This window comes from Uloborus diversus, chromosome 4 (genome assembly GCF_026930045.1).
Source record: "Uloborus diversus isolate 005 chromosome 4, Udiv.v.3.1, whole genome shotgun sequence".
NCBI lineage: Eukaryota > Metazoa > Arthropoda > Arachnida > Araneae > Uloboridae > Uloborus > Uloborus diversus.
In genome coordinates, this window is record NC_072734.1 from 36,744,366 (window position 1) to 36,816,454 (window position 72,089).

Here is a 72,089-nt window from a genome sequence, read left to right on the forward strand (position 1 = left end):
TTTTGTTGCATCACAGTATTTATTGTAAAAAAAATAAAGTAGAAAAGACTATTTTCAGCCCAATCGCATAATCTCTCTTTAAATTTTAGAAATTCTTTCATTCGCATCAACCCTCTAACCCATTATTAAACCTTGCATTCATATGCATTCGACTGTGGTTGGGAATTTCGAAAAACCAATATCCCGATCAAAGATATATTTATCAAAGATTTTAATTAACGAGTCTAATGCAAAGAAGAGGAAATAGCTCGGGTCACATACACTTCAATTTGTTTCGTTCATGCAATAGAAAATTAAATTCTTGTCCGTTATTGACATAATTCCGATGTAGAAAGAGTTTCCAGCGATTTCATGGATTGCTGAATATTACTGGAAAAATTCTTTTCACTCAATGTAAAGATAGCGACTGAATAAAAAAATGTACAGCATTTGGTTTTGAATGGTGCAAATTCGTTAATGTGCATTTAACTAGCTTAAATTGTAGATAAGTTTTCCTATTATATTTAAACTAATATTTAAGTTTTTTTTTTTCTTTCTTAGTGTTTGCCTGAAATATCTTTACAGTTTTGAAAACAATGCTGTCGTTAAATGAACCTTCTGAGGTTTCTTTGTAACGATTCAAATAATCACTTTATTTATGTTTAATGACTCCATAGGTTCAACGGTATATGCATTTCAAAGTTTATTTTTATTTGTTACATAATTTATTGTTATCATCATCTAGTTCAGTGGTTTCAATCCTAGGGCGCGCGGACCATGATGCTGACTCGTGTTGTTCAACTCTATAAAACTAAAACCACGATTAGTCACAATGTTGCTCATTTGGAGCCAAATGTCAAAAAAATAATTTTGTGGAAAACAGATGAAAATTTCGCATTAATAACATCAAATAATGATAACAAAACAATTCTCACTTTGTAATTTTCCTTCCTTTTCCATGTTTTCCTTACTTATAATGAAAAAATAACAATGTTTAAAAAATGTTTTTATGCTCTGGCCAGCGAGAATCACTTTATATGAGGCTCGGTCCTTGCTTGAAAAAAAAAATTGAATATTACTGATTTAGTTGAATAAATAAATACTTTCAATGCGGAGTACGTTGTAAGAAATCCACCTTCCTGGAAGGTTTCAGAGTATGACTTCCGTATTTTTACATCGAATAAGAGATTCGCAGGAGCCTACCAGAGAACTCGAGAACGATAGACACTTTTTCACAGAAACCACCTCATACGTAGGCGTAACCATAACCAGGATTCTCGTTAGGAAGGGGCAAGCATAAGCTGAACAAGATTGTGGTTATTAGTTACCCTCTCCTCTCCCCAGGTGGACCTCGGAAATTGCTTGAAACTATAGTCCTCCTCTCCTCCTAAGAAATATATTAATGCAGTTTTTGGTATGATAAAGGTTGGAAAAGCGGTTACGTGAATCTCCCCCGGATAGTTTTCGAAATTGAATCTCTAAAATTGTAATTTCAAATTGTCTTTGATGACATTTGGGACTAGCGTGGGAGTCAGAGGTTCTGTTCTAGGGTGGGACAACTGCCCCTACCTGCCTCTCTTTGGTTACGCCTATGACATCATATGATATTTTCTTAAAGCAGCGGCTGTAATGCTGGGGCAAGAACTTGGGAAATAATACACATTTACCTCAATTTACACTGTAACCTTTTTGTATTGGTAGTTGAGCTCACACTAACTTAAAATATAAGTACATTCAAGCATAAGTACATCAAGTTTCAGCTCCAACAAGGTACGATCCAAAAGTTCGGAGACAATTTAGATAAAACTTTACCCTGAATAATCCACATCACCGAAGCACACACAGTAAAAACGATTCAGAAACGGTCCTTGAAAATAATGGGCAGCAAATGTGCTTGATTTCCGCAGTAACAAAACTTGAAAAAACCGGGACTGTTTTCCGCTAAAACATACACTGTTATAACCAGAGGTTCCAGACGAGTGAATATATTCCCCCTAAGGTGAAAGCATGGTGACCAAGGGTGCCATACTGGCCAGGAAGTAAAGCAGAGGTGCGAAAGTAGCAGACAGTCGTAGACAGGGGTGCCAAAACAGCAAGCAATCGCTAAATGACTTGCTGGCGCATGCGCTTCCGGCATACATTCACCATTCAACCACTTCAATATGGCGGACGAATGATAGGTTGCACTACGCGTGGCTTCTACGTCTTTCACATTGAAGGAAGTACACTATTGGATTAAATCTCAACTTTTGTAGGATAATTCTTTAAAATAACAAGTAAGCACAGCTTTTGATCACTTTGTAGCTCTTAGGGCTTTCAAACATAGTTAAAAGTACGTTTAATGCTTTTCAGTTACCGTTAGTCCGTTACGATACCGTAGTACCGTTAGTTGTTTATTTTCAGGTAACTGTTACTGTCGTGAAAATTCCATCATTCAAAACGCTACTAAATGTATCTATCATTATTTTCTTGAGCACTCGATAAGCAACATTTAATCACCGAAATAGTAACCGCAATGATATTTTCAATAATCATCAAGTGAGAACCTAAATAAAAATGATTCTTGTGCTTTGTGTAGCGAGCGCAAAAAATAAAAAAGAAATCTCTCTCCGTCTATCTTTTTCTTTTGCTTTTTCGTTCAAGTGTTTGAATCATTTCCTGTTAGCGGTTATTCGATAGTGTTAGGAATTTCTTTAAATTTTTAACTGTCGAAAAATTTTATGCGCATTTTATTTTATTGTTATTTTGATTGAAATTTTGAACGTTTGAGAAACGATTTTGTTTTTCCGTAACTTTAATATCCCAGAATATTTTTGGCTGTTCTTGTAAATAATTCATAAGTACATCTACACTTTACTTTCGGTGCGGTTATTTCTCACAAATGATCATTAACTTAACTATGATTATTCAAATAATTACTCGTCTTTAACTTTAAATATATTTGTGACAACTCTTTGATACCAAATAAAGTCCGTAGATATTTATTGTTTTATTCATTTTTAATATTACTTTGTAAAAAAAAAAAAAAAAAAAACTCATCAGTACGCAGAATTTTTTCACAAGTTTTTTACCGCCCCGAGAGTTATTATAATTATTATTATTTATTTTATTTATTTTTAAGAAAAGGATAAAAATTTCACAGGTTCGCAATGTTTTTCATTTGTTTTTACCGACCCGTGGGTCAAAAGAGGTTGAGAAACACTGATGTAGAGAACGATCAGATGAATTAAAGCAATGAGCACTTCTTAACTATGTTGAAAACTCTGAAATATGGTCAAATGCTGTAATTACAAGTTTTAATCATTTCCAGTACTGAATTCATGCAATGTGAAAAGTGTACAAAACGTAGACTATCATGAATCAAAACAAAACTATTAAAAAAAGAAAAATACACAACTGTATTCAAAAACGCACACAATACGGGGGAGGGGGGGAGAGGATCTACAGTAAGGGTGCCATTTCTCTCTCCGAAGGTTCATTTTTTTCACCCCGGCTGCCTATTTTTTAAAAGGTGCCTGTTTTTCACCCTAGTTAGAGGTGCAATTTCGGCTCCGTATTAGGTGCCGCTGGTGAACAAGCGTTTCACCCCTGAAAGGTGCCGAATGCAACCTGTAGTTTTAACAGTGTAGTAACCTACCTAAAATTATTCTTGAATCTTTCTGAAGAATTTGGAACTCTCCCTGGTTAAAGCCAGTCTGGAACCTCTTGAGGAAATTTGGTAAGTTTGATGCAATTGATTAGAGCCTTACTGATTTACTAAGAAAGCAACCGAAGCATCAATGCAACCACGGCCGAAGCAACTGCAGAATTGCAAATAAGAATTAAGCATCCTTTTTGTCTGCAACTCTTGTCTTCCAAAGCTGCAGTTATCTAGAACTCGATCTCAGTTTTTAGTCAATCTGGACGGACCGCAATTGCACTAAAGCCGATATACTTATTAAATTAAACACGCTCGATCAATCTTCACACCACTGAAAAGTCTGCATTCGTGCAACTTGTAGCAATTCAGGAAACTTTTTTGCAAAGATACTTGAATCTACGGGGAAATAAATGAAAACCAATGAAATCCCGAAGCGTTCCTCGGAAATAATCAGTGACCTTTCGGAATTTTTTTACAGTGCATCCACCTTCAAAATAGTCGCCTTGATCGAGTATGCACTTCAGCCAACGTTCGAATAACTTTTGGTAGCACTCTTGGAAGCCATTTTTCGGTACCTCATGTAAGTCCTCCTGCGATGCAGCAAATTTCTTTTCATTCTGACACTGCCTTCTACGTACGTCATTTTTTTTCTTTCCGTTATTGAAAGTATAAAATTGTGTTTTGCTGCGCACTCGTGCTTGTATTTTTATACGTGCATTCATTTTAAGTACTAGTTAGAAATACGCGCTGTTAAATTTTTTATTACTTTTTTTATGTTAAACTTTGTTGTTTATATCCGACTGGTGGCGTGATGGTTAGGCGCTGGTGTTCTACACCTGGTGACCCAGGTTCTGATCTGGGTGGCCAGTCGGTGGATTTTCGAGATGAAGAAAATCTTCAGCGCCCATATCGTATGATTATGCAGTATGCAAAAGATCCCTAGGACATTCGTTTGGCTTAGAATATCCCCCGGCTAAATTAAATTCCTAGTGCAATTTCGCATCAAATGAGAGCCCAGGTGCCTCCATCTGGTGGAAACTGGGCGTCACAAACACTACTGTGTCATGCATCAGCGCCTTACTGGTGACACACGAAAGACTGATGCATTGTTGGGGAGCGCACTAAGTCTGGTTATGGCCCAGACGCCTCTTGAGGTGGGTCTCTTATACAGCCCCATCGGAAAGGAAAAAAAAACTTTGCTGTTTATTGCAGAAAAATCATCTCTTATCTAGAAACCAAATCTGTATTTTCAAAAAAAAATAACTTGAATTTTTTTTTAAATTTAAATACGTAGCCAGTGGATTGATATTATTCCCAAAAATCGAACGTAATCTGAATTTCAAATGGATCTTCTAACGCAGGGCTTCCCGCTTCCCCAACTTTATAACCAGTGAACCCCTTTCATACACCGATATTCAGCGCTTCACTGTCATTAAACTGCAAATTAACAATTCAGAAACTTTCCTGGAAAATAATGGGCAGCAAATGTGCCCACTTTGTGTCAGTAACATATCCTACAAATAACAGGCACGAATCCCTCTAAAATTCAGTTCCTGAAAATATCCTGGAATCTTTCAGAAGAATTTTTAAATCTGCCGGGTTAACGCCTGTCTAATTTCTGCGAACTTTCGCAAAAACTTAGGTTTAAAATAAAAGCTTGCTTCCTCCCTGAATCACTAAAAGACTCCAAAAAGCATTGTTGCAATCGTTGCTACAGCTAAGCCAGAAATGCATATACTTGCCTGCGAATCTTGCAAAGCTACTGAATCCAGAGATTTATCAGCTCTCATTGGGATCTGGCTCAATCTGGAGTAACTGCAATCATGCTAAAGCCGATGCATTAAATAAATACGATTAATTAAGCTTTAAACTGGAAGCTAAAAATATTTTTCACAACAGTGAGAAGTCTGCATTCGTAAAACAGGGAACATTTCATGAAACTTTTTTGATAAAGATGCTTGATTTTCTCCGGAAGGGGATCAAAACCTGTGAAATCCCGAAACGCTCCACGAAAACAATCAGTGACGGTTCGAATTCTTTTTTACGGTGTAGAATGAGTAGATATTTATAGTTTCCGGTTAATTGAACTTAATTAAATTCATTGTTATTAGATGGAGAGGAAATTTACTATTTTAAAAAGTTCTAACTAGGTAGTACACAGTGCTTAACTCTATTTTGAATTTATGGTGCACAAAAGTCAAATTAAACAAACAGAAGTAAATAGGTGACAAAAAAATTTAAATTCAAAATTGAGCACCGAAATAATTAGAAGTTTGATACATTGTTACACATTTGAGTCGAATGTCAAGGCTAGCATCTGGACCGCTTTTGTCTTTAGTTTTGGTGGTTGCATAGATAGAAAATTAATATTCGCAAAGGTTAAGGTTGTGATAAATGGAAGAACATGTTTTTTAACGAGCAGTAAGAATTTCTTGTCTTTCAGACGAGGCGGGGGTGGGAGGAATGGGTTAATTTTCCTGGAAGGTAGACCTTAAGTTGCAGTTAGAAATTATGTCCATCAAATATTCATTTTGACATTAAGACAGACTGCACGGCTGTGTCGAAACAGAAAACGCTACGACCACCTACGAATGATCTCGGAGCATTTTATCTTGATATGTCGGGAAATAGTGCTTTAAGGACAACTATGCTTTAATGGTGTTCTCATATTTTATCAAGCAAACATTTCTCTTAAGGCTCTAGATAACTTTTCTTTGAAAAATCATTAATAACAGGAAAACTCTTCACCTTCCTCTTCTCAACAGATACAGCCCCAAACTGAATTTGCTTTTGAAAGTGTTTGTTATTAGTATTAGATTAGATTTGTTATTAGTATCATAAGTGGTATTGCTGTTCCCTTGTAAAGACTCATCCCCTTCATTTTCATGATTAATATCTGATAAATACGAAAGTATACATTGTTATTCTTCACCATTGAAAATGTTGACCAGTTTGACATTGTGTTCTAACAGCAGACATAAGACTTCAGAACGTAAATCCAGTAATCGTAAAAGGGCTTTTCTAGACGGAGGGGTGAAAGATTCCTATTTTGTCATAGTTTTGCGAAAAATCTTGACTTCAACAGCCGTGACTCTAGTTGGGGCAACTATTCCTTCAAATTGCCATAACTGTTTTTGCTCTTTCTAACTGAATCGTAGAAGTTTCAAACCCAAGAATTAGTTCCTTTACTAGTTCCAACGGAAAATACTTGTTTTCAAACGCAAAAGCATTGTTTCAATATCACTTCCCATTTTTTTTCAAAGTTTGCCGCGAACCTCCTGTTAAGAGGTCCCCCTCCTAAGGGGTCCGCGGACCACAGTTTGAGAAGTCCTGTTCTAACGAATGAAAAAATGTTCAGAAATATTAAAACGCCATCTAACGTTTCAAAATGTACTGTGAAACAACTAGGAACGTCCTTTGAAACTTGGAACTTTCGTCCATTATGTTAAAATACTGTTTTAAATTTCCTTTACTACTCTTGAAACCAAACTACATCTAAACGAAAACAACTTCTACACAACATTACAATCTCGCAAAATGGTGGAATATGGCCGTGACTGTCACTTCATAAATTCTCCCCTGATGTATGCGAAAACACATTAAAATATCATTTTCATTATATATTAACGACCGTGGTCAGAGGAATGGATGTATGTGCATGAGTGATCCCGTGGCCTTGTTGGTCATGCTTCGAATATCTTCAATTTACTTCACTTCAGTTGATGAATGCCCTGGAATCTTCACCGACTTCTCACTTAGGATTCCATGAAACTGATCGATGTTATACTACATTTTTTTCATGACGAGTTTTAATTTTGAAAAAAAAATGTTGACTTAAAATAATAAATGCCTTGGACGGTACAAATGAATCTACTGTTCAAGAAATTCGAATTTAATTTGAATTTTTAACATCGTTTCTTTTATTGCGAAGATGTCTTTCTAACGGCAGGATGTTGTCCCCATAACTGATGCCAAATTTTTTGTATCATTTATGACTCCCTCCAATTGAGAAGAGATAAAATGGACGGAATGAAGACTTTCCTTCATGAAACCAAGACCCCAAGTCACGTGATAGATTTTAAAGCAAAGCATTGGAAGAAATAAGGTTTCTTTCACTCGTTTCTCGCAAAACGTGTCAACCATTCGCCGTTGTTGAGTCACGTGACTTGAGATCTTTAAGTCAGCTTTGGCTAAGCCAATGATTGGACTTGCTCCCTCCATTTTAATTGCTGCTCTAAGCCCCCTCCCTCTTCGTCACACATCTCTTCATTCCCTTCTCTTCTCCCTTTGTCCCGCTAAATTATATGAGTATATTGTAATACAAAAAGCATGATGTAACCCTCTACCCCACATGTAGTTTTCCAGAGCAAACTGTACTCTGATAATCGATCGTCAGTACCTAGTAAATACTAATAACGCTCTGATAACACGACATGTCACGGGAAAATCATAGAGAAGTAAGTCAAAATGAACACAGTCGCAAAGTGACAAATTTGTGACGTTTTACAAGAAATATGCTGTAGTACATTTGTGACTTGTTTCATGCGACTTTGCTGCTATGTTGTTCAGCAGTAATTTTGTGATGCTGAAAACGTCAATACAGCGGCGCTTTATGACGTCGATACTAACTGGCATTCTTAAGTTTCTGATATTGCGCGTTCACAACGAAATGGCACATCACTATGCCTTCTCGAAAGCAAGGTTCAGTTTAGCGAGGGGGTTGTGGTTGAAGTTGAATCCATTTCCGCGCTTGTAACTGAGACAGCTTTAGCTTGGGCATACATTTAAATGTGCGAAATACTTTACCATCCAATCATACAAGAATTTTATGTTGTCTCGCCATGACGTGCGTTACATTTCAGAGTGTCGTATGTGGTTATATAGCAAGAAACTATTTCACTTTCCAAGATGTGTCGAGTTAATTGAGCTTTAATTAAAAGAAATACACATAAATTAGAGCAGTAATTAGATAACAAGTTGACAAAAATTCTGCCATAGGATCATTAGCAACTAACTAAATGGAAACTGAATAGATATTGAGTCAGCTCTGAATATTGAAGCCTTTGAATCTCATAATGTGCCCTTAAAGTACAGAGAAAAAAGATCATTCTATTTAAGGATAAATAGTAGATTATGTAATGATTTACTCCATACGGTATCTTCAAAGTCTGCAATTACATTCATTCTGTCTCTCTCTCTCTTTCGCGAGACAAATTCGCATTATTATCAAACCTTCAAAGCACTTAATGAATCTGTTTTTCACTTTCAAGTTATTCCACTGCGAAAGCAAGAGAAGGAGAACAAAAAAAAAAGAATACTTTTCTCTTAAAACTTTCCATTCGACGGAGAACAGAACTCTCTGGAAATCAAACTCTCGAACACGGAGCAGGTAGTAAAATGAAATTCATTAAATCCGCCCCATTAACTGAATCCAATAAGGCACCTCGATTTGAAAACCCCTCATTGAACGATAAAGTAAATAGAAAGAGCTGTCCCATTTCCTTTTAAAGGAGGAATTACTCATGTTTAATTCCCAAACACTTTCCGAAGAGTCGCGCTCTTCAGAGTCGAATTCTGCAACAAAGAGTTCTGTGGCTCCGTAATCCCGTGTCGCCCTTTCTTTTATGAACGGCTCCGTGGCATTGAAATACCGGGAGCCAGCCCGTCAGTATTCCACTTCTGTGAGTCATGTGTATTGAAAAGTCTTGTTTACCTTATTCAACGGCTTGCCTTGTGGTCAAAAGGGATGAAATAGGGGCCATATTGGTATTATGACATGTACTTAGGAGGCATTCGCGTGGATGTATGCACATCTACGGATTAGGGTTCTAAAGATATTGTACGCTCTTTTATTGACTCATTCATTTTTTTTTTTTTTTTTTTCAAAATTATAATAGTGTCACACCTTGGATACTTCTAGAATAAAAATTCTATAAAATCATAACTATCATTTTTTTAAATTGAGACATTTTATGCGAGGGCTTTGAAATTCTGATCTGCAAGTTTTTTGTGTGACGAAAATGACGTAGTTGTTTTTTAAATTGTTGCCAAAAACAATGATATATTACAGTAATCATCAAGTTAAAATACTTCCGCTTTTTAATTGTTGTCAAAACCAATGAAGAATAATAGCACTTAAAAAGCTGGTTTTGCTAGTAAATTTAATAAATTAATTTCAGGCCTGACCTTATGTAAGCATATACTTGTAGATTTTGGGCATTTTAAACTTTTTATGTTATACAGGTTTTCGAAGATTTCTTTGATTCAAACCAAGACATCAATTTAAAATCGAAACCCACAAGTTAAGTCCAGCCTTGAAATTAGTTTATTAAATTTTATCAACAAAATTAACTTTGTAACTACAATTAGTTCATTGTTTTTCAGCAGCAGTAATTGTCTTCTGTTTGGATTCGAGCATATCTCAAACCTAAATAACAGTTGAAAAGCAAACGGGATAGAAAAAGACACGAAGAAAATTAATCGCTGCCGTTCGAACCATGACCAACAAGAAGAGTTGAGCAGTCATGCTGAAAGGGCAAAAGTGGCCGCCCTTATAAATATTTGAAACTTATGATCAATTGACGCTACTTAGTATTCTTTGTAGAAAACTTGCGCGGTGACAATTACTCCGATAGACCACATTTTGATACTTTCATATTTATATCTTTTTATAATTTTAACCGTGAGCTAGCTACTTTTGCTCGTTTAAAAGACAGAAATACTAGATTCTGATTATATTTAATGGGACAAGTACAGTACAGTCATTTAGAATAATTGTGATCATGTATTTTTTTCTATTTTAAACTCCCAACTCATAGTTTATGAGTTTTACATTTATTGGAATAAAACTGATGAAAATCTACTGAAGTATTGTATATTTGATCAAAACTGAGAAATAATATTTGTAAAATCATTTAAGATGAATTATTAGTGTGGCTTAAAGTTATTCTGCTACTTGGTATTTGTGTACTACCATGACATAAATGTGGTATCGGAGGTCTAGGAGAGTTGTTGAAAAGTAAATGTGATGAAATATCACAATGATATGAACAATCAATGGTTACAGGGGTGCCTCGATTTTAAATTTTTGGGAGGCGAAAATTCTCAATTTTCCGAATCGAACTCCAAATTCTACCGAATGATGATAATTTTGCCGAATTTAGCTCCAAATGTTGCCGAATAAAACTCAAAATTTCACCAAATGATGATTATTTTGCCGAAAAGAACTCCAATTTTGCCGAATGATGATAATTTTGCCAATTTTCAGACAAGGTAACTTTTGGATGGTCACTGTGACCTCCGCTAAGTGGTTTTTGACGAAATATCCTAGAATACAACCAAACACGTATCATGATATCATCATTGTGCTCCATTCACCACACATCATCAGACATCGCCCGCTATCTGAAAGCGTATCACATAACTGCCTCATTACGCGTTAATTGCGCGCGTGTGGATATCAAAGGTATAGTTCATTTATAAAGTTCTTGGGAATTTCTCCTAAAATGCTGCATTAAAATGTGATGTAAATTAAATTATTCTTATATAAGTTGTGCATCATTGAACCAGTGAAACAGATTACCTAAATATTTAAAATTTTCCCCATTTTTCATAACTTTGTAGTAATTTATTATATTGAATAGAATATTACAATTTAGGATGAAAGTTTTTAACAAATTCAAATCAGTTTTCAAGAGTAGCTTAAAAACAAGAAACTTCAGAACTTACTGGATCATACAATGAACTGTGTAGGATGTCATCGACTTATTTTGTAAAAGGAAAAGCAGAAAACTGATATTATAACTTTGCATTGTCATCGACGTATTTTGTAAAATAAAAGGCAGAAAACTGATATTATAACTTTGCAAATGTCATCGACTTATTTTGTAAGAGGAAAAGCAGAAAACTGATATTATAACTTTACAAATAGCGCCCACTGAAACTTCTATAGTTCTGTTTGAAATCAAGTGTACTGAAAACATCAAATGTGTCAAAGTCATGTGCACATTCATTATCAAGAACGACCTTCATGTGCCTCAGTTGGTGATTCTAGACTTAAAATGAACAAGTGTTCAGTGCCGTAATACAGATAGAGTGATATAGATGGACGAAATATTCATTTAAATTAATGTTGTGATAAAGATGAAAGACAAAAAACTAAATTTATATACATTGTTTGAAAACGCTTTATGTATGAAACTGCAATCAAATGCTTTACGATGGACAAAAAGGTACGATTAATTGCAACCGCCAAGCAACAAAAGCCAAAGTTACTAAAAAATCACAAAAAAGACAAAAAAAAAAAAAAAATAATAATAATAATAATAATAATAATAATAATAATAATAACGAATTTAAGTGTATTTTTCATTAGAGCTAGCGCTTCTGAAACTTAAAACATATAAGTTTCAAAATGTCTTTATTACTTAACATTGTAATTTTCTTAATCAAGAAAATATGTATGCATGATTTTAGAAATCTCGAGATTTTCATCATCAGTATATTAGAATAATGCTTCTATTCAAGTATTTTACTGCACCAGTTCAAACCTTAGTTCAGTTCATCATTTTTGCTTGTAAGAAAACTTTTTATAATTTGTTTAAAATGAAAATCACAAAACGATAACTACATTAAAGTTGTTGAAGAGCAAATAAAGGAATGAAAAATGCGAATATATTCTACATTGATACATAACAATAACAATTGTTTTATGCTTAATTTAGAGTAAAAACGACACTTCAGTATGTTGGAGAATCAGAAGAGGTAGTCTCCTGCGAAATTGTTTTATTTTTAACAATAATCAACTATTTCGGATCAAACTACGAAAATTGCTTCTTTTTAAAATTTGAATATGAATAAATAATTTTTAACATTAAAGATAGAATATAATTCACTTATACGAATTTCATCTGGGGGCATGAAAAGTGTATAAAGAAAGTTCACAATAAAGTTTCAGGAATCGGAATTAAAATGTTCAGTGTATGCTAAAAATTATTATTGTACCCTGAGTCAAATTCATAATTTAATTTGAAAGTGTGGAAATAAATTCCCACGTGAGAATTATTTGGAGAAGTCTGTATTTTTATCAATAAAGATTAAGTTTTTAAGTAGGGGAAAATGGGGCACAGTTAAATAATTCGATTTTTTTAAAAAGACAATTGGAAATTTGCCCTAAAAATTACCGCACACAAAGGAAAAACAAAAGATCTTATAAGACAGTTTATTTTTTTTAATCAAATGTTTCCTATTTGATAATAAAAAAATATATTTGAACAAATAAATGAGTAAGTAAGATAATAAATGAATTGATAATCAAAGATTAAACGAATAAATAAATTTATTAATTAGCTAATATACGAGAAAGATAAATGAGTGACTTAAATAGTGAATGAATAAGAAAATTATAGAAAATAAATAAATAAGTGAATTATTAAATTTAGGAATGTCAATGAGTTAATTAACAAATGAACATGTAAGTGATTTAATTTAATGGTTGAATAAATATAAAAAAGGGACTGCTTCACTTTGCCCCATCCACTTTTTGGCGATAAATTTACTAATTGTACAAAGCCTTTGAAATACAAATAAGCTTAATATCAAATGAATAAAAATTGCGCTTAATATTAGTAGATCTCTACCGCCCGTGTATTTCTACCAGAAAAAAATCGTGGTTTATTTCTTCATTTATTATTGATTATTAAAAAGAAATGAGTTATTGTTCATTTATGATCCATTTTATTATTTCATTTATGAAAAAGTGCATTCTCACTGAGCCTCCCATTTTGGCGAAGCTCAATTCCACGAAAATAGTTCGGAAAATAGCGCCTTCGTTTTTTTTTTCTTTATTTTTTTAATGTACTAAATGCTAAAAAACTACAAAAAATATTTTTCTTGCCATTTATTTACACCAGTGTGTATTTGTAAAGTAGGCAATTGTTTTGAATTTTATCTATAGTTAAATACTCCTTTCAAAAATCACGGGAACTTATAAAAACAGATACAAATTCATTAAACCTGAGAAAGAAAACAAAGAAAAAAACAAACAAACAAAAACAAACAACAAGAAATAAATGATAACACGCAACAAAACAAAAACAGATGTAAAACATAGGTTCTAACGTTGAGAACTATCAATGACACTTTTCGGGATTCGAGATCCTAAAAGTATGGCATTGACATAAAGAATGCAGAGGAAAATTTTATTGTTATTAATATTTTTTATGTTTTTTTTTTAAATGCTCCTAAAAAAAGAAATGAAATTTTCATGAATAGTTTAAGCTCAACCTTGGGATTTAAATATTTAATGCCAATAAATATGAAAATACGTGTTTCTGATAAGAGCAATTTTATTCCAATTAGTTAATATATGTTAATAATCAAGGCTTAATATTTTTTAATTGAATGTAACATGCGTAATTTGTTTTATTTTGGATTAAGTCGGAAACTGTTGAATTCCCTTGCTTTAATGTTTAATATTCTCGTATTCTTCTTGTAGTGTAGAGCATTTTCAAAATGAATGTAACTATATGATTTTGCACATTTGTATGATTTTGTGTGTATTGATATGGATATTTTAAAAGGAAAGCTAACCATTTTTTTAATGGTACAAAGGAAAATGTTTTTAAAATATAAGTTTCTTACAAAATTTCTTTTGAATCTAAAAAATTTCTTTTGAATGGAAGCATTGTATTATTTCCTTTTATTTGAATGGTGTTTAGCCATAAAAAAAAAGAGGAATAACTTTCAGTTTTGAAAACTAGTATTTACATCAGTGGTGCACCTAGCATGGGTGGCACCCCAGGCGGTAATTTTTGGTGTTATTCCCCCACCCTTACAAACGTAAGGTGAAAAAAAGGTTTCAATACTCTATGTGAACATGAAATTCAATTTTCAGAAACAACTACATTTGTGTTAAGAGAAAGTTTTAAATGTACAAAGAACAGGTCCTAATGTACAAAAGACAAATAAAAACTATGAACGCTTTTCATTTAACTTGCCCTACACGCATGTGTGCATGCCGTCGAGAGGTCAAAAAAAGAAAAATGGTGTATGAAATGGATGGCTCCTTAATTATTTCAAACGTATCTCAAAACTCAAACATAGGGAAAGATAGTGAGGCTCAGTTTTTTTTTTTTTTGGTATAAGATGAAATCAATACTAAGATTAAGTATTGGCAATATGAACCTAATCCTGAGTATATTATTCTTTCCATGATGTGGGGTGGGAAAGAGGGGGCAGGGGGGGCGGGATATTTGTAGTCTTAAAAATGCATTTGAGCTTCATGTTTTTCAAAAACTTGAAATTCCACTTTAGGTGTCACCCCCCAGACGGGTTACGACCAGGGTGGAACACCCCTTCGCCCTCTGTAGTGACGCCACTGCTTACATTACATACACATAAAATCTGTAGCACTTTCAGGAGTACTTTACAGTTCAACCTCATTTCTCCGGACTTACTGCGATTAAAAGCAATCCGAATAATCGAAAATTCGGATAATCCGTGTGCTATGGGTAATGATAAAATGTAAATAGTCAAACAAGTAGATTTACCGTTCACTACGACGAGAACCATATTTTGAAATTATGTAGAATTTTTTAATCTTCCTACCTCCTCCCAAGACATTAACAAATGCCAAACAATTGTTTACGTCATTTTTTAGTAGGGAACTGGTCCCCTGAATTTTGCTTCAAGTAGGTGTGGTCTTTGAATAAAGCACAGTCAGGCAAAAGTGTTAGATATACCCACACGGTTTTGTCCGTAGTCGAAAATTTAAAGGTCATTTGGTTCGCATGTATCTTTACAGTTGACGTCTGCTAAGTGTCAAGTACTTTTCTTTTTTAAGATCTCTTCATATTTTTGGCGGATTTGAAAACCTAGCTTGTAGTTTAACAGAAATCAGCAGAAGCTCTAGAAATATTTTAAAAGAGGAAAAAAGTTACTCTTTCTTGCTTAAAACGCAATTTAAGACATTTTTCCAAAATTCAATTCTATATGAAAAGAACGTTGTAATAGCATTATTTTAATAATTTGCGGAGCCTACATTGAAAAAAAAATAAGAAAATAGAAGCAGACGACATTTTCTAAAGTACTTGGATCGCAAAAAAAGTACGTTTTCAAAAACGTCAAAAAAAAAAAAAAAAAAAAAAAGTAATGAAACAATCAAAGAGAGTAAAAGACGTAACCATGTTAAGGTACAAACTTAATTTATATTTTTTAAATAAATTCCATTGATCATTAATTTTTGATTTATTCTCGAACTTAATTATTTGGAAACGTTTCTCTTCCTTCAAAGTAAGCCTTGGACTTTGGTTTTCTTCAAACGATTCCTACAGCTCTCCAATTCTCTTAGAAACTTCGACATCTTATGCAAAGAAATTCGGCTTTCGAATTTAAACAAAAAGGAAATATTTCTCAAATATATGTGAAAATAGGCCTAAAATTGGAATAAAACGAGCTGATGTGTGCATCACGTGACTTCCTTTTACATCAGTTTAATGTTATTTCTCCTTTATTGGCAATTTTAACGCAATTCAATAGTTAACTCTCTAAATATCACCAACAGTGGCCAATTTGAAACCAGATTTAGAAAAAAAAGTTGGCAACAAAACTAAAACTTGGCCACAAAAAGACTGGTGATATATCACCAAGTGTCCGCCAAATTATAACACCACTTGAGTGTGCATCGAAATTAACAATGATTTCCTCCCAAAAAGGAGCAAGGGACCGCTTTAGAAACACCCGAATGCAACCAAAAGGTAAGGTGCACAACTAGACCGCACTAAGAGTCTACGTACTAAATTTCAACTTTCTGGAACCTACCGTTCTTGAGTTATACGACAAGCATACGCACTTACACACAGACGCACATACGCATATACATACGTAAATACAGACGTCACGAGAAAACTCGTTGTAATTAACTCGAGAATCGTCAAAATGGATATTCCGGGCGTCTATATGTTCTAAGGTATTTATGCACGTGTGGTCGGGTCGGAAAAAAAAATCAACATTCATTCGGGGGTGAGCAAAATTAAAATTTAGGTCGATTTTTGAGTGAAAATTATCCCGCGAATACAATACTTCCTTTTTTGTAAAAGGAAGTAAAAAGAGCAAAATCGAATTTTTTGAAAAATCGCTTTGAGGTGCACACCCCTAGGCTACCCTGTACCCTCTAGTTCGCCTGTACATATAATGGAGGATGAATTTCTCGCCAAAATGCTTTGTTGATTTGCTCGCCTATGCTATGTTAGTTTGTTCGTCCACGTTACGGTAATTTTTACTCGTCCACGTTATGATAATTTGCTTGATAAAATGTTCCTAAAATTGGAATAGAAAGGTAACAAAATCGAATTTTCGAAAAATTTCTTCGAGGAGCACACCCCTACGCTACGGACTAATTTTGTGCCGAATTTCATAAATATCGACTAAACGGTTTAGGCGTTACGCGTGTCACTGACATCCAGACATCCAAACAGAGATCCAGAATTTCAGCTTTATTATTATTTTTTAAGATAATGAAAATTCAAAAAGTGGATGTTTAGTGAGCTTATATTTCCATTTTTGGTATCATAATTTAAAATTATTTTGAACATAAAATTTTTTGAAGACCACATATTTGATTTAGATAATCCAGAGATCCTAATCGGACAAACGAGGTTTTAGTGTATTCAATAAGATTCCATTTATTATTACTTTGATCAGGGAACGTTTTTATATCGAAATAAGCATGAACTTTAAACTTTTTTTTTAATTATAGAATGAAATGTCTTCACTTGTCTATATTATTTGTTTTTAAGCCAGTAATGAATTGGTCAACAAAATCTTTGCTTGAATTTTTTGAAGATAATTTAAGAGGAGAACTCTGCGTCCTATTTTGTTCTCAAAGTGGCTGTATTATAAGCAGTTTTATATCATACGAATCGAGAAACAGTTTGATTGAGATTTATAATGCAATATATTTAAGAATATTTAGTGATATTTCTCAGAGCTAAATTTTCAACTTAATGGAAAATAAAAATTTCGCTCATTAGGGTGATCTGGCCAAACCTTATTATGAAGATTTTCAAAAGTAGATGAAGAGTTACGAGAGTTGAGAATATCTAAATTGCTTGCAGCCTCAAAGTCGAGCACCCGTTAAACTCTTTTTCTATAAGTGCATAAAATTTGCCGCTTTATCGTGAGGAGTACAACAATTGTAATAAAAAAAAGAAAACGTTGAACAATAAATCGCATTTCAGGATAACAAGAAAACCCTTTATCAGTTAAAAAAATATTGAACGTTTTTTGCGACCTAACTATTCACAGCGAACAGAAAGTTTTGATTCCTCACAACTTTCTTTAATGAATTCCTTGTAGCGGAATCCGGATAGCCTTTGTTTTGCAATTTTGTGCATCACAGCGTAGCATCTAAAATATTTTCAGCAGCAAAGTAAGGCGTTGGGAAAAAATATCATTTGTTTAATAAAAAGCAATTTTATTTTTGAAAAAAAATGGAATCATTCCATTGCTAGATTTTTTATTAATCGTCTGCAACAATTTGCTTGCCTTATTTTATTACCATGTATTAGCAACAAAGAGTTTTGTGTTATGGTTTTTTGAACACGGATACGAAAAGTTAGTGAAGTTTTAAAAGTCTTCTGATGCTTGTGGTGCAAAATACTGTATTTGTATTTACTTGACATAAAGTAATAATTTTAAGTAGTTCCATTAAAATTATCACTTTAGCAAGCATTGTTTTTGTATCCTGTTTAATGCATCATGTTTATAAAATGTTACACCTTAGTTTCCAAAGAGTTACCGTATTATTAAATGCGGAACGCCAAGAAAGGCATTTCTAACGGTTGTCTATTCAGATTTAAACAATCCTGAATGGAATCTGGTAACTGTGAGACTGCTTCCAAACGTAACCAGCTCGCATTCTCTCAGTCGGCGTCTGTGCCTGATTTAAACCGTTCCATAGGCAAATTAAATTTCGCTTTAACAATCTTTAGCAATTCTGTAACACGTCTAGCCAATTCAGGAATTCTCCGTTCGAAAATGTAACCGAATGCGTGTTCACCGAATCGAGAAACAATTATTCCAACTGGTGCCTTTGCCTTTCGTTTGGTGCATCTGTCTATGGTCGGCTGACTGCAATACAGGGAATACATCGCATTCACTTGCCGTGGTTACATATGGGAAAGCGTTTAATGGTCACTGCGTGGTGTTGGAGATATTTTGATGCGGCGGGAACATTTTCGCTTCTATACAACTTCAAGCAGTTGAGTTAGGTTGGATTTAAATGTAAAAGCGTTCTATATTTAGAACGGATTGAGAATTAAACGTTTATGTAAGACAAGCGCGAAAATGTTTGCATGATATAGGATGTATCTGAGAGACATCTGAAAAATGAAATTAACGCAGAGCAAAGAAGTGATGAAGAATTCGTTGTAAAATAAATATCGTAAAATTCACGCAGACTTGATGATTAACAAATGACTTGCTGGTGCTATTCATCAACCTCAAACAAAGCGCTTTTTTCCATCTTTAGGTTCCAAATTAAATTCGTCTAACGGGATATTTTTAAGTTTCAAAGTGTTAAACTTCAAAATTCAGTAACAAAAAATGAAAGGAAACGATGTTTCCCAAATTCCAGGAACAAAGTGCAGTAGTACATTTTGTTACTGAAAAGTGCTAAGGTTAAGGATTTTTGAAATTGGTTCCTTATTCTAGATTACAATTCAAAAACTAAGATGAAAAACAGAATGACAAAGAAAACAGAGTGTTGCGTTTTAACGTGCAACACCTCTATTTTCGTAACCGTTAATCCTAGATGCGTACTTCCATCGCAAGAATGTTCAAACTCAGATGCAAGGTTAAGATATTGAAAATTTGAAGCAAAAATAAAAATCAGTCAAAAAATACAAAATGTAACTTTTTATATGGGCACATGGTCCCCTAATTCATATTCAGGGAAATAATCTCCATTGAAAAATAATTCCAACAGAAAAAGTTTGACATTATAGTGCGAGCAATATTCACCTAGATATGAAACGCAGCGTTTTGTGACTTACACCACTTTACAGTCGCCGTCAATAATACCTGTTGGGGGAAAATATAGTAGTTAACAAGAGTTTATATAAAATTATTGTGTGCATAGAGTTTATAATTGATTGAAGTTTTGTAGCGTGTTTTTGCGTATTACGGTACAACATTTGCATTTGCTTTTGAATAGCAATGAAAAGTATTAAACTTTGTTTTTTTTTTACTTCGACAACCTGCCATTCTTTTGAAAGGGCGATATGTTTCAATCTCACCTTCTAAGTGGTCCCTTAAAACTTTGAACTCGAATATCTCCTTGAGTTTTCGTAGCGCAAATATCAAATTTTTTGTGTTTTATAACTTTCAATGGAGATTATTTCCCTAAACATAAGTTAGGGGACCTAAGGCCCGTATAAAAAGTTAAATTTCGTATTTTTTGACTCATTTTTATTTTTTGCTTCGAACTTTTAATGTCTTGACCTTGCACCTGATTTTGAAGATTTTTGCAATTGGAAGTATGCATCTAGGACTAATGGTTGAGAAAATAGAGGTCTTTCAGGTTAAAACCGAACACCGTATATATCTACATCGTTTGGTGCAAAAGCGAAAACTTCACTATGTACAGTAGGTGCTGTGGGAAATGTTTTATGTTAGCTATAACATTGCCTTACATAATATATAAAAAATGAATAGATGATGAACGAATAGTAATTAAAATTTCATTACACGTTTGAGGTCCCGCAATAATCATTTTTTGAGTGAAAAGATTTGAGTATTTGAATGATATTCTTCAAAGCATCACTTCTTGACGTCTTTTTTTTTTCTGGTGAATTCAGACGCTCACCTCTTTGCCTCCTTTGCATTGAAAATTGAGTTCTTTAACCTTCAAAGCATGTGTATGCATTTTTTATTGTTATTCGCAAGTACAAAGCTTTCTTGCTATTTAACATTTCTGAACGCAAAGTTTAAACATTTTTTTAGCACAGTTTCCGCTTTTGTATGCAATTCGCCATTATGAACCCCATTGAATACGGTAAACTTTTTTTTAAAAGTCGTTTAATAAAGTTTAAAATAGTCTGTCTACAGCAGTGCTTTTTTCTCAATACTGCGTTGCTTATGGTAAAGATTTAAGAGAAGTTCCTGCAGCGGACCTTCCATCATAATTTTAACTCAGTCGCCCACAGTGAACAGTTGAAGGGCCTGTATACACAGAAACTGCATTTCTAACACCTCGTTAAAAAATATTTGAAGTCTGTTGCAAATTTAAAAATTAGTGAAAAAATTTTTTTATTGTTTTTATTTAGTTGAGAGATGTGCAAAAATTATTCCTGTGACTCTGTTTTACGTAGTAACTGCGGAAATTTTACAACCAGAATTTAAAATAGGCTGCTACTGAAACCTGCATTTCTACCGCAGTTTAAAACGCAAAATGCGTGTTCGCGAAAACAAAATTAGAAATTTTTAGACCCAGTAATAAAAGAATCTATAACTCACTTCAAGATTCGCGTAGTTAGGCTCCAGACAAAACTACGTACTATTTTTCATGGCTGTAACTCTTATAGACAGCTATATAGCCAGGGTATATAGACAGGCTACATAGCCCTATGTGATTTCACGGGAGGTCAATGTGACCTCCCAATAATTTCCGTATTCTGAAAACTTTGTTTGACTATTCGTCAAAATTACCACCATTTGGTTTGGCAAATTGGGAGCTTCGGTCCTCCCAAAAATTTAACTTCGGGTCGCCCTTGTATATAGCCAGGCTCTTATAGACAGTACACTGTAAAGAAAATTCGGAAACGTTTCTGAGTATATCGTGCAGCTGCGGTTCATGAAATTTTCAAAAACGTTTCTGAGTATTTCGGAATTCTCTTTCTGTAATGTCCGGAAACGTGTCTGAGTATTTCGGAATCCTCTTTCTGTAATGTCCAGAAACGTGTCTGAGTATTTCGGAATCCTCTTTCTATAATTTCCAGAAATGTTTCTGAGTATTTTGGAATCCTCTTACCGTAATTTCCAGAAATGTTTCTGAGTATTCTGTGCAGCTGTGGTTCATGAAAGTTTCGAAAACGTTTCCGAGTATTTCGGAATTCTTCAAACAATTTTCAAAAACGTTTCTGAGAATTTCGGAATCCTTTTTCCCTGATTTTTTCTAAAAAATAATTCTTTACTATAGTATTGCATGCCATATCAGTTTCAATTCTTTCATATCTAAGAGCAATGAAACAAGCAATTTTAGAATCATTCGTGGATTTTTTTTTTTTTCTGAATTTCTAATGACAAATAGCATGGTTAACAGCATAACATATGCACAGCTATAAATTTTTGAAAATTTATGAAATAATATAGTAGTTTCATTCATAATCACAAAATCGTCGGGGGAGGGAAGGGGAGTACTTTCTCAAAAGTGGGATTGTTTGTTAAACAATATTAAACTTCAGTTTTTCTCTCAATATTTTGAAGACAAAATTATCAACATATTGTATTTTTAATGCAAAACTTAAAAACATATCTTGTATCAAACTTGATAGCTTTTATTTTCGGATATAATTTGACAGAACTTACCTACACTTTGCGTTCCGAAATTCGTTCACGTCAAGTCAATTTCTTTGACGAACAAAGTGTACCGAAAAGTACCAACAGAGAAATTGATGAATTTAAATATGACACCAAAGTCCACCCTGCTGGAACCATTCGGGTTTATTCTTCTGTTCTTGCCCTTTTCCAGTTTATCACAAATATAGATACGTAATCAAAATAGGTTACTGATTTTATTTTTAGAGTGTGTGCAAAATGCATTATATATTTTATTTATTAAAACATTGAACTCTATTACATGATTATTCCATTTCATATATACGAGAGTTCCCCCCCCCCACCCCACACCATAAGAGTGATGGTGCACCCATAAAATGATATAAAGCGCCCCCCCCCTTAAAAAAGCAACCCCTTGGAAATGTCAATGGCACAGTTTGCGTGGTGAACGCCCCTCGTCTTCTCCCCATATGTGCATTGCATATTAATAACATAGTATTTAAAAAATGATCACTTTTAAAACGATGACATGAAATAATATTACTTTTTATTTCGGCATGTAAATACAGCTGTTCCATTTTTGCCACTGACTCATTCCTCCTGACTGTCCTACATTTAACTAGTATATCCACGAAGGAAATGTTATTTTCGGAACAACTAATGTCAAGGAATTTTTTTATTGTTAACCACATTTAACAAAATGAATAAGCAGATGAATTAATTGCATAACTATGTTCTTACTAATAGATAACATGGTCATTTTCTAATGGTATAAAATTTTTTTAAATGAATGAATAAATTATAACAAAAAAAGGTAAATAATACTGGCACATTTTTTGTGAAGCATATTACAATACTAGAAAATATTTGCATTACCATAGTTTTAATGAATTAAACAATTGTTTTTTTTTTTTCTTTTTGAACCAAAATGTATGTGCATCCAAGTATTTCGAAATAACTTTTCTGTGATTGCTTCTCAAATATAAATCTTATTTCTTTTGCGTAATTAATCAGTTTCAGTTGGTGCAACAAATAGTACACCGCGCACATAGGTATGTAGGATAACTTTAAATTAATTCGATAAACCGAAAAACAGTTACAATTGGAGCCTCATCAAATGCAAATCAACAAAAATATAAATGTATATAACAACATGGTTTAAAATATTCATTAATACTTACAAGTGAACATGAGTGGAAGAAAATCTAAGTACCTCCATTACAACTGAATAAGTAATCCAAAGGGTTTCGTTTCATTAAGTATAAACACGGGTGTTGAAACTATTCACGCTTGAACACACAATATATATCTAATTATGGTCGCATTGGAAATTGTAAAGAAACAAATGGTTATTAACTAACTTAATAGATGCGTACATCGTCTAAAAAATCAAGGGCAGTCCAAAATGCAAAGGCGTAAAATTAGTTTCGACACATTTTACTACTCTCTAGACATGAAATAACAAGCAATCCAATTCTAAACAGTTGCTGACTGCAGCAACCACAGATAAGAAAAAAATAAGTTCTCGTTATTTCCGACTCATTGGCGCCCGTGTTAGAAGGATGAAATAGGTTTCGAAGCGTTGCGTCATCAATTCCGCTTCTAGATTTCTTGAAATAACAAAAAGCTTTCTGAATATTGAGGAGTTCGCTATTGGATGAAGGATTCCTACTATTTCGGAAACGTTTCCGATATATCTAGAAACGTTTCCGAAATGTGTTACAGTGTAACATGGTCTGTAGACAGTTACATGACAGATACGCAGATACATATAAACAAAATTCCTTTCATAAGAAATAAAAGATAAAAATCATAATTGAAATTTTTTGATCCGATAATGCTCCAAAGAAAAACTTAAATTAACTTCAGACTTTTAGATTCATTTTGAAATGTATCAGTGTATCGATCTTCCCCTAAAACAAGTTCCACAATAGAAAGAGCGCTTCGTGAACTGCTTTTGTTACTCGAAACGCTTCTTAATGATCTAACACTCTCACCCACTTCAAAAACAGGGAGTTTCGTTTCCCCTTTCCTCCCCAAGTTAGAAGTTCCCGCATCCTTCAAGTTACTCGAAGTTCATATGGAGCAGACTATTTGTCTTAACGGAAGTGGGAGTGAATAGCAAGGGCCAGGATTTTCGCGAACAAAAGCAGGGCGTTTCGTTCTAAAGTATTATTTCGTTCTGTTGAATTTGTAAGATACTTTTTGGGTGGCGTAGAAAGTTCACTGGAAGTAAGCTTATTTCGATTGCCGAGTCGCGTGGATGTAAAATAATTAAATTGTAGTAAAAATTTAATACTTGGAGGTAACTGAGACACAGTAGTAACACAGCTGACTGCGATATAATCAAAATTAGTTCTTTCATTATTTGGCAACGAAAATGAATTCATGTTTTTAATATTGTACTAAGTTTTTGTTTCATAACGCAGAGGTGTCAAGAAGAGGAAGCAAGAAAAGATCATGGCTTACACTTTAAACCATTTGACTAGTCTAATCAAACTCTTTCGCTTTTTAATTATGTCCGTCTTGTACTTATTGATGAACAAAGAGAATTTCAGATTGTATTTCGGGAATTTCAAAATTAACTAGTCTAATCTCTTGTCTCGATTAGAGCAAGAACTGCGTGACAAAATAAGGCTATGTTTAAAGTAACTCTCTTAATATGTCTTTCTTTTTTTATTAAGATGCATAAATAGTTTATAATAATTATGCTGCAAAAGCTGCATTGAATTTTTTCTTCCCAATTCGTTGTCAAAGTTTGGTAGTGAGCACTTAGCTCACAACCAAAACTTTCTTATTAGTTGGCAGCTGCTGGTTTGGGGGGCAAAATATGAATTAGCTACTGTGATACTTGATGCGACTTAGTTGTTGAAACTTTCATTTAATTTCCCTGATTGTCCAGGCCATCTCATTTTAGTACGAATGCAGCAAAATTAAATTAGTCAAGTAAAGTTGACTCAAAAAAAAATTACAGCTTCTTAAATACCAAATAGATAAACTGCCAAGTTGATCTTGCGCATGAAAGCTTTATTCCTTTTTTAAGAGCACCGACGTTTTAACTGAGGGTACTTAGATTTGGCGAGAAATTTGTGCGCAGTGGCAATTACAAGGGTAAGTGAAAAATTACTTACTCTTTTCGTTCTACAACTTTATTAAACTAAGATAGATGTAGAACATATACACTATTTTCAACATAGTCTCCTCTTTTAGCAATATTCTTGGCCCGGTGAGTCACAGGCTTAGGTATGCCTTCCTGGTAGAAATTTTTTGGTTGATCATGAAGCCCACTTTTGCACCCTCATCCCGATCGTCACTCTGAATCGACGATCTCATAAAGCTTCCTTGAGCGGTTCAAAGAGATCAAAGTCTGAGAGAGCGAGATCTGGACTGAAGGGAGAGTGTTCTAGGGTTTCAAAGCCCAAACTGTTGATTGTTTCTCTGGTGTGATGGGTCGTGTGCGGCCGAGAGTTCTCTTACAACAACAAAACTTGTTGTTGACCAAGGCGGTTGTTTCGAATCGCTGGCTTCAACTTATTGGCCAATAAAAGTCTTATTATTCCTCGTTGCTCCACTTTGGTGCAATTAGTTGGCGGAGCTGACAGGCATATTCTGTCGTGGTTAGACGACAACTGAAGCGATCGTGATTAAATCCCAAACAAGTGACCACACACACGCGAACTCAACGCATGCGGCCGAAAAGAGAGAGAGAGAGTGTGTGTGTGTGTAGGTGATTTTTTTTTTTTTTTTTTTTTTGACTTACCCTCGTATGACCTCTATATGACATCTTGGTAGTCATGCATAACTATAAGTTATGCATGATTCACAGTTGAACTATTTTTACTTCCTTTTACAAAAAAGGAAGTATTGTATTCGTGAAAAAATTTTCACTCAAAAATCGATTTTAATTTCCATTTTACTCACCCCCGAATGAATATTGAGGTTTTTTTTCGACTCGACCACACGTGGATAAGTGCCTAAGAACATTAAGACACGCGAAATATCCATAATGACGATTCCCGAATTAATTACAACAAATTTTCTCGAGACGTCTGTATGTACGTCTGTGCGTACGTAAATATGTGCGTATGTATGTCGCATAACTCAAGAACGGTATGTCCTAGAAAGTTAAAATTTGGTACGTAGATTTCTAGTGGGGTCTAATTGTGCACCCCCACCCCTTTTGGTTGCATTCGGGTGTTTCTAAAGGGCTCTTTCGCCCCTTTTTGGGGGTAAATCATTGTTAATTTCGATGTAAACTCAAGTGGTGTTATAACTTGGCGAACACTTGGCGCTATATCGCCAGTCTTTTGGTCGACAAGTTTTGTCGCCAACTTGGCGACAAATTTGGCGATTTTTTTTAAAAATCTGTTTCAATTTGTCTACTGTTGGTGATATTTAGAGAGTAAACTATTAAATCACATTAAAATTGCCAGTAATGGGGAAATGACATTAAATTGGATTAAAAGGAAGTCATGTGATGCACACATCAACTCGTTTTCTTATATACTTCGTATAAAGAGATAATATCATCGTTATACTATCTTTTTATACAGTAATAAATTAATTGTGCACTTCTAAATAAGTTTTGCACTTCAAGATACAGGTTCTGGCGCAACCGGGGAGTTTGGGGTTTGAGCCGCATAAAACTTTAAGTCCTAGGGCCAATCCAAGTATAGTGCAGTCTTAACATGCTCGAAGCCACTGGGATTGGATTGTGTACCTTAAAACTATGAAAACTATAGACTTTAATTGGAATAACTCTAAGAATCCTCGCAGGATCCCGGTTCCTCCAGTTGCGCCCTTGCAAACTGTTTTCGTTGAAAATTATTTCTTAAGCTAATTTTTCACAGGTCAATTAATTCCCTATGCAGATCCATTTTTGCTGTCGATATCAACATAGTATGTTGTGGCCAACGCGAAACTTTCTACATCTTTCTCATGAACTCTTGGCTACTTGCGTTTGTTATTTTCAAGAGCAAAATCAAGAGTGAAACTTGACAATCATTTTCAAAGCCTTGCTTGAGTTTATTTCGAGCATTTTATTTACTAACAGATAGAAGATGGTCACACATAAAAATTTATAATCATTGAGATTTATCCGATCATATCGTCTACCAACAATTTAATCGCACGAAAAGCTTAAAATTTCATTTAAAATTTTCTTAAAAAAACGGATAACTAGAGTTCTGTATAAGTTGGCAGTTCCAAAATAATTCCACCATGTGAGGAAAAAATAGTTCTTCCGATTGATACCAACATTGTTAAGTGCGAATATGGTTTCGCCATCAAAATCTCTTGAGAGTACATATGTCTACCAAATTTTGCTTGACTTCATGCAGTAGTTTTCGCATTAAAGCTGTCACCAAAAACCGGTCACTTACATGCAGACATACATTGCAGCATGAATGGATTAAACACACGTCGAAACGTGTAAATCCGTCGAAATTCAAACGGTTCCACTAGTCCGATACTTTGTTCTACACAGCGTGCCCCCGCTCAACCCACAAAACCTCTATTTTCGCAACTTTTAGACATAGATGCATACTTCCAATTGCCAAAATGGCCATCTTATTTGGTGCAGAGTTAAGATAAAAAAAACTTGAAGCAAAAACGAATTAAGTAAAAAACTCGAAATCAAACTTTGTAAATGGTCCTATAAGTCCCCCACATTGTTTTAGGGAAATAATCTCCATTTCAAAATCAAAGCGACACAAAAAATTGGAAACATTTACGATCAAAATGCAAGGGTATATTCGAGGTTGAAAGTTTTACGAAACGCGTAGAAAAGATGAGATTGGAGTCATTCGTCCTTTGTCGAAAAATTTTTTTAAAGCAAAAAAAAAAAAAAAAAAAAACAAATGTTATGCTATGATACTCAGAATACACTAAAACTGCGCGTACATTTCTTTATTTAAATAAATAATTATTTTAAAAAAAACCGACTGCGTAAAAATGAAAAAAAAAAGAAAAGAAAAAAATAAGCCCAGTAGTTGAGAATGTTATTAAGTACTACTGAATAATTACAACATTAAAATAGTTTTATAATCGATACACACAAAGGCAAAACATTAACTCAAAAGTAGAATAGAAGGATCAACAGTAAGGATCCATTCCTTTTTAACAAATTAAGGAACCCCGAAAAATTGGGATGGTCCCCGACTGTCGATCCTTGTATTCTGATTTTAAACGTATGATTTGTCTTATGTGTATTATAAAACTATTTCAATGTTGTAGTTATTCAGCAGTACTTAATAACATTCTTAATGACTGGGCCTTTTTTTTTTTGGATTTTATGCAGTAGGTTTTTTGCTTTTTTATGATTATTTTTCAATTTACACTTTTTAGTTAACTTTCATTGACTTAGTTTTTATGATAAAAAGACGGTAAACTGCTCAATCTTGTCCTTTCATTGAAAAGCTGTTTATATCTATATAAACAGCTGGTATAGCTCATGATGATTGATGAACTCGGAAACGTCGTCAGTCAAATCTTTCTCACAAAACTGAAAAAGCTCGTCAAGAAAGTACACGTCGCCAAACTCAGTCCCCTGAATCACGTCAAAAATAAATGCAACATGCTAGAGATCAAAATCGACTTAATTATTAGTATTTCACCCACGACAAAAAAAAAAAGTGTTGTATAGCACAGCGAAAAGAATAGCTGACTATCGCAAGTGTCGGAAATCTGATCAAAGTTGATTTAGTAGACTTAGTAAACAAAAAATGCAGGCAGTGAAAACGCGTGCTACGCGATCCCAGATTGACAACATGGCGACTGGTTGTTGCTATGACGAATTTTGATTACTGTCATGCACTTACTGACACTTGCAAGGTTAAGAAAATCAATTGACGTAAGAATCATCAAAATGGCCAAGGCGTTTAGTCTCTACAACGCCACATAGGAACAAACATGCATACATACATACATCCCTTTTTTGCGTCGCGCAGTCGAGTAAAAAGACACTCTATGCACACATATAATTGAAAACCCTTGTTAATCGCTATATTTTCTTCCAGAAGGTATAATTGAATGCGAGTGTAAAGCCGTATAAATCACAAAACGCTACGTTTCACATTTCGGTGAATATTGGTCGTACTATTGTCTTTTTGTGTGTGTGTGTGTGTGTGTGTGTGTGTTTCGATTTTTTTTTCTTTTTTTTTCTTGCATGTGATTTTCCTTATAATGCACTGTAGGAATTATGTTCAAAGTTAGATTTCATGTTTTTTCACTCTTTTATTCGCTTAATTTTTAGTAAAATTTTTAGTAATTTTTAGTATCTTAACTCTACATTTTATTTTGATCAATTTTTCAATTGGAAGTGTGCATCTAGGCTTGACGGTTGCTGAAACAGAAGTCTTTCAGTTTAAACAGGAACTCGCTGTATTTTAGATAAAGAAGAAAATAAAAAGAGATTTTGGTCAAACTTATATAGCAGTAGCGGCAGAACTAGATATTGTCTCACAAACTTTGAAGTTCTTATGTGTATTTTGTTCCACCAATGGTACCTTTTGCGCACTACACATTTTCAAAATTAGAAAAAACAAAGTTTTTTTGAGCCCACACATATATACATACGCATGTGAGAATTAACTTTATACAGGATAAAGGTGTATAGATTAGTCGAAAGGGTTCCTCTGTCTTTTGTGTCAGATTATGTAAGCATACTTCATGAAGGTAAGTTGACTAAAGCATGTTAACATTACTACTTTAGAACCAGTTATTTTAAAAGTCGGCGCTTTTTGAACAAAAAGAAGCCATTAAATAAATTTTACCATTAAATAAATAAATTTTAAAAAAGTTTACTTTGATTTCATTTCTTGTGGGTACATAAATGTGCTGTTAATGCAATTATTTATAGAGCATAATATCCTCCTTAAATAATTCGACAATTATTGAGATTACTCTTTTGAACATCAACTCTAATTCTTTGATTACTAAACACCCAGTGGAGCGATATGCACTCGATACGGTCCATTACCGTAATTCAATACGTATCATCAATCTAAAGCTTTCGTTAAAGGTCAAACTAGCATCAAGACCTGACATTTAATACGTTAACTATATTTTTCTAAATTGATTTGAAAATATTTTGTAAGATCAAGTAAATTTTACTAAAAATAATTTTAAAAAGAGAAAAAAGTATTATTAAGTATTTTTGTAGTCATAAATAAATGCTTACTTTTTGAAAATATGTGAGGAAGTTGTATCGCATGTTTTGCTGATTTCTAACATAAATTGTACAGCTTAGTGAGCGTGCATTGTAAATGAAAGGTAAAATGTAAATTGACGTGGAAAAAGAGAATTAAAAACATTTCCTTTAATGCTTAAAACTTACACTTCAATTGTAAAAAAATAAATAAATAAAGTAAGTAACCACGGAATCAAAAAGCTTAAAAATTCAAATATACTCAAGTTTGATGTTAGATAAAATAACGAATAAATTTTCAATCCCTAGTTTCAACTGGGTTATTTTTATGAACTCAACAGCGATTTTACATTTCTTATTTTAGCGGAGGTTTAAGTTTATTCGGATTCCCTTTCCAGAAGGAAAAAAAATAAACTCCATGTAGAAAATAACGAACAAGGTTCTTTCCAAACCAAAACTCAAGCAAAGCACAAGCGTTTGGCTGAAAAAGGAACTGAAGAAAAGAAGAAATTCTAAAGAATTACAATTTCCTAAAGCGATCTTTTTGCTCGGCTCAAGAAGTTGAACTAACTCAGCAAAGCTTCAACTTCAAAGAATTCGGCTGGTGTTTTATCTAAAAACAAGCGCGTAGGAAAAAATATTGTCGAAATAAGTGGGGGATGTTAAGAGTGTTAAGTTCATTAGTCATCTCTGTAGAATAGAACGGTTTTATTCCGTTATTGTGGTTTTGGGAATCTTTTTAAAGCGATTGTTGGCTTTTGCAGGAAATGGAGAAAGTTAGAACGTAACTGTAACTGCAATGAGAATTTTTTATTTCTCTGGAATGGGATAAATAGTTGCGTTAAATATCTCCCTTACGGAGATGAATTGTCTGAAATTAAAAACTGGCGTTTGGGATTAAGTATTCTACAAAATTTACATTTTAGTGTCGGAGTTTATTTGAAATAAATGATCTTTACTTTGAGTTAAGTAACCGTAGTTTTATTTCTAGGTGTAAGCGGCTTAACGTTAAACAAGTTTTTAAAAAAATTATTTTAAAGATTCCCAAAATAAATTCTCATGCTCCACACAGTATAACATGAGGCTTACAGATACATTTGCAAACGCATGTGTGTAATTGGTAAGCAGCACCCATATATATTTGCAAAATTGTGAAAACAAAAACATTTAAGGAGATGTCAAGAGTAGAAATATACAGTTTAAAAATTTGAGTAACAAACCAAATTGTGAAAATAATTGTTTTACGGTACTCAAAGCTACATCTAACAATGCCAAACAAGGAGGTATCAGAATACATATATAAAAGCAACATAAGGAAAACACAAACGTTTAATAAAGCTACAAACAAGATAAATTAACGGCTTACAAATTTAAATGAAAAAAATTATAAAAGATTTTAAGTATTTGAAGCTCTCAACAAATACAGACAAACTAGGTGGCCAAAAACCTACGTGTTAAAAGTCTTTCTTGACATTTTCTTGAGGTCCTGAATAATTATTACAGAACAATAAAATGTGTTCCACAGTTTCATCTTTCTGCCCACAAGAATAAATATCATCATTTACCAAATGAAATTTAAGCACATAACTTTTAAAATTTTCATACCCTGTGAGAATTTGTGTCAAATTGAAATCTGTAAAACATTACTTACATTTCAATCGCAGAAAAATAGTTGGGATGTATTTTTCTGTTCACAAAGCTTTTTGTTTATCTAGAAACTTTGTATTACAGTTTCGAACAGTTCTAACACTGGCTTCGTGTTCATATAGAGTTAACGGACTGACATTGATGCATCAATCTTACGCTAAGTCGCATCTTCGGCCAAATAACCAGTTATGTCATTTCCTATGTTTCCCCTAAGATCTTGAACATTGGGATAGTGAATTTCAAAGTTTTCCTGAATGTCGTACAAAGTCGACTGAACCTCGAAGACCAGTTTTTCTGAACATGTGGTGTTGCGCAAAATGTTAAATGAGGACAGGGAATCAAAGTAAATAAGAAACGTAAGAATTGTGTTCTTTCAAAGAGAGTTCCGAATAAATTTAACAGCAAGATGGCCTGTAGTTCAGCTTAAAAACTGAACATTCATCTCTCAGTTGGCGTTGAAACAGAGGTCTCTCAACTCCATCCTTATATGCAACACACTACTCTTCCACCAAGCTTACTTCCATCAGGGAAGCAAATAGTTCTTTTTAAATGTTGGACATTAGAAGAAGCTGTAGTTACAAATGTCTCTTGAATAGTGTGTTCAGCAGTGGTCAAAAATTTCTTTGCAACGGTTTCATTAAGTCTTTAAAATACCACTTTTTTTTTTTTTTTTTTTTTTGTCTTTTGCAAAAACTAGACAAATTTTAGCTCATAAAAAAACCATTTGTAAATATTCTGCAACATATCAGAGAAAGAACTGTTAAAAGCGAATATATATATATATATATATATATATATATATATATATATATATATATATATATATATATATATATATATATATATATATATATATATATATATATTTGTGTGTGTGTGTGTGTGTGCAAACAGTAACGTGAATATTGCTCGAAATAAAGAAAAAGTAGATCTTTAAATGATAATACTGCATTTAAAATAAATTTATCCATGAATTTGTTTCAAACAAAACGTTTTTGGAACCAAGCTGTATCCCTTTTTTCATTTTATTTCATTAAAATATGTAGAGGAATAAGCATATGAATTTCAATTAACAACGCAGTAATAAATACTGCAGTAGTAAAATTTGGAATTGAGTTTATCTTAATCAAAAAGTTTTTGTTATTACTAGCATTTTAACATATAAATTTGACTTTGATTTGCTTTGGAAAGATATGCATACATTTATATTTCAAATATCCTGAAGGGCAGACAGCATAATTAATATCTAGCCGTGTTTAGCTGAATCACAGCAGTTATTGATTAAAATACGGCAGACGGAGATACAATATTATATGTAGGCAAATCCAACTAAGGTGCAATATATCTAAACTGAAGCTGGCGATACGGAGTTTCCACTGAGGCGAATTTACGTAAATATTTTTAGAAGTGGTATAACAGTTCTTTTAGGGGCACAAATCCACATAGATACTCAGGTAAACTTTCAATGGCGCTCAAGATATATTAGATCAAAAAATGTTTTAATCTTAAAAATGCTACGAAACTACTAAAAACGCTGCAAAACAGAAATAATTTTCCAAAATGACACACTTCTCATGAAATAGCTAACTTAATGGCGAGGTACAACCGCTAAAACATCCATTAAAAAAGAGAATATCAACAAAATTAGAAGAGAACAGTTAAGTATTCTGTAGAATTCATTATTGTTGTTCCTAGTTCAAATAAACAATACGAGGCGCTGCAGTCTCTGGCTAATGACCACTGAAAGAGGAAAAACCAAGAAAGACCCCATTAAAAAACGATATGATTTTTCCCATCAGACATCTGCCTTGTCCAAGCAATTTTAAAATGTTTTACCTCCTTTGCTATTTTTTTAAATCACCGCAAGGTAGCTTATTCGAGCTCTAGAACAGCAAGTTAATATAAAAAGATTGATATTAGTACGGTCAATATTCACAGAGATAGAAAGCGCAGCGCTTTGTGACTTTTTAAAACGTACGACTCTATCTCAACATTAGAAACAACTGGAAGGCAATTTTCCTTTTCTTCTAATCGTAACGTGTATTTTAATCTGATTCTTCTCAACATGCACAGTAAATTTTCATGAACAGGGAGCAGAGCCTCCTAGTGTATATATATATATACTTGAATGATAATAAATGACTTCTCACATCTGAAACCATATTAATGATAAAAGATGACACAAGTACCGAACATACATTACTGAAAGATATCCAAAACTTGGAGGAAAAAAAGCTTTTTCAAATTTCCACGCTAAGGTTTTTCACCCAAGCAGAAAAAATGAAAATCGAAATGCTTCTTTACATAATCCAAAAAGCCTGAAATGAAAGATGTCTTGAATGAAATGAAGAGCTTTCATTTCTGAAAACCCACAATTTTGTCACACATGCCATCAAGCGAATAGAATATCATACATTGAATGATTTTTTTCAGCCCTTTTACGTTGTGAAGAGATCAAACATCACGCGACCGGGCATAAGGCCATCATATCTCAAAAAGAAGTCTTAAAATTGCTATGTCTTGTAATGACAGGCTTGTTGCTGCGAAAGCCATAGAAGCACTGTTGCAGAAAAACTCTTAAACTGGTAAAATATTCATATTTTTATGGTGAAAAAGGTCAGAAAAAAATTGTTAAATTAAAATCAATTACATTCAGTTTATTTTATATGCTTTGTGTTACACTTTTGTTTCGTTTACACATCGGTTAAGGCAGTTTTTATTTCTTAAAAGGTGCATTGTAATCGAGTAGAGGTTTTTTTTTTCATCTATAGTTAGCTATTTAATATTAAATACGATTCAACTGAACAATACATTTGTTTCAGTGATTTTCACTAGCGTGCTATCAGTACTTGTACAGAAAATTAGGAAAACTGGCGAGTTAAATCATTTATTGTAACGGATTTTCATTGTGTTATCAAAGACTTTTATTCCTATAAGAGAGCCTCGTCTCGCTATCTCGTCTATAAAATGTTTGCAACTATTGTGGTGAATCAAATATAGTCACTTTAAAGAAATGTGAACATTTTATAGTTATCATTTGCTTTATCATTGACTAGCGGTAGCACGGCTTTGCCCGTAGTAGAAAAAAAGATGGTCATTTGGTTAGCCTAAATATTTAAAAATAATGAATGATGAATTTCTCAACCTTAAGAAACAACAACTTAACCTTAAAAAACAACCTTTAGAAAAAAAAAAGCCAAATTTGTTGCCAAGTTGGCGACAAAACTTGTCCACCAAAAGACTGGTGATATATCGCCAAGTGTCCACCAAATTATAACATCACATAAGTGTGCATCGAAATTAACAATAATTTCCTCCAAAAAAGGAGCAAAAGACCCCTTTAGAATCACCCGAATGCAGTCAAAAGGAAAGGTGCACAACTAGGCTCCACTAGGAGTCTACTTACCAAATTTAACTTTCTGGGACCTACCGTTCTTGAGTAATGCGACAAACATACGCACATACACACATACATATATACATACGCATATACATACGTACATACAGACGTCACGAGAAAATTCGTTGTAATTAACTCGGGAATCGTCAAAATGGATATTTCGGGCGTCTATATGTTCTTAGGTATATAAGCACGTGTGGTCGAGTCGAAAAAAAAAACTCAACATTCATTCGGGGGTGAGCAAAATGGAAGTTAAGGTCGATTTTTAAGTGAAGCAAAATCGAATTTTTGAAAAATCGCTCTGAGGTGCACACCCCTAGGCTACCCTGTACTCCCTGACTCGCCTGTACATATAATGGAGGATGAATTTCTCGCCAATATGCTATGTTCAGTTTTTCGCACATGTTCTGGTAATTTGCTCTTCCACGTTGTGATAGTTTACTCGGTAAAATGTTCCTAAAATTGGAATAGAAAACACACAAATTCGAATATTCAAAAAATCGCTTCGAGTTGCACATCCCCATGCTATAAACTAATTCTGTACCAAATATCATGAAAATCGTCCAAACAGTCAAGGCGCTATGCGCGTCACAGACATCCAGACAGAGATCCAGACATTTAGCTTTATTATTAATATAAATATTTCAAAGTTCGGTACAGATAATATAAATAATAATTATTTTTCCTGGTTTTAAACAGTTAATATAGCATAAAAATTTTAGTCACTTTAAGGCCCTTTTTACATTAGGAGATCGAAGCAACAGCCAAGTTCATCTGTTCGGTAATCAAGTCCTGAATATTTGTGTGCAATATAATATTAACAAAAAATTCTTATTTGTTTGATCTCATGGAATTAAGTTAACCCCGGGACAGAGCTCCTTGGCAAAAACTAATGTCATACTAGAAATCAGGACAATAAATTCATATGAACTCAGTTCCAAGCACCCCACCATCAAAATGACTGCTGCCCTACGCTTCACACTGAACAAACGAACTAATTTGCAAAAGTAGATGGACATTCAACAGCGAACTATTGTGAGGCTCTGAAAAGTTGAGCTCCGTCTCAGACAATGTTTACCTCTGTTTCGGAAAATAAAGAGGGGTAATTGGCGCTGAGTACCCCGGCTGTAGGGCGGTAACTTACTGAAAATACCATGCTTTGCCTTTAATCTTTGAGATGAACCGAACCATTGCTTCGGTCACTCTTCTGGACTCTGCTAATTCTATATCAGCTACCAATTTGTTTGGCACTCTTGGCTTCCTGAAGAGGTTTTCCACCTCAAGCTCAGTCACTTCCCTATGCCGGGCTGATGATTGCTAAGAAGCACGAAACTGCAGTCCTCGGCTGGAATAACTAAGCTGGTGGTGTATTTTGTGTACTTTCTTAGGAGTTTTTCAAAAATATTCCAATTAAAATCCGAGCCCAATAACACGTCTTTTTTTCATTAAACTCCCCTAAAACAGGTAAACATAGTCTAGGTCACAGCTCAACTAACCGGAGGTGCACTATACATCGCAAAATGCTTTATTTACCAGCAAGAGACTGAAAACAACAATGGATGGCATCGGGGCAGAAATGTGACAAGCCACAAGGAGTGACTTTTCGATCAAAATGTTTGTTTCTCAAAACTAAATTCGAAAGAAACGTGACAATGGATTATGTCATTTGGGGGGAAACATATTTGGTATTAGTATTGCAGAATATAGAATACCTTTGAAAAACTCTACAAACATTTTTTATAAGTTAGGAATTGTTCTACTGAAAAATTTCATCATGTGACATATCACATTCTTGCACCCCCGAGCCCTTTAGTGGGGTCGTTTTCAAAATTTTAAAGGTATTTGTTTCTTAAACAGCATGCTTAAAAAAATAGGATCTGACCATTTTTTAAGTAATTTAAGTTTAATATTTAAAAAAAAATACTTAAATCGGGGCATTTTCGTCGTTTATGCTTTTGCCGATGACATCACAAATGATGAAATGCCATTCAGTGTTGCCATTCAGAGAACAAAATATTTAATTCGCATCTTTACTCACGTGTATTGGCAACGATATGGTTGATAGCAAGCGTGGAGCGCAATTTTAATTCGCTTCTTGATTATCATGACGTGGAATCGCGATTGAAAGATGCGCCTAAGAGCATCATTTGTGACGTCATCAAGACCACACCTTGTTTGAAAAATCGGACATTTTAAAAAAATAATGAAAAAATAACTGTTGGGAAAATGAAAGTATTTTTTGGGTCCATGTTTTTTTTTTTTTTTTTGCTTATTCTATCAATTTCAGTAACAAAAAGTACTACTTTTGACTGAAGGAAACAACCCGATTGTATTATTATTAAAAAAAAAAAAGAATTATGAACAAGGAACAACTTAATTTTAAGCTTGGGACCATATTACAATGATGCGGACTATTTTGTAGTTTTGTGTTGCAAGGTGGATGAATTGGTCAGACCTAATTTTATAAAAGTTCTTTCTCTGTCAACAGATCTGCATAAATATAGATTGCGTTTTACAAGAAAGCTATGTTCGTTTATTTAATTACTCTGAACATAAATATCGTTATGAAATTTAAAAAAAAATCCTAAGCTGTGCTGTATAACATTTTAACTTAAGCAACTAGCTGCTCAAATTATCATAAACTCAAAGTCATTACTACGTAAACGTAATTGGATCGAACCATTTGTGTTGAGTGACGTTACAATTACTCTTTCAACTTAATGTATTCCATTATAATAGATTCTGAGATATTAAATTGGAAATTGATCCATATAATAGCAATTCTGTTACTAAAAAAAATATTTTATTAACCTTTTAAAAACCATAATGTTTGGGATAAAGAATGGACAAGTTTTATGTATAAAACTATTAAATGGTAACGCAAATAAAAGGTATATATGTCAAGTTTCGTGAAATTTGGTTCAATAGATTTTGTATAAACGGATGGGACAAATGTGTATGTCTTATGCGGTTCATTTGATTGCCAGAAGCACAACAATTTTCAAAAATTTAATTGAAATGTTATTCAACTTCAAAACGTTTGAATATTTGATGAGATTAATTACGTGAAATCTTCAGTTAAAAATAACCTTTAATAAAAGAAGATGCAATACAATATAAATTCATGTGATTTCAATCAATGTATTTCATTTGCGATGCTTACAAAATAAAATTAGTATTTTTTTTCCTATTTCTTTTTCTTTTTTTCCTTTTTTTTTTCTTTTTTTTTTTGATAATTTTCTGACATTCTTGTCCCAACAACCTGTATGAAATGTAATTTATAACTTATTTATACTCGATGACTCATAAAACAAATTTTAAACTTATAGGACATATAAGTCCCATGATCCTTAAAGAATTAAATAGATTTCTTAAAACTGACATTTTACATTTTTTTTTAGAAAATATTAAAACAAAGTTGACTTTCCTATAAATAAATAGCCATTTCGAACGAAACACTTTTCCGTGAGTAGAATTCGAAAGGGGTAAAGAAAAATATAAGTGATTGAATTATTAATGCTGAATGTTATAACAATGCACGCAAGAATAAAACTTCTTCGTTCGTTTGAGCGTTGTTGCAACTGGCGCATCGAAAATTTTTGCCTAGTCATCATTTAGAAGTCACGCAATTTTAGACGTTTGGGAACGTTACTTTCCATTTTCTTATGTTTTCGTTCCATCATAACACGTTAGAGTGTTTCCAATATAAAAAAGCTAAGCATAAAAAATGTATTTAGTTTTTTCTTCAATAATTCAGTTGTAATTTACGATATCTAAATCACGCAAACTTAATCTATAACAAAAACTTTACACTTATTATTATTATTTTTCTACTGGTTTAACTGCTCTAGTAAACTTATTATAAATCAAGAATAATAAAAAAAAAAAAAAACAATTTCAAAGATGAATTATTAAATAAAAACAAAAAACCCGACTGCGTAAAAACCAAAGAAAAAAAACTAAAAAGAAAAATGTATAAGCGCAGTAGTTTAGAATGTTATTAAGTACTACTGAATAACTACTCCGTTGAAATAGTTTTATAACCGTACACAGATAAGACATCATAAATTCAAAAGCAGAATAGAAGGATCAACAGTCGGGGCCCATTCCTTTCTGATTCAAGGAACCCCGTAAAATGTGAATGAGTACGACTGTTGATCCTTCTACTCTGCTTTTGAATTTACGATTTGTCCTATCAGTATACGGTTATAAAACTATTTCAACGGTTTAGTTATTCAGAAGTACTTAATAACATTCTAAACTACTGGGCTTATACATTTTTATTTTTAGTTTTTTTGGTTTTTACGCAGTCGGGTTTTTTGTTTTTATTGACACATTTTAGTTAATTTTTATTGACTTAGTTATTATTATTATGATACGTTACATTTCGCAATCTTGTCATTTCATTGAGAGAGTTTGTATCGTGAGGTCTATTAAGTAACTTGCGGTGGTCTAAACTACTGATAATTAGTCCTTCTAGGGACCTAACTCCGCTAAAAGCCACATGTGCTTGACCTTCGGCAAAATGCGCGAACTTAAGTCAACCACAGCACAGCTATATAAACAGTCTGTATAACTCATGATGACGCGAAATCGGAAACGTCCGTCAGTCAAAACTTTCTCGTGAAACTAAAAAAGCCTGTCGAAAAAGTACATGTCGCGAAACTCAGTACCTTGAACCAAAGCGAAAACAAATGCAACATGTTAGAGATGAAAATCGAATTAGTAGACTTTCTTTCTTTTGGTGCTTATTACACAGTGTTTATTTTGATGAGGACTACAATTTGAGTGTCTTGCCTTCGTTACGCATAATATATTTTTATTACAGTACAGAATACATATAAAGAACACATGAAAGAATTTACATCAGAAAGAGGGAAAAGTACATCCGGAGCGATGGTGTCTTGACCCTCCGCCTCAAGTGAGAGAAGCAATCGCTTAGACCACTCGGTCATTGAGACCCTAATTAGTAGACTTGGTAAACAAAAAAATTGAGGCAGCGAAAACTACCTGCATTTGTCGCACGCAGGTAGCGTGCGACACAGTGTGCAACCCCAAACGTGCGCCGATCCCGAACTGACAAAATATGGCAACTGGTTGTTGATATGGTGAATTTTGATCACTGTCATGTGTTTAGTGACACTCCCAAGGTTAAGACAAATCGATTGACGTAAGATTTACTAAAATTGACCAAGGCGTTTATCCCCTAGAACGCCACATAGAAACAGACATACATACATAGACTGATAAACTCATTACCTTCCTTTGCGTCGCGCACGCGCGGTCAGGTAATAAAAAGGACTCGTACATCTCACAGACTCAAAATGACTCCCCCAATGTGGTATTTTTAAACAATTACACTGATTACTGTCGCAACTTGAAAGGTTTATTCCGCTGCTGTTCACATAATAAAAATTACAACATATTTCTATTGCAATGTGTCAAAAAGTATAGGCAACAAATTTATGACAGTATGCTTATCGGTGGCTTTTGTACACTGAAAGTTTAGAAGCATTTTTAAAACACCTCTTGAATTCGATCACATGTACCTATTTTTGGAACAGTTTGTAGCACTTTTTACTTATTTTTACAAAAAAGGAAGTATTGTATTCGCGAAAAAAAATTCACTCAAAAATCGACCTTAATTTCCATTTTTCTCACCCCCGAATGAATGTTGAGTTTTTTTTTCGACCCGATCACACGTGGATATATGCCGAGGACACAAGAAATATCCATTTTGACGACCCCCGAGTTAATTGCAATTAATTTTCTCGTGACATCCGTATGTACGTATGTATTTGTGTATGTGCATATGTGTGTATGTATCTCGCATAACTCAAAAACGGTATGTCCTAGAAAGTTGAAATTTAGTACGTAGACTCCTATTGGGGTGTAGTTGCGCACCTTTTCTTTTGGTTGCATTTGGATGTTCCCGGATTTTCCTAAGGGGGTCTTTTGCTCCTTTTTGGGGGGAAATCATTGTTAATTTCGATATAAACTCAAGTTGAGCTATAAGTTGTCGGACACTTGGCGATATATTGCCAGCCTTTTGGTCGCCAAGTTTTGTCGCCAACTTGGCGACAAATTGGCGATTTTTTTTTTTTATTTGCTTTCAATTTGGCCACTGTGGGCGATATTTAGAGAGTAAACAATTGAATCACATTAAAATTGCCAATAATGGGGAAATGACATTAAATTGGACTAAAAGGAAGTCATGTGATGCACATATCGGCTCGTTTAAAGACATTTTTTAAAACATTTACGGATCCCTCATCGACTTCCAAAGTCGTTAATTTTTATGCTAGTTTTTGATGTTTGCTCCCAGTCGTCCGCAGTTTGAGGAGGTGGCAGCGGTCAGGCACCGAACAATAGATGGTCTTGGATCCGGGGAGGGGGGAGGGCGTACTTTATCAAGACCTTCGTGACGCCAAAATATTTTTGGTACTTAAAATTTACGTGTATGTTGATTTTAACATTAAGATTCGCAATTTGTCCACGATTTACCCTGTGATAACTTTAATATCATCAGCTAAAAATTATATGTCTTGTGAAATGTTGGACATTATTTGCTATAATTTATTTATTTGTACCTATTCTTCAGTTTGGAAACTTGAACTTCGGGGGCTTTTTTGCTTAACTTGGTTTTACATTTTGTTTTTTTTTTATACGTTTTTCTACTTAGAGGTTGAAAAAATGATTATATGCTTAAGTTTAAAATGTTCTTTTAATAAAAGGTTTAGTGTTTGAGCGCTGATTTTTTTTCTTTTAATTTTTTTTTTTTTAATTTTTTTTAACATAATATTTAAAACATAGCACGTATTTGCTTAAAGAAATGAGTTTTATATTATTCTGACATGTAAATTTTTAACTCTTTTACACTTTTAACATTTTAACAAAAGGAGACTTACGATGTTTTCATAAAAATTGCTCAGCGGCGTACATAGCATCCCCGCCCTAAGCTATAGCTTGCTTAACTTGTACGTAAATCCAGGCATGGTTCATTCGGATGGGGATTTTAAACCACTGTTGTCCTTATCATTATGCTGGACATGTCTTACAATAATTAGAGGCACCCTAGAACATAATGCTTCCTAACACAATGTGAAGTGGACACCATAATAGTGTAAATGTAGTGTTAAGCATGAAATGGCTTTGGGTTTCGCAAAAAAGGTAAATATCTTTAAAATTTTATAGTTTTTTTTTTCTTGGTTTAATAGTTGCATCTTGCTATAAAAGGACATTAAATTACATGAATTATCTTAAACTTTAGCTGCAGAAGTTTGTCCCCCCCCCCCTTTGTTTTAATCAATCGGACCATGCTCCATGCACCCCTTGCCTTAAAACGGCCCTAAATTATTACTTTCAGTTATTCAGTCGTTGTTATTTCATTCTTTTTTTAGAACAAAAACCTTAAAAACATTTGAAATAGGGAGTAAAATATTCATATTCTGCATTAAAATTACGTGTACAGTAACGCATTTATATATACTGTTTTTCTTCACAAATTAATGTGTATTAAGCTAAGGATGATCATGATCATTTTAATTCATTTAGAGCCGAAAATCATTTAGTTTGTGACGGTTCGGAAGGTATATTATAACTGTTGGCTTAGTTTTTGGCATTAAAAGTAGAATTAAATGACAAATTCGTAATTCATTTTTCTTTAGTAAATTCATTACAAATGTGGGGTGATGGGGTGCCTATCTCCTCAAGTGCGATGGCACACCCTCTCAAATGCGCTGAAACACTAAGTAACGAAACGATGTCTTTCTTAAAACACTCCTTAAAATTTCAATGGCGCAATCTGAGCTGAATTTCTCCCCTTCGTGATGGGGTACCCATGAATATTGATACGTGGAACAGAAACTTACGAAAATTTGATGCAAAAAAGTGACACCTTTGTTTTCCAAAAGCTGGCGTTAAGTTGGTACAAGTAAGACCGAAGAAACTCTTGAAAAGAATCATTGGATATTCCAAACTAATTTAGGAATGGCACAAAATCTTCAATGTGAACGTTTTGGTTGTGTGTCACCAAAGTCGGTATCCTCGTTGGTTTTGGCCTCCTTTGTCACTCCTAAAAACTCTTCTTCCAGTGAGTTCTGAACTGTGTGAGTTCAATAACTTTACTTCTGGAAAGAGCTCTGGAACAAATCGCATAAAATGTCTCCAGGGGCCCAAGTTCGGTTATTAGCACGCCAAAATACAGTTTATTATGTGTAATCTGCAATCTTTAGGAGTTTAGATTTTGAAAGACAGGAAAACGTTATCTATTTGCAACGCGGCATCCGCGTAAAACCTAAACTCATCCGCGTAAAATAAAATAAAGGTGTCAAATCTTAAACCGTGTGTAACTGAAACTGCGTAAAATAAACCCACGTAAAACGAGGGTCTACTGTAGCTAGATTCAAAAAATTCTAACATACAACCAGTTTCTGTCATTTAACCCGAAATTTAAATTGAGAAAAGTAGGAAAATAGATAGTTTTGCTCAAAAAATAAAATTCTTAACGTCTAAAAGAAAAGTAAACAAGAAAACAACCGAGGAAGATCCTTTGGATTACTCTTTCTTTGGCGAGGGTTTTTTTTCTTTGGATGAAAAGAAAACAAACATTGGAATCCTCAGCACCAGAATTTTGCTTTCCCGCAAATAAAATGAAAATGCACACAGGAAACAAACGGATGTCGTAGGACTGAGCATTCATTTATCAACCATTTCAGTGGAAAAGACTATTTTCCTGTAATTTTTATTGTTATTTTTTTAACTATTTATTGATGGAGTCACTGTTATTTGAAACTAAGGTAGAACATGCTACTTTTGTTCGTTTCTTCTATCGACTAGTTCTCTTTTGAATGATGAGTTGATTGTATTGCTTAAGTGACTGTGCCCATAAATAATGTCACACCCTTTTTAAAAAATAATTGAATACCCCTCCCCCTTTATGGGTGCCCTTTCCCCTAAAACTCAATTACGCAAATTCCTCCCCAACCTTTTTCTCTACCTTCTTTCCTTTTCTTTATTATTTTATTTTTATCCCTTCTTTTTTTTATTATAAATATTATTTTATAAAAAAAGTTCTGCGTTATGCCAATGTTATGCACAAACAACCTAAATAAATAAATGAAGTAAAATATAAACCGAATGAAATAAAATGAAATAAATAACTTAAATTAAAAATAAATCAATTAACAAATTTAAGTAAATAAATAAATAAATAAAATGGAAAAAGTCCCCCGCCCCAATTTTGATTGCGTAACTTGCACCATAATCATCCCCCTTTGGACACCCCTGCCCCCTCATCTATCCCACTCTCCTTGTCACAAAAGTCACTCTTCACATTTCCTCCTTATCCCTCTTGTCACATATCACCCCCTTGGTCACAAACTCTCACATTAGTTCAACCCTCTCTCTCACTCTCTGTCTCTCTCTCAAAGCTTGGTATCATTTGTAGACGACCCCTAAGAAATGAGGTTGTGAGAAGCAAAGAGATGTAAGTCGCCATTTTCAAGTATTGCGTAAAACTCATTTAAATGTACCGGTCCTGGGTAGGCTTTTATTGAAAAGTTTTGCTTAATCATGATGTATAGCAGCGCCTACCATAGCTGCTTGCCCTAAAACCGAGGAGTGGATCAAATACCATTTGAACTGGTCATCTAAAAATGTTTGGGCCCTTACATCCCTTGCTTCTAACTGCCTGAAACTATTCATGCATAGATACGTTTGAACTGCAGTATTAATTAATTATTTACAACGAGAAACTGTAAGCTAAAGACTAAATTTTCACGGCGTTATGTAAATTGAATTGTAACCTTCGTTACTAATTTTAAAAAGAAAAAAAAAACATAGAAAGACCCTTTAGTGCGGTAAAATATTTTCGGCTGTTAAAGATCCGTAACTTTCAATATTAAATGCGAGCCAAACAAAAAAAAAACTGCCTCGACTATGGTACTTTTACAAATAGGATAAAAACGAATCTTCCCCGAATACTGATCCACCCTTCGTTTGGGGTGCTATTCACCTAAAAAGTGAACAATTTTTCGAGGCATGCAATACTAGATTTGATTTCTAGAAACGATAACTTATCTTCAAAGCAATGGAGAAAAGGTTAAGTGGATTCTGCTGTGGAGTAGGAGTCGAACTGATTTTGGGGTAAATAAGTCGGGGTTGAAGGTTAACGTTCCAAAGAGTCGGAGTCGGTAATTTTCCCTCAAAATCCGCAACTCTGCCAGTGCTTGCGAAGTCGGAGTCAGAGTTTGACTGAGGGTGCGATAAAAGAGTGGGGGTCGGAGTCGATGGGTCTAAAGCTTCCGGAGTCGGTCATTTTTCCTCCGAATCCGCAGCCCTAGTTGTGGCTGTACTACATTCAGGAAACTTGCTATCTTAAAAGCGGAAACAGGATTTTTTTTTCGCAAACTTTTTCTTTCATTAGTTTCTTATCCGCAGTGACATAGCTACACTGATTTGCAGTGAAAAGTGGAATCATTTTCCCGATATCAGTACCTATGCATAAATTACGTTGTTTAGCCATTTTAAAATGAATTTTCAAAGCAGGAAAAGATATAGATAACAGAGAACAAAGCAAATCCAAAACTTCAAACCTAACTTGGGGCCTTATTTAAAGTTGTTGCTCCTTTGAAGGTTCCGATTTGGCGGTTTTTCGGCAACAAGTTTTTCGCGGATGGTAACAAATGCTGAAACCTCTTGTATATTGCTTCACATTTTTTGTAATTTGTTTTTTTTTTTTTTTTTTTTTTGAAAGATGTTAAAATTTTTCAAGCTACTCTAAATGCATTTTCTTAGCGATACTTTTGAGAATCACTGTTAATATGCAGTAAGAATAACGGACTCTTCGGAAAATATTATTTATAAATGAGGACAAAAAGTAGCAACTTATTAAAAATCACGCTGCATACAATTGCACATTACTGGCGTAAAAATGCGAAAGGAAAAATAAAAAAAATTCTGAAACCTTCAAACATCAAATATGCAAGAGATATTGAACAGAGATAGCGCAGACACTGTTTTTCACCGAAACCTTTAATTTCAGAATCCGTTTGCCAAGAGATTAAACATCACGCGACGGGACTAATATCACATCATGCAAGTGCCAATCACTGGAGAAGTCGCAAAAGAGTTTTTCTGCACTTGACTAAAGGAGAAACCCTAAAAATCATGCGTTAAATCGAAGGCGTGAGATTTTGAAATCCGGTGAGTAAATTAAACGGCACACTCTATATTTAAATAATATTTGATTTATGTGCAGAGTTTAATAGGGTTTTTAAAATTAAAAAAAAATAATAATTTGAATTTTGATTTCTTGAATTCAAATATGTTTTTCGCAATCACGAGTGAGTGTGTGTATGTAGTCATGTGTGTTTATGTGTGTGGAGGGGTTTGTGTGTTGGGGGTATGTGTATGTGTGTCTAGGCATGTGTGTTTGTGTCTGTGTGTAGGCATATGTGTGTGGGTAGTTGTGTGTATGAGTGTTTGTGTGTGGTGAGGAATGTGTATGCGTGTGTAGGCATATGTGTTTGTGTCTGTGTGTATGCATGAGTGTGATGAGTGTGTGGGTAGTTGTGTGCAGGCATGAGTGGGATGAGTGTGTGGGTAGTTGTGTGTAGGTGTCTGTATGCATGCGTGTGTATGTATGTGTTTGAGTGTATGTATGTGTTTGAGTGTGTATATGTGTTTGCGTATGTGTATGTGCTTGTGTATGTGTGTAGGTGTATGTATTTGTGTGTGCGTGTGTGTGTGTAGTTGTGTATGTATGCGCGTGTGTGTAGCATATGGATGCAACCTGGAGACGATTTTCGCTATAGGAGCAGCATCGTGAGGAGCTGGTCGACGGTGATGCTGCAGAGGGTGCTGGCGGGAAAATAAAATGATAGCACATCAAAACAGTCAAGTGAGAACAATAAGCAATCGTGATTGCTCAAAAAGAAAAAACAAGGAATAAATGGAAACAAACTTAATTACCTTATTTTTAAAAATAATTCAAGAATCAAGGAATTTAAGAAACAAAGAATTCAAGAAACAACAAAGTATTCAAGAAACACAGAATTCAAGAAACACAGAGTTCAAGAAATACAGAAATCAAGAAACAAAGAACTCAAGTAACAAAGAATTCAAAAGACAAAGAATCATTAAAACAATTTGAACCATCCGCGTTTTGTTATCAATTGAATTTCTTAAGAGATTGTGCTTCATTCGCAGCAAAATGTATGTATTTCAAAATGCCAAAAAAATTAAGCCTAAAAATTAAGGCATTTCAAGCATATTAAATTTGCAACTTCAAAAAATAGTAAATTAAAAAATTCGGAAAATAAAAGCATACTAACGGGTTTTTTTTTTTTTTTTTTTTTTTGAATGATTGATCAAAATATTTGTAAAACTAGAAGGACTCTGCTATCTTCGCTCGCTAATTACAGTTTGCAACCTGCGGTGGCTCATTGCCGCCTTTTTAACCTCGATGTCCTGCAGACGAGTTTTATCAATTTATATTTCCGCCCTCTTAAGGTTTAGAAGGGTCAGACAGGGCGGAATGGCTTCGCTTGGATGTACTGTATCCAACGTACCTGTTTGACCTCGAAGGCATTGACAGACCAGAGGAGATAGGGTTACAGGCACAGTCTCATACATACAGAGAGAGAGAGACAGTCGTGCACAGATTTTAATAGTATAGATGATTAAAAACATACAAAATTAAAAATTATGAAATATTACGTATATAACATTCAAGAAAAGTGAAATGGTAGAAATATCTTTGAAGTTTTCTTCAACTGAAAAAAAATACGAAAAAAATATGCAATTAAGAAACCTAATAAGCTTGTGAATACATTTTTAAACGAGCTGATGTGTGCATCACATGACTTCCTTTTACTCCAATTGAATGTCATTTCCCCCATTACTGTCAATTTTACTGTGATTCAATAATTTAATCTCTAAATAACACCAACAGTGGCCAAATTGAAACATTTTTAAAAACAATCGCCAAATTTGTCGCCAACTTGAGTTTATATGGAAATTAACAATGATTTCCCCCCAAAAAAGGGTAAAAGATCCCTTTAGAAACACCCGATTGCAACCAAAAGAGAAGGTGCACAACTAGATCCCACTAGGAGTCTACGTACCAAATTTGAACTTTCTAGGACTTACCGTTCTTGAGTTATGCGACATACATGCGCACATACATACGTACATACAGACGTCACGAGAAAATTCGTTGTAATTAACTCGGGAATCGTCATTACGGATATTTCGCGTGTCTATACGTTCTTAGGCACTTATCCACGTGTGGTCGAGTCGAAAAAAAAACTCAATGTTCATTCGGGGGTGAGTAAAAGGGAAATTAAGGTCGATTTTTGAGAGAAATTTTTTTCGCGAATACAACACTTCCTTTTTTGTAAAAGGAAGCAAAAAACCGTTTTAACTAAATACACATGAAAAGCATGTGCACTTTCTAGAAAAAATACTATGACCACCCATGAGTGCACACTCTACGTACTTATCAATGAAACGTCTTTAAAAATAGAACAAACATATTCATAGTGTATAGATGTAATGGCATTATATCAGTCCGCCAAAATTGTCTTTTCTATTGTATATTTTATGATGATGATGATGCAAGTCATCACACTTGTGTTAAAAGTCATTTATCACCCATCACCGTGCATACACTTATCATGGCCATAAAACCGCGTTGGAAAGACAAACGACACCAAAAAACATAAAGCAAATCTCTCCAACACACCATAAAACAACCCATTAGCATACGATAAACATAAAGCTGCTCTCGAAAATATAATTTGGCAGCGCTCGCCCATTGCATATTCCCGCACGTACTGTGAATATATACTTACCAAATACTTTTATTTCATTCACGCACCACCTCCAATGCTGCTCTATGATCACGATAGGATTGGTGTTTCCTTTTTTTTTTTTTTTTTTAAATAGAGGATATGTGTTCGAAATTTCTCAAGTCTACTGAAATAGTTGTCGGTTTTGACTTTGTGCATATTAGTGATTTCTTTGTGATTAAACTCTTCAGGAACATTTCACGGAAAAGCGGCCGCTTTTCCCGCACGCAACAACCAATATATTTCATTAAAAATAATAATTATACGACGGGGTTTTTTTTTTCAAGTTCCATTTGGCTATTAAAAAAACAGGTGAACATACAGAAAAGATTTTACTATCAAAAGTAAGGTAAAATGCATATTATTTCTCCACACAATCACCTTGACGATTTAGGCATTTGTCATACCTGTGCACAAGATTTTCTATACCCTCCTCATCGAACGTTGCCGCCAATGATTGAAAGTGATTTTTGACGGTGTGTTTGAGCTCCACGTCAGTTTGGAAGCGCTGCACCCCAAGCCACTGCTTCAGTTCAGGGAAAAGATGAAAGTCACTTGGCGCTAGGTCGGAACTATACGTTGGGTACTCAAAAATGTCAAATTGAAAATTCTGAAGGAGCTGTTGGGTTAGACGTGCGCAGCGAGAACGAGCATTATTATGAATCAGAACAATTCCTGAAGTCAGCATGCTTCTTCATTTGTTTTAAATAGCTCTCTGTAAGCGTTTCAACGTTTCACAATACGAAACTGCCGTAATTGTTGTTCCCGGCTGCATAAACTCTGGAAGTAACACACCTTTTTGGTCCCAAAAAGGTGCGTTACTTGCCAAAAAAGAGTTGCCATAAACTTACGGTTGTTCTGGTTTTTCTTGAATTTTATGGGTTGATTCGGTGAACAAATGTGCATCCATTGCATCGATTGTCGTTTCGTTTCGAGAGTATCATATTGAACTCATGTTTCATCACCTGTAACAATGTATTTCAAAAAATCATTTCCATCAACATTGTAATGCTCAAGAAATGATAAAGCTGCACCCATTCAGAGAGTTTTGTAATTATGTCACCATCCTTGGGACCCAGCGAGAGCAAAGTTTTCTGTAGTGCAACCGTTCTATAACTGTAGACTGTAGGGACGATCTTCAAACTTCTGGAAATTGCATCGATAGTTCATTTATCGTGAATCTTCGATTTTCCTTAACCGCTTTGTCGACTCGTTGAACAATGTCGTCTGTAGCGACAGAATTAAGTCCCTGACCCCCTTTATCATGCACATTAGTTCAGCCCTCTTTAAATTTTCTGCACCACTTACGAACAATGCTAGCACTCATTAAGTTGTCTCCATATGCACGACTTATTCTTCGATGAATTTCCGCTGCCCTGTTACCTTCTACTTGCAAGAAACGAATAACACTTCTCAATTCACATTTAGCGTTAGACTCGACAGAAACAGTCATGTTTTCGTGCCTGTAGCTCAACAGGAAATGACATATTGGACTCGAATAGTATCTGAGTGTTTGGACAGCGGTATGTGCAGTATCCTATACACAAACCAGATACTTGCCAGCTTGGTTTTCCAACTTGGCTTTCCTACTGTGAAAACGGAGCTTGAAAAGAGAAAAACAACCTACGTAAAAGGTAAATCAAGCATGTAGATACAGTAGCAAATATCCAACTTCTTTGGTACTGTACAGAAATAAAAAAAACATAACTAAGACTTTTTTTCACGAACTCGTTTTTTACGAACATTAGTTTATAACGAGCAATTGTCGTGGTCCATTTGCGCTCCTTATAAGTGAGTTTGGCCGTATTTTAAATTCTAGCAAAGTGCCCTAATAATCTGTTGTCGAATTTTTTTTAAATACATTCTTTGCTTTCTTGCTAATTATTATTTGTTGGTGCAAATTCAAAAAAGAAACAAATAATGGTCCATTTCGCAGAAAATCAGACATTTTTCTTACACGGAACACTCTACTCTATCCTTTTTTTTCAATTGGAATGTTTATTAAGTGCAATTAATAAACTTTTTTGCCTAAGAAATCAATTGTACTTAATACGTTAGTTTATCTTAGAAACTAAAGATAAACATTCATGTGGGTTTTACATAAAAGGTACTCATTTGAAAATAATACAATTGCCCTCCTTTTGACAGTTATTTAAATAAAAGGATATTGTTACGTAATTTTTATTTCTTTGCCGGCAAGTTAAAGTTTACGGGAAAAAAAATGAACAGTCATGTGATCCACGGGTCTTATTTTTGTATCGGCAAATGCATCAAACTAAAATATTCTTCAGCATAAAATTAGCCTTCGTAACAATATCAAATCTAATCTTCTCCTAATATGAAAAATCCAAAACTGAATAAAACTGTCTTTTCGGCACTGGTGGATTTCGCAATCTCACAATTACGAGGAGTCCCGTGATCAAAAGGGTCCTAAACGGGATTCAAAAATGCACATGCCGAAGGTTTTCCATAAGTCTGTAGTAGTTAAAAGGCTCCGAAAATGCACTGTGACGGACACCAAATTCTAACTTTCGGTCGGAACGATTAACTATTTGTGGAGATTTTTATTCGCTAACGTTAAGTCCAGAAGAAATGAAACAATATGTTGTTTTTAATCTATTCTTACTTATGATGAGATAACATTTCCGGGCTTATGGTCTAGTTGGAGTAGAAACTCCAAATTCTCTTTTCAATTTTGGAATTTCTACTCCAACTAGACCACGGCCAATAAGACCGGAAATGTTATCTCCTCATATTGACGCTGGCCGTGAAAGCCTTAAACAGTATTTATTCTTACTTAGGTCAACAAAGAAAAAATTTATTTTTATTAATTTTTAAAACTAAATGTTATTAAATAAGTAAATACAATTTCAAATTTAATAACATAATATATTGTAAGATAAGTAAATAGCTTTGTGCTGAAAAGTAAAATAAGAAATAACAACCTCAAAAAGCACAAATTGCAGATTACTGCCGACACGTGTTTCGGTGTTACAGAGAACGCTTTTTTCAATGGAAAGGGGAATGTTCATCCATAAGCTCATTTTTTTTTGCATTGAAAATGGCGTTCCCTGTGACGCCAAAACACGTGTCTGCAGTAATCTGCAATTTGTGCTTTTTGAAGTTGTTATTTCTTACTTTATAATATATTATGTTGTTAAATAATTACAATTAATATAAATATGCATATTACAACATTAAGTGGCGAAATAAAAAGCAAATTTAATTGCAATTTTCCCTTCTATGTATGGTGTAGGACTATTAAATTAGTTTGTTACTAATTATTTGCTTTTTATTTTTTGTTTTGTTTCTAATTTATAAAGTTGATTTCGGACTATAATTTCTTATTCTATCCATTTCTTGTATTGCGTCTCTTTATTATTTCAAGTAACCTTTCCAGTGAGTGTCTAGCAAATCAGTTCCTCAATTGAAAAATTTGAATACTATGTAAAAATCTATATAGGGAGAGTGAAGAAATAGTAGGAACTGAAAAATAAAATTAAAAGCTTAAAGAGCAAAAAGAATGAATTTTATTTGAAAAACTAAAAAAAAAAAAAAAATATTGTTTTGTAAAAATATTTAAGATTATAAATACAGTCGACTCCCGCTACAACGCGATTCGACTTACGCGAAATGGCTATAGCGCGAATTTTTCACGAGTTTCGAATTTTCAAGCTAACGCGAATTTTTCATCCACAACAAGATTTTTTTAAAAGAAAGTATCGGCTTCGTTATTGGCTACTAAATATTGATTTCGTGAATGTTATTACATCCCTTTAAACATCACTGACAGCGAAAGTTCAAGCATCAAACTAGTCTACACATCGAGTTGTTAGTGCATCAAATAACCACTCTCTCTCTCTCTCAGCATCCTTCATTTATTTTTTTTTTCATTCTAAATATTTAAGTTGATGAAACACAATGGTACTTTAGATGGGAATAAAAAGAAACTTTCTAATAAAATTTAAAGAAAGGGCTAAAATTCTCGAGATGCTGGAACAACTACAAAAGGTCGACGGTAGCGTGACAATAAATATGAGTGAATCTTCCATGCGTACTATTAAAAGTCAAAACAAAAAAAGATATCCTTAAAAGTTCCGAACTTAGTTTCAATATCTAAGCTTGCAGAGTAGTCTAGCAAAGTAAATATTATGAAAATAGAAACTGCTCTTGTATTGTAGATTAAAGAGATCAGGAAGAGAGGCTGTTGCCCCAAATTGAAATGTTATAAAAGAAAAGGCGAAGCAACCGTATTAAAAACGTATTAGATAAGAATAAAGACCTGATCATAGAGCATAGATGATCATTATCTTCATTTTTTAACTCATTAATATGTTACTGTATTTACTGTACAGTACTATTATAGTGCAGCATTTTATAATTACTACATACTGTGCGCACCGTGTTGTTTTATTTTATGTATTTCTCTCCCATTGATCATTCCTTTTGCGCACCTTAAAATATTTTATGTTGAATAAAACAGTTTTTTATTTTTTAAATACAGTAAAAGTTCAATTTTTTATGTCAGAACCTGTGGTGTATAGTTGAGAAATGCTTTAAAGCAGTTTAAGAAGTGTTTATAAGAGCCTAAAAGAATGTGGTATGCTTCTAAAAAAAAACTGTATATATTTTTCCACAATGCGAAATTTCAACTTACGCGAGGAGTCTTGGAACTCATCCTTCACGTAAGTCGGGACTCGAGTATATATAATTCTTTAAATGCAATTTTGTGTAACCAAGGTCATGTTCTTATTTATTTATTTAATGTTTTGCTTCAAGAGAAAAAAAAATAAGAATGATATAAAAATCAAATGTTAATACAGAAAAATAAAATCGATCAAAAAACTTCAAGTGCGCTTCATAAATTTTGTGTTTACACTTATCTTAACAGTAAAATTTTATTTGATTTCATTTGTGATAATAAGAGCAAAAACGGAATTCGAGATAATATTCAGTTAAGAGAAAAAATACGCATAAATGGAAGTCAAGAGAATGGAGCAAGGAACATTTTCCAATCCTTTAACTTCAACCACTTGGTTAATACATCCCCCTCTCTCTCTTTCTTTCCGCTTTCACGCTCAGAGAAGATTGAAAAGTGTTTGATTTAATTATAAAACATGATTAAACTCATTCTTCTTTTACTCCTGTGTCGTTCTTTCTCTCCTTCTTTAATCTTTTCCTTTTTAACTAATGTCATTTGCATTTAATTTCCCAGCTGGTTATTCAAGTCAAGTGAAGTGAAATAATTAACGAATCTCTGAAAATATTTTTAGCTGAGAAGGATGCTAGGGATTAAGGAATAACGGAGTTGTGTTTGATAGGCTAATGATACGTTTTGTTTAAATGCGAAAAGTGTTAATTGAAACTGTCCAAGGCGAGTTTTCGAAATCACGTAATCAGGAAAGCTCCGTACTAAAACTTTGGGGAGGGAGAAAATTCTCGATTTGCCGAATGAAATTCCAAATTTACCATATCATGAAATATGAGCAGGTACACAAATATAAAAACGTAACATCTAATGTGTAGATACATTAGCCATTAAAAACAATCCAATAAATTAAAAGTAAAAATAATTCCAATGTTGCATATAGCAGCATTGAAATTCTTCTCCAAATTTTCCGGATCATCAGCAAAATTTGCCGAATAAGAAAATTTTTGTGAATGTCAGGGAACCCCTGCAAGTAGTAACATAGAACGATGCGGAAACGTTTCAAAGTGCCCACACACACATGTTCCCCCTTTATGGGAAGGTACACAAATATCATACAAATCTAACATCTAATGAATTGATACATTAGCCATTAAAAACAATCCAATATATTAAAAGAGAAAATAATTCCTATGTTGCATGTAGCATTATTGAAATTCTTCTCCAAATCTGTCAAATCATCAGCAAAATTTGCAAAATAAGGAAATTTTTGTGATCGTCAGGGCACCCCTGCACCTAGTAACATAGAACAATACGGAAACGTTTCAAAGTGCCCCCATACACATGTTCCCCCTTTATGGGAACATGTGAACAACAGAAGACATTTTGCTTTAATATCATAAAGCAAAGAAGTCATAATTTTGAAATCTCAAGAAATTCCATGACACCAATAAAAAGGCTATTTAACCTTAGAGACATTTTTGCTCTGAGATGTTTATAAAAATTTTTTCAAAATAATGGGATAAAAAAATGTTTATATGTGCTTCTTTACCCCTACTTTTTTCTTTTGCAGTAGTACTTAAAATGCCTTTTTTTTTTGCATCTAGTATGCTGATAGAAAGACATGATAGATCTTATATGCTTTTTTTTTTTTTTTTTGTATATTTTATAATACGATAATTTTACACTTGTATGAATGTTTATGAAGTATTTTTAATGCACGCAGTAGATTACTTTCAAATACAGTTAATAACATTTATATATTGAATTTATATTATAAGCTGTAAATTATGACCCGATAAAATTCAGGGAAATAAATTAGTTTTGCTGTTTACAAAACAAACTGCTACATTTGAGAGGCATAACAAGCAACATAATGCAATAGACTTTGCGCAGCTAATTGATCTATTCTCACCAGAAACATCAAGAAACATAGTTGAATCGTTCCTTTTTTTTTTTCGTAATTTTTCTAACTTAACTATGGTTCTTTTTCCTGCTATGACAGTTTGAAATTCTTACAAGGCAAAGACCACAGTTAGAGACGTCTCCTTCTTAGACCAAAAGCAAAGGATCAACCATGGAAATCTTTGCCCAAAGCAATCGGCTATCTCACCGAAACACAAATTCCGTCAGCAAACAGAGAGCTCGTTCCTCAGGCCAGGCTAATGACATACGACAGGCCTCTTCAGAAGGCGTCACAGTAATCGGATGGGCAAACAAGTTCGGTCGTTTCCTGTAAGGGTCGAGACACTCCTTTCCTCTTTCCTGAGCCTTATCCGTATCTCGTTGCTGGTATATCCATTGTTGATGTGAACCTGGAGACATTAAATTTTCTGCAATGGCAAAATTGGCGAGTTTTGTCTTTACGGGGTGGTGAATTGTGGTCTTTGTTTTAGAGGAGTGAATTATGAAGAGTTGTTTTCGTTTCCACTGATGTCGAAGAACTAGTTGGTTACAAGATGGGCAATCAAAACTCTAAAGATTGTTTGACTGATTAGAAAACTTTAGAAAATTGGAGGTTTAGTCAATTGTGAAAGTAAATATGTTTTGCTAGCATGATGTAATAATTTTCACTTTAGTTTTTAAAGTTGCTTTCATGACTTTTACTCTTCTGTAAAAACCTGTATGCGCGATATTTTACAGAGTCAACAGTAAAAATTTGTCAATGGCTGTTTATACCCTTCATTATACTTACCGTCAAGCCGGCTTATTAAAATATCTGTTGCAAGAATATCCCGTTTAATGTAATACAATTTCAATGCACCAAACCGTTGTTGTCTGTTATTTTAATCCCGTTTAACGGAATACCCCACTAATTAGAATAATTTTTTGTGGAAAATTGGCTATTCCATTAAGCGGGCTTGGCTGTACAATCGAAAGTTGAATTTTAGTAAATGTTGATTTACTTAGCACTTAAAACAGACTAATTAATGTGCAAATGAACTTTTATGTGGTTCTTTAGGCTGCTAGAAATATTTCTGCACCTGTAATAAAATCACTAAAATTGAAATAAGTCAGACATTAAAAACTGCATAAATGCACGTCAATGCATTAATCAAGTTTCTTATGTAACGAAACTATTAAGGATTAATTGAAATTTAAAATAGGGAAGTATTTGGACAAAATAATGAAGGTTAAAACTAATCCGGAACACTCAAAACATGTAATATGTACATTACCGTTAAAAATCGAGATATTCCATTGGGAATGCGCATGAAAAGTAAATACTTCCTGTTGTATTCGTTTTTATTTCGATAAAGCAAAGTAACTAAATAAATGAATAGCAATGATCTTATATTCCTTCTTGATTCTCAAGAGAAAAATCATACTTTGTATTTGTACTATTATTATTATACATACACAAGTACATGAAAATACCGAATCAAACTTCAGCAATTCGTTAGCTTTTGGAATAGACGTACAACATAGAAGTCCAGGAAAATATGATTGTAGCTAAGCAATTTCCCTACTTTCTGTCGCTGAGATGACAATCTAGGAAGGAAACGAAACAAATAAATCATAAAAACACAAACTAACAAAGCAGACAACCTGCAACTCAACTCCCACGTGGCGGGAAAGAGCAAGATCATTGGCGCGCTTCCCTAAGCCTAACAAGTCTTTTGTTAGGAAGCACTCCACTGTTGCTGGAGATAGTTTAACTCGGTCCGTTTCTTTCTGTTCTAACAGTACTTTTACTTATTTTTTCAGGCTGCTTGAATTTCTTTATTTTACTTTCTGCTCTTTTCTAGTCGATGTTTGCTCGCTTTCTCATCAGATATATAGTCAAAAAATCCCCAGAGAACTTTCCCCACTTTTTTTTTTGTACTGGAAAGCTTTTTTACTGGGTTTTATTTTTTCTCTACCTGTTTCGAACGTCTGTCGAATGTTTCGTCACATTCATTCCATTTTCACCACTCTGTTTCATTTATACGTTTGACTTTTCCATACGTTTCCATTGTTTCATGCCTAAAAAAGGGAAAAAAGAAGATTTTGTTTCGGGGAAAGTACTTTTTTCGATAATAAGCAAAGTTTTCTTTACAATAGTTGAACATGTATTTTGTTTAAACTAAATTTTGAGTATCAGTTTGAAATAAAGGTTCAAATTCTTACAGAAATGCGACACTTCAACTACTATTGGACTTTCAATTTATCATATGTTTTGCTGGAAAGCAGGTTTTATGATTTTACGGTAAAACCGCAATGTACAAACGATTAAGTCACTATTTATATATATATATATATATATATATATATATAGATATAGATATAGATAGATAGATAGATAGATAGATAGATAGATAGATAGATACTGCCGTGTGCAGGTAAACGGCAGTATCTACAGGAATGAGGTTTTGAGATATTTGACGAAATGTGCGTAGGATTCAATATTAACCATAGGGAAATAATGGAATTAGACGTTTTTTTCGCGCCTTATTTTCAGCGGAAATCAAATAAACAAGTTTGTACAATAAAACTAACGTTCAATAGATGACAAAAATGCAAAAAAAAAGAAAGAAAGAAAAGAAAAATTTGCAGTTACTGCCTTTTACCTGCACACGGCAGTATAAATAAACATTTTAATAAAAATTGAAAGAAAAAAATCCGTAAGACAAAAAAAAAAGAAAACTTTTTTTAAATATATGGGCAGTTTTGCAGTGAAAAATGTATGGTTTTTTTTAATAAAGTAAAAAAATCCTTTGTGCTCCGTTCCTTTATTGGATAGAGAAGAAAAGAAGATAAATGACTAATTTTCTAAGCATTTTCTTTTTAATATTATCACTACTTTTGATTTTTTTTACAAAAATTTGACTTTTAAAGGTTTGTGAAGTTTATAAAACGAACGTAGAAATTTTTTTTTTGTGTGTGTGTAATTAAGACTCGTTAGAGTTACTGGGAAGCAAAATTCCTTACAAAAACCCAAAAATTACCATAAAAGTAGTAGTTAACGCTTTATAACCCAATTCTGTATGGCAAACTAACAAAACATATCTTTAGTGCGTTAAATTTGATGCCAAACAGCTTTAAAATGTGAAAATAGCTAAGAAAATTTGATACGTTCAAAATACTACTAGGAAAAAAACAGTTGAATTTTGTACTGCAGCATTTGGATGTTCTTTTAAAGTAAGAAACCCAGAATGCAATTTTTCGGTCACAATTTCCAAAGATAATGAGGAAAATAAGAAAGAAAATAAATAAATAAGTACCCTCACAAAAGTAAATAATTTTAACACATAATACCCCAACAAATCATTTAATTTCCCAAAAGATCTCCGTATTATAAGCAAAAAAAGTAAATCCCAGTTGGGGTTAAAATAAGAAAAAAAGCATCTACTACTGAAAAAGGTGACAGGATTTCCTCTTTACAGAAGCCGCAATCATGATAAAAGTCGGACCTAACCTAATCATAGATCGTGTAACCCATCAGATGCCAGATTATAAGTTAGTGATTCTGTTCGTTGGCAAAAATACGTCCTTTAGAACCAATTCGAACGTAACTAATGAAGAGCAGAGGGGGGACTTAGCGCCAGTCCTATCATTTAGGAACACCTCTTCGTGCGCATCAGCTACGAGAGCTTTTTTTAGTTTGACTGTTCGTGAAGATTTTTCAACATAAACTTCCTTGTCGGTTTTCTTCCTTATAATTCCATCATCTGCAATTATTGTTGAAAAACATGTCCTTGGTACATGATGCATTCTATTATGTTCTTCAAACGCGTTGGTGTTCTGGTGCTGTAATCTACCACGGAGTCAAATCTTGCATACTAATACTATATTAGTTCAGTAGAACTTTGTGGGAGGTGAAGAAAAGGAACCAGATTTCCATTTTTCTGCACATTTTTTACTCTTTACCTTTTTTTTTTCTCTAATTACGCAAGTATTACATAGAATGGTTTCTAAATTGAGAAGAGAGGTAGCCCAAAATCATATTAGATTTTTTTTTCAACCATTAAAAGGTAGAAACAAAAATTGATGAAAACACGGATCCTGATAGTAACTTTGGTGTCCATCTGCTCAAAGAAATGGAACGATCGAATGTTTAACCCATGATTGCTGTAAACCAAGAACTAATACTGGTAATTAAATAAAAGGTCGGATGCAGATGTTCTCAAATAAGTACTGGTTCTGATTTGATTTTCGTGCCAATCGTTTCAGCAAGGTGTCACAAACGGATGTTTTATTTGTTAAGAGTGCGTTACGGGGTGTGAAAACGTTTTTTAAACAGTCTAGCAATATCGGATATTGATCAAAAAACCTTTGTAATGACAAGGCGCACATTATGCAGGGAAAAAATATGGATTCCTTCTGAGGCCGTAAAAAGTATATATCTCCCTAAATATATCAATTTTTAAGTGTTCACAAATTACTATTACTGGTTTACGTGATGCCTTTATAAAGCTGGAGGAAATACAAAATGTCCGAAAGGTCCTTGACACATTAAAAAAATTCAGAGTAAAGCAGCGAATTGTCGTATGAATATGCGGCTTGCATAATAATACTGGTTCTGGAATAATTTATGACATTGTAAAAAAAGAGAAACTTCCAAATTGTGTTAAAAGGTGATGCTGTACTGAACAGTAAGATAAACAAACGTAATATATTGTTGCTCAAACCACACCAAAACGGTACTCAAGTTCGTCTCACAATCTAGCCAGCGTGGACTGCGGTAATTGTTAAGCTTACTTGGGCAATTCGCATTTCAGATCTTCAATGCTGGCAATGCTACACAATTTTACACTAATGAGCACAAAAAAAAAAGAGAAAATCAGTGAAGTACTTTTGTACTAACTGCATATTCATAGGACAATTTGTTTTTCTACATTTTTTTTTAAATTTGTCATGGACTTTCTGAACACCCTGTATACTTAACGTGAATTTATCAGTACCCTCAAAGGGTTGGGACTTAAAATTCAATTGATTTTAATTAAGGATATAAGTAAATTAATTTTCCTAAATTAGTCTTAATCTGACATTTTTCCGCCAAAAAAATCGCAAACAAACTTTGGTAGTTGGGTTGGTGGTTAATTCATGATAGGCTTCATCTTTGTAAGCTTGTAATTAATTAATCATCTCAATTATGGGTTAATATTAATCAACACCAACATGGGCACTGGATTTTTAAAAGTATTAATTTTACTTCATGACGAAAACTTAGCAAAGGTTCTTGATTTTCAACTTTTTCAAGCGACAAATTAAGAGAAGGTTCTGAACTTGTGTCATATTTACAATGTTATCAGTTTGAGAAAATCTTTACCAAATTTAATGGGATAGCAATCTAGTTGCAATACATGCATTAATATGAATCCGCTTCTCCCTCACAGATTTTCCTTATCATGAAAAATGTTTTAATGTAGCACTTCCTTAATAAAATCGTAAACATTTTTCGACAATCACATGCATGTATTAATCTGAATCCGATTTTCATTTCTTGCCAAGCAAAAGATTTTTTTTGTTTGAGAAAACAAAGGTAATTCTTGTATTGCTTTCTCTTCTGCAAAAAAAAAAAGTGACAGTGCATGCAAAACTGCAAATAAATTAATACAAGTCAATGCAGTCTAGTGTTGTCTTTTGCTGACCGTTTTGGCTTTGTTATAAAAATCGTGCGTCTAGCTATGATTCCTCTGGGTTCGAAACTACTCTAAATTTGCCTATTGTTTTCGAGAAATGGACATTTACTTGAGACATTTTATCATAAATAATTTACTCAAAAACACATAACAAATTCTGCTTATTTTTTTCGTTTAAAAGTTTCAAAAGTTATATATGATACACACGCTCTAATGCCATATTTCCGAAACATTTAACTGACAGAGAAAAAGACACATTTGCTTTGCTTGCCTCTAGCATTTTGTTAAATATAACTTTTCCCACATGTCAAATGCATTCCCAGTTACTCAGCTTTGAAGAGCGCAGCGGTTCAAGGAATTACATACTAATCGCCTTACGCACTCATAATCAGGCAGGCGCCAATGATAATCCAGCAGACGTACACGAGGTATCAATCTGAACACGTCGGATCTCAAGTAGGCCTATTGAACCTCTCTTAGTTTCACGTCTGTGAAATCTGCTCCGAGTCTCTAAACAGGATTACGTCCTCTTCAAATCCTGACTTGGATCATCTTTCCGGAAACAGAAATTTGTGGAAGCTCTTGGCGCTAAACCCACGCACTACAAGCGAATTGAGGACTTAAATGCAAAACCGAACTGTGGCACATTTTTGATGTTAGAATCTATAATATTAATGATTTTCGTACACCGTAAGGTTTGATACAGAAAGTATGAAAGCAAACTCCTATTTTTGACAAGAGGCTGAAGAATCTGAGGAAGTACGGCTTTTTAAGGCTTAAATCATTTTTAAGAAATAAAAACATTTCTCTCGTTAATCTTAATATGAATTTGTTCTAGATATAGTTCATTGAATGCTATTATTCCCTTGAAGATCCTGCCTATGGTTCTTTTAATGCTTCAAAACGTTGCTAGAAGTTTCAAACAATAGAAAATTTTAAAATCCTTCAATTTATGCTGCATTTTCTGAAACGGTAGGCTTACATGTTCTTTAAATTTTATTTATTTTTTTTATTATTTTTTTTAAACTTCTATGTAGACTACGTTGACATGCAAATGTCACAAATAACAAATTCTGATCAAGTTTCTAAGATTTACCGCTTGTAAGCGATTTAAATGTACCACATTTCCAAAGATTTAAGCCTTTCAGTGGAATAGGAGTCGCACAATGCTGTGACGCCTTGGTTCAGGTTTGAATTTCAGTCTGAGTACGAGTGTTATTGAAAATTAGAAAATCGCCCATCAAGGTATGGACGGTTGAAAATTGCTTCTACATTTGAACAAAGCAATTGCCTTTTTGGTGATATATTGATAGTCGAAGTTTTAAACCTAACTCCAGTGGATTAAACCTAAATTCATCGATGGCCACTTTTTCGCTTCTTCAATCTCCTAAAATGACAGTCTTACCAGCAAAACAGTAAAGATACCGGAATTAGTTCAGCCTTGTCAAAATAAAGCATTTCCCTGACATGTCAAGCATTGCCGAAAAATACTATCAAATTATCATTACGTGGAGCGAGTTTCATTGCTGGTGACATTAGGAGTGTTACTCGATCATTTGTTGTATATATGAGGATACAGCACTTGCTCTGATCATGTTCAAGTGGTCCGGATCTTTATTTAAGCTCCAGGTACTCCCAGTGCCTTAACAGGAAGTTCGTCTTGGCCTGTTTAGTAGTTAGGCACATATTTATACAAAATACTCGGTCGTTAAGTAACAGTGAAAATACTAAGCATCAAACGTCGAATTTTTCATAAACTTTCCGATACAAATTAGCACCACCTGGAATACATCCCTCAAAAGTTCTTGGACAACGTAAATCTTTCAATTCAATGATTTTTTTCTTTTTTCTTTTTTTTTTTTTTTTTCAAACTTCAACTCCACATCGCCATCAATTTCGAGATTATATGAGGCACTGAGAAGCAAAGGAATGTAGGTGGACATTTTTAAGTTTTCAGTAAAACGCGTTTAAAATTCTGATCCTAGGTAGATTTTCATTGAAAAGTTTTTCTAAATAAAGCTGTTTGCAGTACCTACCATGGATACTAGTACTATCTCTAGCCCCAAAACAGAGGAGAGGTTCACCTGCCATTTGTACTGGTTATCTCCAAATTTTTAATTTTGGTACTTACATCTCTGTGTTTCGCCCTGCTTCACATGCAGTTTTTTAGCTTGGGCATTATTTCTAAAGTAGCGAAGTTGAGATTCCAAGTTATGACTCCATTTACACACAATATTATGAAATCTCGAAAATGATGACGAAAACTTATCGATTTTCATCAATTTTTTCAAACTACCAATACAGACAAGGTTCTGAACTTGTGTCGTATTTATAATGGTTCCAGTCTCGGGAAAATTATATCAAATTTATTAGATTCACAATCTAGCTAGGATAATTATTTCTCCACACTAATTGCCACCTCAAAATAACGTAAACAATGAAAAACATATTACCACTTATGATCTTATTAAACTAATATTATGATAGTGGGGAAATTTTCCATGAAATAATGAATAACATACCGCATAAAATCACAAATTTAGTGAAGGTAATTTAAATACGTTTATGAAGTCGGGGAGGGGGCACATACTGCGCAATTGAAATTTTTAGGGGGCTGTTTTAATGAATATTTTGCTCAGTTGCTGGGATCTCGCTCTTGCGGGGTCATCGTGATATTTAGGAGGACGCGTCCTTGCTTTAGGAGAGATGGGAAACCCTGATAAAGTCAACAACCAGGTAAAGATTTTTGAATTGCGTAACATCTTCCCAGACGTACTTTATCACGAACAGTATATAAAACTAGCTGCGTCGCCCGGCTTTGCACAGTGCACCTCGAAAATAATAGTTATGTCTAGTGACGCGTGTTCAACAATCAGGCTTGAACAAAAAAAAAAAAAAAAAAAATCAGAAATTTTGCGGCAGATTGCGGAAAAATAATCAAAAAGTAAACATTTTAAAACCTCCCGATTGCAGAAAAAGCCTCAAAACAAAACTTTTTTTTTTATTCGAGAAAAAAATGGCAACAGATCTTTCATTTAACGATTTTCTTCACGCTACAACTACAAATTTTAGTAAAAGCATTGTTACGGAAAGTTGAGATGAAGCACTGAATAATAATTTGAATGGAGGAAAGTCTTCGAAAATTAGGGATTTTATGTCGAAAGCTAAGTGTCAAAATTAATAGTTTTTAATTGATATCTCCGCTAATTATCATCGAAGGATTATGTTAAATAGCCAAACATGAAGACGGGGAGATAACGAATCCATCGATACCTGGTTCGATGGTCAGTTCACTGTCGTTCGGGAGAAGAAGCTTGAACATACATAGATACATAGATACGCTCAGTTTTTAATTATATAAGAGATAATAAAAACCTAACTATTATCAAATTACTATAGTAAGATTGATAAATTTATCATTATTGATGAATACCGTAGCATTTAAAGTCACAAATTTAGTCAATGTAATTCGAGTACGTTCATAAAGTCGCCAATCCGGTGAAAATACTTGACTTGTACCACGTTTTCCAAGACGTCATTCATCGCCAAGGTATTACTCCCATAATAAGATCCCCCAGGATCAGAACAATGCTCATATCCCAAAAACTGAAAATTAATGACGCGGGTTCTCCGTTGACAGCTGGCTGTTGGCGAAAAACTGCTTCTTTTCTCTTTGTTGAAGAGGGAACCTCTTATTAGCGGATATGCTTATAATTCCATTAGAATGGCATTTGCGAGAGATTAATAGAAAATAATGAGTTTTTGTTACTACCTCTTTGATTTCGTGAAGGAAGGGTGTGGCGATGGAGAATTGGAAGATAACTTTTGAAGCAAAGAATAGTTTTCCAAGAACCCCACGAAGCGAATCGTTTCTCCCTTTGTCTGTAGGTTGCTTCAAAGTGGTATCGTGATTAGTAGATATTCATTTCATCTGTTATCTGATCTCATGGCGAAAAGTGGGTTTTGCAACAGTCTTACCTAAGGATTCAATTATTTCTCTAAATTGCTGCTGAGTTTTTCTATTTTGGTGCTTTGGTTCGTCATTCTTTAAAAATCGTATTTTTTGTCATATGCTTCTGAACAGACAATTAGTGAAAAATGTTTTTTTAAGAAGTTGTTCAGTTGTCTATTTTAAGCGTAATTGGAGATTTCAAAAATTGTGAGGTTCACGGGTGTATAGGGGGAGTTCTTTTCACTACGAGAAGAGAGAAAAAATTTTTGAACGTGTTTTGTTTTCATGAGAAACTTTGAAGATGTTATTGATTAGTGAAGAAGTAACGTTTATTTTGGCCACAAAGTGCAATTTAGGATACGGTAGAGACTTGGAAAAAATTCAGAAAAGGCTGTTGCTCTTTACAGAACTAACTTGTTGAGAAAATAGATGTTTCATCAATAAAAATATTAATTTTGTACACGTGTAATGTGAAAGAATATTTCATGACTTCCTTTTAGCAAAATGATTTCTTTAATAAATTTAAAGAAAAAAATTTAGTAGACTCGAAAAAAGGGTATATTTCATCAATTACACAATTTTTTCTTGAATTTTTAATTATGGTGGCGACGTAGTTTCCACATGCAATTGGTATTGCTCACGAAATGTAACCCATTCATATTTAAATAGAGATTTCAAACGCCGGGAAAGATATCGAGTTATAATTTTTTAATGCATCTTCCAATGTAATCCTATTTTTTCATATACATTAGTTGATATTATTATGCAAATATTTAAAAAATAATCATGATAACGGTGGCGAAAGAGTTTTGATAGAAAATAACTTAATGCATCAAGTAAAATCTGAAGCTGGCACAAATGCGCTTTGAAGCTGTCGTATTTTTGAAGGCATTATTTACTAAGAAACCAACTGAATATTCAGAAAACTCAGATGCAAGCCATCTTGGTACAAGAAACAAGTTTTCTTGTTACGTATCTCATAGCAGCCGTTACTGAACGAGAAAATATTAATAAATATTATTTCTGAGAATTTCCACGGGTAACTGGTTGACATTTTAAAAGCAAAACAGTAAGTATATTGTAACGTTCAAAATATGAGTTGTGGAAACGATCTTTTAATCTAGACTATGTTACTAAAGAGTATTTTTTTAGAGGTAGAGAATTTTGGTTCAAATAAAACACAGTTAAATGTTGTTAATTGCTATGAATGTTGCTTTATTCGAAAGATGATTCTTTGCCATTTTTATTTAAATATGATTTCTGGCAATGACCACTTCGGCTGGCTCGGAAAAAGTCCAATTGGAAAGCACAATTTTCTCACTTTTTGCAGCAATAGAGGCCGTATGTCAGTGATAAGGTGGCGAATGTTCTCTTTTAAGGCGTCAATCGTCTGAGGCTTATCGGTGAAGACCAGAGACTTCACATAGCCCCACAAAAAGTAGTCCAGCGGTGTTAAATTCAGTGTTGCCATTCACAGACCAAAATATTTAATTCGCATCTTTACTCATGTGTATTGGCAACGATATAGTTGATAGCAAGCGTGGAGCACAATTTTAATTCGCTTTTTGATTATCAGAACATGGAACCTTGGTAGAAAGACGCGCCAAAATGCATCATTTGTGACGTCATCAAGACCACGCCTTGTTTGAAAAATCGAACATTTAAAAAAATTAATTAAAAAACAACTGTTGGGAAAATAAAAATATTTTCTGGTTCTATGTTATTATTATTATTATTATTATTATTTTGCTTATTCTATCCATTTCAGTGACTAAAAGTAGTACTTTTTACTGAAGGAAACAACCCCATTGCACATTTCGAAATTAGACAATAAAAAACAGAATTCGTCTTGCTCACAGTGATTGTGTTGAAAGCAATGATTATAGAAACGGATCGCGATAGAAAAGGTGTCTGATTTATTACAATACAATAATCACAATACTTACAAAAACATTTTCGAAATCGATTTCTTGTTATACGTTTTCTGTTATCTCTTGTTTTCTTCGCTAACTAATCAATTTATCCCGAAAACTCAAGGAAAAAAACTGCGCCTCTCATCTCTCCCAGAGTTCGTGACGGGATTGTGAGGCCGATTATCGATCATCGATCTCATAAAAACGCAATTCGCGAAGACAATGAGCCCTCGCTTCGAGAACAATAGAAAGGTCTCATTCGAACCCTTTATTCATTATGGTACAAGAGGTATTCAGAGCCACTTCAGACCCGAAATGGCTGCTCGGCCCCCCGGGCTCTGCACGATTTGAATTACGTAATGAATATGTTTAGAGAAGATGTGCTGAGTAAATTAAGAAAAAAGGCTGTTGCCGATTATGTCGATAAAGTTGTAAAATCACTTGATGATTTCTAAAGAAGTCGAGTTGAGATGTATGTTGAAAAAAAGAAAAAGAAGAACGTTTTTTAAGAACTGGAAATAAGCAGTTGATACATATTTTAAACTGATATACTCAACTTAAAGATGTACTAAAGAAATTTTATCTTAAAGACATTTGATTTTTTTTAATGATGAGCACAAATGTTGAATGCTAGAATATTGGTTTGTAGTTTTTTTAAAATGTATATCAGAAATGTAAAATAAAAAATGTTGTTGTAAATCAAAGTAATGACAGTATAGAGGGCGCTGACTGCTCCCGATCTCTGATGTCCTTAGTTACGATTGTAGAATAGAACTTTGTGTTGTTAAGTGTACATGTGTTGTTATTGTTGTCTGAAAATAAATATGTGGTTTTAGAAATGTGTAAATATTCACTTAAAACGTAACGAGGAAATTTCGTAGTGGATTAAACAAGAACTGGATGAATATTCCAAATTAATAAATGTGTTGTACATAACATATTACCATAAATAAAAGTACATGTGAAAGAAGTTAAAATTTAATACAGGAGTTAAACTCTTTGCTTTTGATGACTACAATTTTTTTATTTGTTTTTGTTTAGTTTGACATTTTGAACAAGTATTTTTAAGTATTCATATTTTAATGCAAAGCTTTAAATAAATTCTACCCGGATTTAAAAATAACAGTCAAAATGAGCACATTTTTGTAAATCGGAATAGATCAAGTTTGTAAATTTCATTTATAAGAGTATGTTTAGGCTTGTTCTTAAATACGCTGCTGAAACATGGGCAATGGAAGAGGAAGGGAACATATAATTGCTGTAATTGAAATAAATATTTTAAAGAGCCTTTTTGGAGGAATTAAATATTGCAACGATTGGAAAAGAAGAAATAACCTGGTGGAATTTTTTATAATCTATTTAATGAGACAAGTAGTATTAAATTTGTATACCAATATATAGGATTAAATGAGTAGGACACCTGTAAGATTCGATGACGTTGAATCCACATAAAATATCTTCTTGTGCATACGATTATGCTCTCAAAAAAAAAAGTTAGACCAAAACTTGGATGGAATAGATGCCTGGAAAGGGTGACACATTGAAGAACCCGAGCCAATAACAATAAGGCGTGAATAGATTTAAAACACACACGCGCGCGCGCAGGGCTCCTCCGGTGCTGTTACGTCAAGAAAGAATAAACTTTGTTTGGCAAGCAAGTTTTAAGGCCTAAGAATTATATTAATACCATAAAAAGTTTAAAAACAGCATAAATCTGGAATATAATTAACAGTTTAAAAAATAATTATTATTCTCCGGTTTCAAGTTCAGATATCAACTGCAATTTATTTTGCTAATTACTTTCAAACTCATAATGCCATGCTGAGTCCTTTCTGACACTTAACCTTGTTATCCTCATACTTCTCTGAAAAAGAAAAGAAATAAAATGATGCATTAATAATTAAATAATAGTAAAAATTTAATCATCAGTTGTGAACGACCTCTCGATCAAATCCACCAACAGACGGAACCTATATCTCCATACTGCCGTGTTAAGCACAAAAGTCGTATCTGCACTTTTTATCAAAATTGAGCTACGGTCACCAAGTGATTCCTTGTCACGTATTTTTTTCTAAATACAATGTTTTATGGTCAATAGTGTATGGGAAATATTTTTTAAAAATTTCTGAAAAAGTTGCGTCCGTATCAAATACATGGTTGCACACAACTTTAAACGGCAATTTCTCACTTTGAACTCAGTTGGTCTGGTCAGTCAGTACGACTTTTACGCTAGCATGGCAACATATCACTCCGGTTGCCTGATACCTGTCATTTGCATACCCCTCAGTAAGTTAACTACACTAGGATTACTAAGCTGTCGAAAAAGGATCGAAACAATTTATGCATTGATAAAAGGCTCCATTCACACTTGAAACACATGTACGAAATCAGTTCTGAAATTTATGTTACAGTTAGGTTAATTTGGTTTCTAAAATACATTAATTGGTTTCATAGGGGAAAACAGTATATAAAATTTGTCTGTATGTAGGCGTGTGTCTGTATGTAGGCGTGTGTGTGCAAATGTGTGTGTGTGTGTGCGTGTGTGCGTGTGTAGTCATGTAACGTGTTTAAGTGTGTGTGTAGGGCATAGATGCCATCGCCGAAGAGAGATTGGTCGCGGATGCCGGTAGACAGTGGAGATTACAGAGACAAGACTTTTGTTTCTGTTAAGCCTTGAACGACGGCAAACGATTTGTAACCATATCGAAGAAAATTTGAACTCTCAATAAAAATTAAAACAACGAGCTCATCTTATTCTTGTCGTCATGGTAATCCAAAAAAATCTGAGCGACATCAACTTTGGTCAAGAGAGGATAATAAGCAAACCTCGATTGCTCAAAAATAATATTAAAATGAAAAAAAGTTCGAGCTGTAACATTTATGAACTTTGTATCAAAGAATGGTTTGACGAGCAACTAAACAACAAATGAAACTGCTACAAACTTTGTAACGTTATTTCTCAACTCAAAACATATCCAATCTAAAGTCTTCAAGTTATAACACATTGCTTCAAGCGTTTCTAATTTCGTAATGAATCTATAGCAAAAAGCGCGCAGAAATATGCTTCATCATCCATTGCAGTGGTTGGAAGTAGCGCGCTACAAGTAGCGACGCTACTGTAGTAGCTACATTTTTTAATAGTTTTTAGTGTAGCGCACTACTTTTTTAAAAAAGTAGAGTAGCGAGTAGTTCGCTACAAAAAAAAGTAGTTTGTAGCGATTTCTGGAAACTACTTTTGAATCAAGTTTTAAAAAAAACCGCATTTTCAAACGAATCTGACTGATGCAACTCTTACGCGAGTAAAAGTTGCACCAATCAGATTCGTAAGACTGAAAAATTCGAGCTGACTTCTAACATATAATTTTGACGTCATGTGTTGTATCTGTTTGACGCCATTACTTTGTTTGGCATAGAAACTTTCACATTTTCCCAATATTAGCCTTGAATAGAGCATGGCTTAAAAAGAAAGAAACGATTTTTTTCCCGTTTCCTGCAAATTTTGCCCGTTAAGCAAAAAGCTTTCGGTATTAATGCCATTTGCACATGCAGTCGAACTAATATTTAGTACCCAAGAAAGAAGGTGATATAAGCCCTGCGCTTCCGTTAAGAAAATTTTCGTGTAGCGGGTGAGGAATTCGTGTCAGCTGCAAAATTCGTTCCTCGAGTAAAACTAGCTCTATATAGACATTTCGCGTTAGTCGAATTGCGTTGTAGCCCTAGTCCACTGTTGTTAAAAATTGCACATTGAAGTAAAGTAATCATTTTTAGTTATGTTTCATGTTTCGGATAATTAGTAGTACCGATTGGGATATTTTTCATTTTTCTTTATTTTGTCTTTTTTACTGATTGAGTGTTGATATATTAACATATTAAAATTCAATTATTAAATGTTGGGAGTTTTTGAGGTTATTGGCAAAATAGAAATATGCTGTTATTTCATTTTATCAGGGGCGTAAGAAAAGAGATGGTGTCCAGGTCTGGAACCCTAGCTTGAAGCTCAAAAGCAATCAATTCCTATGAAATAACTAATGTTATCCTATGAATCCCTAACTATGAAATATAAGTTCCTTTAAAATTAACTCATATAATGAAAATTTAAGTTTTTCTCTTTTGTTGATGCACTTCATCATCTAAATCAATTTATGTATATGTATGTCTAGTCTATGTAAAATTTAAATTAAATTAAGATTGGATTTATCTCAATTTCAAGTAGCCGAGTTGCTCTTCTTGAATGAAATACTATTTACTGTCAGGAAAGGATTAAAAATTTGAAGGTTGAACTCCTTCCACTTTTAAATCCTTTCCTGCAGGGAATATTCGTGCAATTGGTAAAAAATGTTTTGATTGACGAATCGTTTCAGTAAAGGAAGAAAGAATAAATAATTTATAGCAATATTCCATGTTCAAATGAGCCAATATATCAATCTGAAAATTTTGTTAATTTTTTCATTCAATCTCAAACGGTGTGTATGTGTATGTTATTTATTTATTTAATTTTTAAAAAGTAGCGAAGTAGCGACTACATTTCAAAAGTAGTTTGTAGTTGCTACATTTTGAAAAAAGTAGTTGTAGTTGTAGTTAACTACATTTGTGTTAAAGTAGTTGTAGTTGTAGTTCGCTACAAAAAAAATGTAGTTTTTCCAACCACTGATCCATTGTATTGAAAAATTCCCTCAAGAAGACCATTAATCACCAACCGCGTGAAATGTGCAGAGAAATTTACATCCCAGAGGAACGCACAGTGTGAAAAATTCCCTGCGTGATATTGGATCGTTGCTGAGTCGAAACATC